Raw genomic sequence first — 72089 nt, forward strand, 5'->3', positions numbered from 1 at the left:
TATGTGACTTATGTGAACCCCAACAGATGAGAAAAATAAAATTCTAATTCAAAATTATATAAAACAGAGGATAATCATACGAATGAAATAAACCTAGCCGAATAATGGCCTCCACGTTTTTGTGTTTTGGGCATGAAGATTAGGTAAGGAGACCAACTCTATATACAATGTGGGCTGACAAAAAGCGCACGGTTATTCTGCCACCGGGAGCGCGTGGATCGATAGGGTTGCTACGTTTTACCACATACTATACTATATATTTTTTTGATTCGAATTAGATATGAATTATTAATTATTATTATTACTTGATAATCATCAGTAAATGTGAGTCTGCTCAAGAGTCTAATAATTATACGGTAAACTAATTTTCAATGCTAACATTATAATAATATTAATTTAATTTAATTTTTTTAATATATTTTTTAATTAAACTTTGCATGGTTTACAATATTAAAACTTCAAAGGTTGATTTTTATTATATACTTAGGTATTTATTTAAAATAATATGTGAAAACTATAGTTTTCAACAGATAGAACACCTAGGCTGTTGGATAATTAATCTAAATTATTGATTTTAAAACTAAAACTTATGTCTAAATCATAGGCGGACATCGGAGGGAGGCTTAGGGGGGCTAAGCACCCCTAAATATTTTAATAGCCCCCGCAAAATCGAAACTTAATTTGAAATGTTATTCATTGATTTAATTATTATGTTTTCGTTTTTTTTGAATATCGTAAAATAATATTTAACCAACAAATGACGCTGATATAATATCATTAAAAATCATAGAATATGGCCGTCTGTTTATTTAAAAACAATCAAATCCACCCCCACCAACAACTGACCGAATTCATTTAATTGACGAACACGCGATCACGTGGATATCCGATAGACGACGCGTTATCACGTCTTATCGGTATGCTGGGCGGCGGTTAGGTTACTCATGATAGAAACGGGCTCACACGTGCCGCGCTGACATAGTGACATTGTGATAATAATTAGTCGATAATAAATAGTTTCGGTTTCAATGTTTTTATGTAGTTATTACAAATTTGAAAAAACGATTTTCACCAGAAAGTCTAATGATGGCTTCATCTATTAATCATTTTTTCGAGTTGAACTTTAATGATAGTCTTCATTTCATTAGCCATTATCATGTAAATATCTAAAATTATATTAAAATATTGCTTCATAAATAACAGTATTAATAAATTCATATATAATTATTAGTATACAATTTTATATTTATGTTTAGTCTTTAGCGGATGTGTCCAAAGAATGTCTTAATTCAGAAATGACAGTGGCCAAAAATGTTGTACTTCAAAATATTGGTTCTGATGTGAATTTTAGTATTGATGATGTTTTAAGAGTTTTGTCAGAAAACAAAGCCATATTCCCTAATTTGCAAAAACTATTTATAATAGCATTAACGATACCAATCAGTTCAGCTACTTGCGAAAGAAGTTTCAGTGCAATGAGGAAAATAAAAACTTGGTTGAGAACATCGATGCTTCAGGATACATTCAGTGATCTTTCTATACTATATATTGAAAAAGATGTGTCTAAAAATATAAATAGCGATGATATTTTGAATATTTTTGCTGATAAAAATAGATATTTGTTATTAAAATAAAATAAAATATTAATTGTTTTTAAATTTACCTTATTTAGTGTTTTTTTTTGTTTTAATACTGTTCAAACATATCTATATTTGCATTAGTTATATGTTTATTTGAGTATGTGAAGGGGGTGCGGGGGCGAAGCACCTGCGTCCACTTTACATTAGATTATTATAGCCCCCCTAAAAATTGAACCAAATGTCCGCCTATGGTCTAAATGTCTAATGAAATAGAACATAATATAGCAAAATACATATATCAAATTGTATTTTTTATTTTCATGGTCTTCTTCTGTAATTTTTTTATTGTCTACCATGTAGTGATGAAGTATAATATGTAATATGTGGGCACTCGACACACTATACAGTGTCACAGTTACAATAATTAGCAAACGCGTCTGACGAATGACCAATGACCATAGTTTACGCGAGTGACGTACAGGTCTACACGGTGACACGGTAGACTACAATTTCCGCTGAAAGCGCTAACAATCGGGTTTTTGATTAGAACATTACACAGCTAAAAAATTAAGGAAAAACGAGAATTTTTCCTCAAAACCAGTTTTCGAAAAAATTGATTTTGGTTTTAAGCGTAATTCTAAGTGTTAGCATTTTCTATACACCATACAATTTTCAAAATATTTTTAATCATGATTAAGTATTTATAGGCATATGAAATTTTCGATTATTTTTTGTTGAACTACTGTAGATAAAAAATTATTCGCTGTCAAAAATCTTGAAAATGTAATGCACGGTTCCTAGTAAGTTTTTGTTAGTGGAAATTAAAAAAAAAATTTGAGCGTAAATCGACAATAATTTTTTATAAGCGTTTGAATATAGAATTTTGTCAAAATTCATAAAAACCACGAAAATTAGAAAATTATTTTGAGTTATAAATACATAAAAATTTTTCTTTTTGTATCTTAGATTTAAAAATTTAATACAAGATTCCTTATAAACTTATCTAATTTATCATAAAAAAAAATTTCTACCGGAAGTCAAATTAAATTTTTAAAAGCGTTTGAAGTTGAAATTTTTACAACATTGGATATCCACTCGATTTCTCATGTAGCGATTTTCTTATTTTGTTATAATTCCAAAACGAATAACAATAGACACTTGAAATTTACGCCATATATTTATTTAATTAGTTTAGATACTTAATAACATTTTCAAATTATTTTGACTCGTTTTAAGCACTTGACGGACATTTTCAATTTTCATTTGTTTTCATTTTTTTTTTCTATAAATGTCAATAAAATGATATTTGTTGGGTCAAAATGCGTGAAAATTGAATGCAAGGCTCCTGATATATTGTTTCAATATCAGTTGAAAAATATTTAAAATACATAGGCACTATTTTTTTATAAGCATTTAAAGTTCAAATGTTGACAAAATTACATATTAACACAGAGAATAACGGATTTGTCATTTTTTTGTAATGCGGTTAAAAAACAGCCCAATTTTACATAAGTATACGAGAGTATACTTAATATTTTTCCAGCATCACTGATAATTTAAGAATAATATTAATTCAACTTACCGACTACTGTATTAATAATAAGTAATAACAATATAAAATATCCTAGATTGACATAACGTCTCCGCTCAGAATCGTTTTTCGTATTGAAATTTAATACCATCCATTACAGCGACCTTCTAGACACCTTATGTTCAGCAAAGCGACATCTACTTACCCGCTTTTTTTAAAACAGGTGTAACGCATAAATAGCCAGTAATGTTAATTTAAATAATAAAAAGTAATTGTGAAAAAAATCAGTTGAGTATTCACAAAAAGTTGTTGGAAAATGCTTGAGTTTCAATAATGTGGGTTGGGTTCTGGTAGGAAATTGGACCTTGTTCGTACTTATGAATTTTGATATATTTAACATTTAAAATTAAAATGTATTTTAAAAAAACTTTTATTAAAATATTATTTGTACAGGCTAAAAGACTCAGAATCATTTTTCATATTAAGCAATGATTTATTTTTTTTACATGCATCCATTGTTAGAATTTCCAATGTTCACTAACTTCTTATCTTAACTTAAATAAATTGTAATGATCTTAAAATTAGATGATTATTATTTAACAACTATAATAATATGTCCATAGTAAGAAATATGATTAAATATTTAAATATGATTTAAAATAATTAAAATAATATTAATGTAAAGTAATAAATTAATTATTTCTATAAAATATTTGATTATTTACACCTCAATCTCCTGCCATAGATAATAGATTACAATATTTGGTATTAGTTTATATTTTATTGTAACTTTATTTCTAATTATATGACAGATTGAAAAAAAAACTAACGGTTTGATGCAGTGGCGTACACAGCTATTTTCAATGGGGGCTTACATTGAAAAATGTATAATAATAATAATAATTTATGTATAATATATTAATATACATAAATGTTATTAGGAACTAACCTTCAAAAATATTATGGTGCTCTAAGAATCTGAACTCTAGTTGATTTACGAATGACTCAATATAAGGAATACAAAGAGTAACTCTAAAATAATCTTCTGGTTCTTCGGATGATAATGATGGATTAGCACGGTTTATTTGCCTTTTGTTAATACTTTTTACTACAATTTGAAAATCTAGAACTTCAGTCATTTTCCAAATTAAAAGAAAAAATTTAAATACTCTTTAATTATATTTATAAATATAATATTAAGAAGCAAACTAGTATGTACCTACCTATAGTAATTATATTGTAAAAAAAAAATTTTTTACATAATGAGTAATAATGGGCAATGGCTCATTGCTCATTAGCAATGACTTTTAGTTAAACTGTTGGTGCCAGTAAAAATACTTTTAGAATCCTCGATTTTTATTTAAAAATATATACCTACACGTAATTATTTAGTATAATTACGATTTACGAAGCTACATACGTATTCTGTCGTCATAAGCGAAAACGCCGTAGGTCACCGAAAAACGATTTTGAGAAAAACGCGTTTTTGTACTTTATATTTTCATAAAATCACCATGTACACCCCTGTAAAAAACACCTTGTACATTAGAATTATTTAAATATGATATATGGTTTCTTATGTAATTTTACTCAACGAATGCAATGAAACAGTAATAAATATGATTAAATTAATAATTGACAAGATATTTTACTTTTCACGTTGTACCATAGTATTGGTATAAACTTTTGATACTTTATTCAAAAGCAAGAACGCCGTAACTCGTTAGTAACAATTTCTGATATGATAAAATTATTTATACATTTAAATTTTAATGAATTCACAAAACAAAAATATTATTTCTAAGTCAGTTTATAAATAAAAAAAATACTTTATAGTTTTTTATACATCATTTTTATAATTAGCATGTTGGAATATTTTCCCAAAAAAATTTTCTGTTGGCTGGGAGAACTTGAGACAGATTTTGTAGGATACTATCTCGTTTTTCGGTACTTTTCTGTTATCCCTACTACCACTCGATGCCGCGACTACCGTGACCACTCAATTCTGTTATCTCGACTACTAAAGTAATATCCAGATAGTTCTATATTTTAATACATAAAACACACGAATTGCCATTTATATAATAATGTATATTACTATATTAGTATGTCCTCAAAATTATCACAAAACGTCAAGTTACATATTCTAAAATTATCACAGCAGTTGAAAGTCTATTCTATAAATTATAACATTAAACATAAATTCATCAAGATATTAAATATTACATATAAAAATAAAAAATCACGGTTACAGAAGTCTAAAATTCTATTTTTGCATTCACGGTGCCCCGGAAGTAAACCCTTCTCATGAAAAAATTCAATCGCATCTTTTTCACTGTTTGGTAAATTCCACTTATTCATAATTATTTTAAAATTAATAAATATAATAACGGAAATACAACAGCTGTCAGCAATAGGTAATCGAGTGAGTTGTGGTCACAGCATCGGCGTGGTAGTCGAGATAACAGAATGGAGACTCGAGGTAGTAGGGATAACAGAAAAGTACCCGTTTTTCTTGTACGTAGAATCCCTCGTGGTTTCGTCAATGAGATTGCGGATGCGGCATTCCATTGATTTTCATAACATTTTTTTTAAGAAGCTTAATTCTGAATATTCTTCATCGTAATTCCTTGTACACTGTACAGTATAAATTTCTCACGTTTGACTTGAACAGATACTACGTTTTTGAGTAAAATTCGATTTGTTGATTTGGTCAATTTTTGCTGTGCTTTATAATAATCCTTCCATAAAAAAAAGTCCGAGTGTTCCATTTTTTTTACAACAGCTTTAGATTTATTTGCATTGGCAACAGCAATGGTGAAATCATGAAAGTCATATGTTTTCTTTCGGTGTTTCAGTGACAGCCAATAATTATAATTTGTACTACGGACTAAGATAAAATGCCGTATCTTCAACAATACTTACTGCGTTGAGAGGACGCCACACCCGCATGTGTTGTCACTTGTCTCCGTCTTACAAAGGAACAACATAGCAAAAACTGTTTTGCGCGGGACAACTTTTATCCATCTGTGTTTGTAGTAGTGGCTCCAAAATGTCTGAACATATCGAGTAGAAAATTATCTATGCAACAGCGTGCCTATATTTTAGATAACATAAATACAATAAAAGTTATTTGCTTCTAAACATTTTGTTTTTTTGTTTTTTTTCATTTGCTTATAAAAAATGATTGGAAAGTGTAATTTAAAAAAAAAGCACAGATAAAGTTCTTCTTTACGTGTTGTGAAAATTTGGTAATTCTACAACAAATATGGCGCGAGAAAAGTTGTCCCGCGCTAAACAGTTTTTGCTATGTTGTACATTTGTAAGACGGAGACAGCACATTCGGGTATGTTTTAGTAACAATTTTTGGGTGTATAGCATCCTCTTAATGCTTAGTATAGCAATTTTACGGCGTTATTACCTAGTAGTTAGTACCCACGAATTTTTCTACTACTTACAGTGTTTTAGTTATTTAATTATTGATAAAAATTTCAGTATTTTGTAATAATTTAGACATACGGCATATTCATCTACAAAAGCCGAATTTCACAATAATTTTTTTCTTATTACCTCATTTTTATTTTTTTGGGACTTACGGCGTTTTTGCTTATCAAGGCAGTATTAACGTATAATATACAATGAATATGTATGTCTCTAAACATTTAAAATCCAAATACCACTTAGTCACTGATCGCTGTAACTCAAAAACTACGTAACGTACGAACTTGAAATTTGTAATAGAGGTTCTTCTCATATTTTCACAGTGAAATGAGAAAGGATTTTCAAAAATGTTGCGTTTTAGTGGAGCAATTAACTGAATTAACAATTATAATTATTCATCTGCAATATGTATTGTGCTGCACGGCACGGGCTCATGGCGGCCAGCGTGTTTCCAGCTACCAGCAAACCTATCTTTTTTGTCCGAAGGTCAACAATAAGAATCGTTCCGAGAAGTTTATCGATAAAAATAATCTCATGCATCGCACGTACACAAATATAATATACCAATAGGATAGGGGTTTGAACCCCCCCCACGTGTGTGTATGCCGCTCCTTTGATGTGAATATTATTATATTAAATTCAGATTTTGGTTTCATACGGTTGGCTGTACTGGTGTAATCTCATATAATTAAGTGGATAAACAGTGAATGCCACCCAGATCCCAGGTTAAAGTTATCTAAATACGAGGGGACTTCGGACTTTCGGAGGGCATTGCTTTCCTTAATAAGTATCCAAAAGCACAAATGTCTTTTTTTTCGATAACCTAAGATGTAAAATTGATTTGCACTTTTGTACTTCAGTAGTGGCATGAAAATGCAAAAATAAATTGTATTACCTTGTATAGTTGTATAATATTATACACGATGCCCTGTTTTAGTTTCGATTTAAAATTACTAATAAACATTTTATAAAGATCTCAAATGTAGTGTATTTTTTTATTTCAAAAACCACAGCCAATGTATTCAATTGGGTAATGCTACCCTTGATCTTACATCAAAATTATATTTTTCTGCTATACCAATAGTCCCAGTCATTATGAATATTAGAATACATTTACATGGCATCAAATTTGTAGAGGAGAGCATTCTGAGTATTAACTGCACCTAGGCAAAAATTCTCTCGTATATTTATTTGAATGAGTTTTAAGAACATAAGTAAAAAAAAAATTGTAATATAATATCTGCTATATCTGTGCACGGTTTATATTCTCCCATAAAAATTTGATAATGAGTAAATTTACTCTAATATTAACAATAAATTAACTGTAGTAAGAATTCAATTAAAGTATTTACTACTTTAAGTTTTATGTGTCCATAATACTGAAATTAAAAATTAGGGTACAACATCCTCTCAATAACAATACATAATTTGTTTATTTTTTTCATGTTTCATAAATATGACAAATCAAACTTTTCATATTGACAATCCAAAATAAAAACATTTATCTTCTAAGCTTATAGAAAAGATTCCTTAATACGAGAACAATAAATTATACATAAACAAACTAAGTCAAAACAATTATAATAAATATTTTTTTAATTAACATAACAGCACTTTTTAAAACCCTTCCAATGACAACAAGGCCATGGTTTTGACTACAAAATAAATAATATTTGTTACTTAATTTGGTTACACGCTCTACTTCTAAGTTAAAATTAAATTTTTTTAAAACACATAATTAAACTATAACTAGAAATAAATATTATAGACCATTGCACAAATAATTTAATTATAAATATAAAACACAACAAGAGTAGTTCAAACATAAATTATAAGATTGCTTATTTTACCAAAATGTATCAAGGTTCAGAGTTCCACATCTCAGAAAATGATACTAAATCTAACAAAAAAATTTTTAATGTTTAATAAACAGTCTTAAATTTCAAATATATACAATTCAGTGAAATATTTTGACATTTTAACAATTAAAAATATTAAGAAATTATTCCATCATAAGTATAACATATATATTTTTTTCATTAATTCTTGTGTTGAATTTAATTTTGTTTCTGAAATCATTATTTTGTAGAAAATGTCATTAATAATGTATTTTATGTCTTAGAAGCTGGTATAGCGCACCTATGATTATTGTTAGAATAAAGTTTGGACGAACAAAACATTTAAAGATACGATTAAAAGTTCACATTATTAGGTATAATTTATTAGGCAATAAGATATTAAAAAAAGCCCCCTGACAAAAGACATACAATAAGTTACACCGTGTCTTGTGGAATGTGTCCCACATTCAACTTATTTTATACAATATTTTTGGGCTATAACAATTAGAAACAATTTAATAAAAAAAATGCTGAAAGTAGGACGAATGGTGTATAGCTGTTTTCTGGATTTTTTATTAGAAGTTCTTTTGTTTTAGATTACATTTTTTAATGAAATATAAGTCGGAATAAGAATGACTTAAATAATTAAAATACATCTAATGAATGAACATGATAAATTGCTACTCATTAAAAAACTTAAATGGTTAACAAAATAAAAAAAAGATATAAATGATACACATTGTCATCAAAATTGTATAAAAGTACCAATTTCTTATACACATAATATTATAGCAATAACAATCTATCAAAGAAATAACAATTTAAATATTATACATTGGATAAACCTATCAAAGATAAGCTAATATTTTCTCTATTCAAATTCTAATCCTAAATTGTTTTAATAATTAATAAACGCTATAAAAATAATTAAATTTGTAACAACTTCTAAATTAGTCAATTATAGTATACATTCTTTTTATTGATATATACAGTAGACTTTCGTTGTATCGAAACTCAAGGGGAACAGAAAAAAGTTTGAGATATTGATTTTTATTGTAATGATAATTACTTTAAACTTTAAAGTGATATCTATTGAGTTAAAGATTACAAAAATTTGAGATGTCAACATTTGATATGATAAGAATCTACTGTATATTAACATCCTGACAATAAGACACAACATAAAAATATGTCATTTTTTGTGTTTTGTATATCATATACACATCTTTTGGTATTTTTTATTGCTTAATTTTATGACTTAAAAACCATTTTCTTCGAAATTTTTATGATCAATTTCTACCAGCTAGTTAAAATGTTAGAAACCTAGGTGTTTTGTTTTAACACTCTAATGACTAATTTTGAGTGCAACAAAGATGGCCTGAAACATTAGTTGAAACCAATATTCATTTAAACAGTTTTAATTTAGATTGATTTATATTGTTATCCTTATTACTAATTGCTTTTTATTGCAAAACAGATAAAATATATTTTAATAAAAAAAAAATTTAGATTGTTCAATTTATTATTTATTTTTTAGCTAAAGTTTTGAAGTGAACAGAATTTTAGATTCATAGATTAGAGTTTAAGGTTTTATAAAATAGTTTTTAAGCTGTTGACTATGATCCTCAGTTACGTTATTGGAAATGAAAAAACCAAGGCTATAAACCAATTAATAAAATATTTTCAATATCTGATTTTAAGCACCACTCATTGACATTTTTTTTTTATACAAATACTTTAAAAAAAATCACATTTTAATATGTTTGTTATTGTATTAATTATATAAGACAATATTTCAAACCAAGATGTTCTCTTAATAGTTAATTGTGAACGTATTTTTACAAAAATATAACTTTTGGGTTAGCAGGGAATATACATTTAATAAGTCGGAATTAAAATATAAAAATAAGAATATTATTTGAATTAATCGCATCAAAACATTACAGTTTTAATTCAATTAAGAATATATTAGCTCATCTAAATGTTTTAAATACTGTAAAAGGTAATATATAAATTAAACTTAGCTCTATATCTAACTTATGATATATAAGGTAATTAAAAGTTAAAACATATATTAGAAATTAAAACTTTTTTGTACCTACAATACATTTTTTTTGTGCGTATACTGAATTTATCACAGTTAAAATATTTCAATTTGGCATAAGATCATTGGTTTCGTTTTGTAACTTAATGGAAAACCGTATTTTTATTTACCTTGCGATTTTCTGAAATAATGAAATGATAAATATTAAAGACATTTTAAGTCCTTAATTTATTTTTAAGAAATATGAAAGATTTTATTTTCAAATACCTTATTGGAAGACGACTCAAAGGTTTATTTTTGGAATTTTTATCCAATGATTCGTCAGACAATGATTTTTCTGTTTTTATTTCTGACAATACAATTTGATTCCCATCTACATAACAAGATTGGGGCCTTTTTGCTGCAAACTTAACAAGGTTACCATTTGCATCTTTTTTAATATCAACATTGATACAGGACATCACAGGTACACTTAGTCTTTTTCCACCAAAATTGGCATTTCTCTTGGCAATATTTGTTGAGCGAGTTACCACATGTTCACAACTTTCATGTCTCTTCTGTGGTCGATATGCTGGTGAGAGTGTTCTATCTTTTTTTACTGGCAGATAAGATATTTTTTGCTCCTTAAGTGATCTGCCATTTTGTGGATCAATAACTATTTGCTGTACAGGAGTAGGAATTTTTGATGAATGTTCCATCATTTTGTTAATGGAAACACCAGTATCTTTGATGAACTCAGACTCCAACATACTAAAAATATAACAAAATTATCTTTTAATAATGATGAAGTTATAATCAATGTCCAAGTCAATGTCCAGTTATAATCCAAACTAATAATACTAAGTTTGCTAATATCCTCCTCCATTTTTCAGATGGTCATACATTATAACTTATAAGCAATTTAACAAATGTTCTTATAAATATTAAAATAATCATGTGATTAACCTTAGAAATCTTATAAATTAAAAATCATTTTTGGTTCACCTATTTATTTAAATAACTGAAAATATTAAAAATGTATTTATGATTTTATTTTTATCACTTTTTTTGAAATAAATAAAACCTTTAGTACACTTGTTAAGATGACTTTGAATTTTAAACTCAATACAAAACACTCTGATCACCATATTTAACTTAACATACAAATAGAATAAATATAAAAGCATATTTAATTTTATATAAAAATAATTATAACTAAATACATTGTTTAATTATTTGATATATGTACTTACAATGTTTTTTTACCAGCCAAACTTATTTTATCATCTTCATTTGGTGTTCTTGAACCTGTGAAAAAAAATGAATAAATTAATGAATGTAACATTATAAATTATAATCAAAAAGTTTGACTTTTTGACTCACATTCTTCTATTTGGCTTGTAAACATCTTTTCTTCGATTAGACTTTTTAAAAACACACCACCATTGTCCAATTGAATACGTTCAGATGACTTCAAAAGCAACAAACGAGATTCTTCTTTAAATTTTATTATATCGTCGTCAATTTCTGTGGATTCAGACATAATCTTCTTACCCTAAAAATTATATTATTTTAAGTATACTAAAGAACAAAACAATAATTTTGATTCAATATTACAAAAATGATTTATTTTATTATATTAAAACAAAAAATTATCAGCACATTAATAAAATGTGAATCTTAATGAATAAAAAATGTGGAATGGAATTCTCTATCATGCATGTTGAATAGATACGCTCATTCAATAACCATGCAGATTTTTTGAAATGATAAAATATTTTGAGGAGCAAATTATATAGCATAATTGTATGGACCCAACATCTGTCCACAAAATATTGAGTGATAAAATATGAATAAACTGGCGATGTCATCTGCCCATAAAATAAATTCAGAAAATAATTTTTAAAATTAAAAAGAGAACATGAGTGGTGACAATGATTTTCATTTTCACATTTATATATATTGTATAGATTTTTTTTCTTTTGAACACCTTTACACCAAGACCAAATATTAAATAACAAATTTAACAAACTTTGAATCATATAGAGATGGTATTTTTATTAATGGAGAGCTTTTTAAGCTCTTTTAACAAAGACCACAAGGACAGCTAGTAATAAATCAAATGAGCTATAACTTATAATAATTAATCATCAAAAAATATTTCCAATAAGATATTCTTTTTTTTTTTTTTTTTATTTATTTGAAGAAATCTACAATCTATACATGGTTTTTGTACAATAAGTAGGCTTGGTGAATGACAAGTAAAAAATATAATATGGATAATTAGATTAGGGAAGATACCCAGTGGTAACACCCTATGGGATATTCTTAAAAATATAATAATAAATAGCAGAATAAACAAAACAAATGTATGGTAGATATTGCTAGTGTAATAGATAGGATATAATATAGATCACTATGAAAATACATTTTAAATACAAAAAGTTAAGATGTTAGCAACAAATTATTTGTTTTCCCTATCTGATTCAAATAAAACATATGGAATTGGGGTTCAATATAATTAACCATGTGTTGTAAGACTTAAAAAATAGAGTGAATTGATCTATTATAAAACTTGAAATTAAGATCATTATCTGTTTGCACGTAAACTATTTGTAACAAAATTGTATATCTTATGCAAATTATTAGTGTAAAAAATATTTGAATATTAGAATAATTAATGATCATACATTGTAATCAAATCTAATGAACAAACACAGATAAAGCTTAACTGACTAAATTTTAAGTTTGATAATAAGTCAATTTACTGAAATATTAAAGTTAAAAATGTTGTAATATATTGGTCAGTGAGAAAACAAATAATCAGCCAAAATATTAGAACCACCTTTTTAGCTTTGCAAAACATAGTTACAAAGACATCTCAATAACATGTATTCCTAAAAACAATAATATTTACAATATTTAGATTCTGCATCCCAGGGCTATTCATCCATACCCCGGGCACATGAGGAAGAATATGTTTCGAGATGTAACTGGCGGCATTGGAACGACCTAGGGCACTATTGCCCCAGTCAAGCAAAGCTTGTAGTTATAGTGCTATATAATTATTCTGCCTGGAATGTTTAAGCCAGGGAAAGAGTACCCCAGGACATTCAACAACGTCAGTTACATTGTGAAACGAGTTCCTTTTCTCTTGGGCTGGAGTAAAGTGTATATTTTATTACAGTCACTAAATCTGTTGCATTATAAAAACTTCAATATGGAATAAACTTAAAAATGTTTATATAATTACCTGTAGTATGAGACCAATAGTAGAATTGCAATATTCTAAAAGTGGACGTTGTTCTTGGACAGTTCGATCTTTGTCATATAAAAGTTTGTTTATAGTGTCAATTAATTTATCAACTAAAGATTTTTCAGTCGAAATCTTAAATATATTTACTATGCTGGACATAATATTACATAAGCTATACCTAATATTTGCGACCTTATCATCTGAAATAAATAACAATGTATTATATAGGTTATAATTAGAAAATTCATTATTCCCTTAAAATATCTAGCTCATTAATTAATCAGTTATTATTAGCAGAGAAAAATAATAAAACCATACAAACAAGTTTAATCAAATAACAATATAATTTGTATTATTATTTTTAAGTCAAATAAGAATGTTATGCAACTGCTTAGTTCACACATAATAAATAATATGTTGTGGAATGCCAAAAACATGTTTAGTTGCAAATGAAACTATATAGATTATAGGCCCTTCTAAAAGATAGTCTATTGAGAAATTCATATTTAATTTTTCACTTTATATTCAGTTGTTTTTTAAATGTAACTTCATTGCTTCTAAAATAATGACAATATTTTTTAATTATTGAAGTCATATTAGTAATAATAAAAAGTAGGAATAAGCATAAAAAATCCAATGAAATAAATTTGAAGAAATAAGCAACGGCAATAAAGATATTAAAAAGTTGTTACCTGAAAACATTTCTTGTTTTAAAAATTCATCTATAATGTATTGAGAAGTAAAAAGTAGAAAGTTTTCAAATGAATAAACAGCGTTGGGTAAATAATGTTTGAAAAGTAATGAAATATGTTACTTGTCACATTAAATATTTTTATTAAAATTACATAGCATAACCGAACATTATTTTAATTTTTAATTAAAAAAATTGAGTGTTACAAATAATGTTACTTTTAAAAGTAATTTCATTACAATTATGTTAATTTAAATAAAATATATGAAATTACTCTGGTGTTACTGTAAAAGTAATTTACTAATTTGTAATTTGTGTAAAGCCATTACTCAAAACTAAGTATAAAATCAATGATATTAAAATTTTTTTTTTAGCATATTTTGGAAATGTTGAGTACATAAATATGTGAATATTAATCAAATGTATTGTATATAAATCTGGAAATAGTTATAATATATTTGGATTTAAACTTTGTAGTTTGCATAAATATGCATGGGCTAAGGTTTTCTTATATTATTTATAGGAGTTATTAGGGAACCACGACAGTCCACTTAATACTCATATAGATTAATATAGATTACAATTAAGACATTTATATAACTAGATAAATAAAAATAAATAATATACCTGCTAGAGAAAGTAACCCCAAGAAAAAGTGTTTTTTAAAATATGCTGTGGAAAATATATTCAAAGCTTCTTGACATATAAATATGTAAAATGATCTTTTGTAAAAATTTGGATTTTGTACTGTACCTGAAAAAAAATAAAAAACATTGAAATTTAAATAATCAATTGATACCTTAAAGTTGATTCATATCATTTGTTTGAAATAATATACATGAATATGAAGTTTCTTATTAAACAAAATCTTATCATTAATTTTGAAGTATTTTAGTATTTTACGACAAAATCAAGCAATGATAAGTGTGAAGATATTGTCATGGTTAATTTTTAAGTACACCATGAATATATTCAATAATATTTTTAATAAAAACTAAAAATAAATTATTACTTAACAAACTAATTTTAAATTTAATTAATAATATTGTATAGAGATAATTACGATCAATGAGATGTTCACGTAGTAATGTTCTTTGATTAGCATCTAAATTATAACGTAAAATTGTCAATAGCAATGTGCAAACGGCTTCTTTAATTGGTTTTTGTCTCTGTATAAAAAAAAATTAATAATAGATAACACACAGACAAAATAATAAATAAAATATATTACTTACAACACATTCCAATCTATCGAGCATTACTTTTCCAACATAAAAAACCTGGTCAGATGTGTAACATGTAGGCAAAACCATTATCTGGTGTAAAAACTCTGCATACAATCTCCAGTTGTATTGGACAAACAAAAATTCTTCTAAGAGCATCAGTGATTTTAAAACTTGTTCTTGGTATTTCTTTAAAATAAAAATTAAATTAGTTTAAATGTAGTAAATTTAATTTACATTTATGTTTTTATTTACCATTTTTGTAATCATAAAGCTTAAATTTGGAATCAATACTTTTAAAACTTTAATATTTCTCTCAGACAAAATTTTCATTAATACCGAAGAAATCAATACAACTTTATCATTTAATGATACCAAAACCTAAAAAGAAATAAGTGATTTAATAACAATTTTAATCATTAGAAATGGTGAAAGTTTTTATCTACTTACTTCTTTGATAATATCAACCAAAGCAATTCTTATCTCCACATAATCTTCAGAGACCAAATCAACCAAATGATTGATAAGATAAATTAACAATGTTGTGCTACCCTTGTCAGATGAACTTAGAAGTATGATTTCTGTTAGGCTGATGGCACAGAGTTTTTGAATGGTCAAATATGGGTTATCACTAATAGTATGATCCTGTTAATGTAAATAAGCATATTATAAGAGATTAACATAAATATTAAAATGTACTTTATATTTGAAATAATTTTTAGTATTTTTAAACAAGGCCGTACCTGGCAAAATATTTTGGATGGGTTTTTAATATAAATATTTTATTGCCTATGTTTTTATAGCACAGATCTCATTTATGATTTAGTAGTGTATAACTTTGATGGATTATTTTAAAAAAACTTTCTTTTACTAATTTATAAAAATAAAAACCTTATGCCTGCATTTTAGCATAATCTAACACTAGACATAAAAAAAAAAAAATGTACATAAATTGTAAAAAACTATTCGGATTAAGAAATTATAATGCAACTGAATAATGTATAACACTAAATATTAATTTTAATTTATATCAAAATATTTTTATTTAAAGACTGCCTTACTCAAGTTAATTTAGTTTAAGGAAATCTTGTAATTGTTTATTATATATATTATTATCTTTGTCATATTCTTTATAAGTTAAATTTGTTCAAAAGTTACTATCAATCATTGTTAATAGGTTATTAATGTGTATGTAAGTATTTATATATATTCAAAATATATAACACAAAACATAAAACATATAACCTACAACATAATATGAAGATTAAATAAAGTAATTCAGTATTAAATGGATTGACAAATGCGTGCTCACACCCAATATACACATAGTTTTTTAGAATCCAGATAAATATTATTCAAGCTGAATATTGAGTTATTCGGCACTGTATTATATTAATATAATACATTCGATTCTTATTAAGCTGAATTTTTTGTTTACACAAATAATTTAGTTCCTCTTGAGTTTCGACATAACAAGAGTAATAAATATATTTCTTTAAATTATAAAATAGGTACTTAAATATGTAATAAAAGTCATTTTTTTATACTTTGCAATTAAAATAAAATGACCCTTAATAATATAAGGTACAATACTGAATATAATATTACTACGTATTATTATTTAATAAATAAGTATATGCATTTAGAAACTAATTTATCCTTACATTATTACATATGTAGTCAGTTTTGCAATCAATTTTCAGTAAATCTGTATATTTATTGACGAACCAAGCCACATCTTCAAAACTTAAATAATCTATAAATGAAAATACAATTATTACCATAAAAACAAGATTATTAATAAAACAATTTCACCAATTTATAGTATTAGATACTCCCAACAACTTACTATTTAATATATATTTGTGAACAAAGTTATTAATACCATGAAGCAAGTAAGAAAAAATGAGTATGAAAATAATTATACTTCATTATATGACCAATTGAGTTGAAATAATAAAAAAATATTTATACTTATAATCAGATTTTGGGGTCTTTTACCAAAATGTTTAGAAAAAATAAAATATTTAGAATGTAAAATGTAAAAATATCAAAAACTGTTAGATTAGGGTTTTTAGTCGTTAAGAAGACCTCATACCTGCATGTGTCTTACAAAAATACAACATATCAAATTTTAAAAATGTAGTTTAGCCTTAGATAATTTTTATCTTAAATATTATAGTAGGTCAATTCACTCTAATTTTAAAAAATCATAGTTAAATACTTCAATTGAATATTGTGAATGTAAAATTTGAATATGTAATTTAATATGAAAAACAAAAACTATCATTTTTAACTTATTAAGAAAATGTATCATAATATACTAAGCAATAATAGGTTAATACATATTATACATTAACATTTAACACTTAATTTTCAATTAAAATTTCATATTTTGTTTGTAGATAATAAAATATATTACAAATGTATTTAGAAACATTAAGAACTTTGTTTACAAAAATTTTAAAAATAAAAACAGTAAAAACAAATCACTAACCTCTAAGACCTTTACAAATGACACCAAAATTCTTGGCAACAGCCACTACTAGGAAATTACTTTTATTGAAATCTGTGTCAATTAGTTTTTTAACCATTGGCACCACAACGGTGACAATTATTTCCCTGGGAAAGCATGGTATTATGTCTACAATGACATCGAGCAGAGCAACTTTGACACCATAATCAGCATTATTAGCTAAATCCACAATTGCTGGCAGCAAAATACAGTCTTTTGGATTGTCTGTATGGTCTTTAAGAAATGCACTCACTTTACTTAGCTCTTGGCAAACAGTTTTCCTTACTAGAACACTTTCGTCTTGGCAAAGTGATAAAATACATGGCCATATTTCACGTTTAATACTAAAATTACAAATAAGTTTAAAAATATAGGGCAATATTAAAGGTAAAAATTAAGATAGTAAATAACTTACATGTATGAATTTAGTTTAGGGGCAAGTGATCCAAAAATCCTGCAACTAATCAAGCGTAATGATTCAGGTTTGGACAAATCACTTCTTTCAATAGCAAATGGTAAAATCTGACAACATTTTAATGGGTAGAATAAAAATCACTAAGAAAATACAATTTCAATATTATGTTACCTCTCTTTGTAAGCAGTCGACAGGTAAGAATTCAATGAAATCTAGCAGCGTATCCAACCATGTATTGATAACACCTTAAATTAATGATAAATTAAAAAATGTTAACGTTTCAGTAATAAGTTGACGATGAAATCAAGTTACAACTTACTATTATTGTTGACAGTATGATTATCCAAAGCAGTGAGAATGGTGGTCAGAAATGTCTGTTGGAACAAATCGGTTGTGAGCAGCTGCCTTTTCAAAATGTTCCTCACCGTTTCGGTCGCTTCATAATGATAATCGGCCGAGTCCTTTGTGTCATTCTGAGAACGGTAACAAACAATTGATTTGTTTGCGAACACAAATGCATACTGCCTATGCACATCGACAGATCAATACTTACATCTTGCATCATACAGAAGATTGACAATAGACATAGCTCGGTGTGTCTAGTGCACTGCGGCTACGGCGGAGTTTGATTCTGTTCACCTTCCTACTCTGTCCCATCGAATGGTAGGTATGGACACGCGTTCACGACATTCCAATTCCGGTGAGACGGGGCCCTTTTTAAAAATCGGTGAAAAATTAGGTTCCACACGCGCCGGCCGATCGATTAGGGCTAGGACTTGGCGGAGACGGACGACTGACGGTGACCGACAATCTACTATCTATAGGTGCCAGGACGAACGTGTAGGTATTATCTCATGGTGTGGGCACAGTTGTCAGTAGTTGTTGTACCTACACGTATGCGTGTGCGTGCGTGTGCGTGCAGGTGTAGGTACGGCGTCTGTGTAATGCAAGTGCAGGTTAGATGTTTATTTCTGGAATGACTCACGTTGCGGTTAAATAACGGAAGCGGCGATGCTGGTGTCGGGGCCGACGACGGGTGGGGAAGAAGAAACAACGAACATATTTTATTACACGTCCGTGAGATGGGTGACACATGCCGCCGCCGCAGCAAAGCCAACAGCCGCACGACTCACGAGTGTTATTATAACAATTATTGTTATACCTATTTTAGTATTTTTATATTTATTACTATTATTATACACAGATAAGCTACCCGATAACAGCGGTATCATGCCACCACAGAATACAGAATATTTAGATAATAAACAATAGTAACAGACGACAGTAAATTGTGTCAGTAACGAGTCGTTTAGTTTAACGACAACAATTTTTTAAATGTACCAGTATAACATATTTTAAAATTGTACATTACAAATATTTAATCTAGGTTATTTTTATTAAGTTCATTGGTGATTCGTATTTATTTAGTGTAGATAACATTTTTTGTTATATTTATTTTTTATTTTTCTCAAACGCATTATGATATAGGTAATAAGCACGATGTAGAGAAGATATTTTCTCTACATTGTGATAATAAGTAAAAATATTTATTAACATTAGGTATATCGGTTTAGTTGAGAATCAGTACATGCAAATTTCAATCCTATATCGAGTTAGAAAAATGCATTAAAAGTGTCTTCAAAATTTCAATTACATAGTTTGAATTTGTATGCATCATAAAACAATTCTCAATGTGTTTAAAAATTATGAATATCTAAATGTTGTCAGGATTAAAGAGGTAGCCTCTGGATTTTGTTTTTATCAAATCTGCTTCCTCACCAAAATAATCTTATCATGCGTAAACTGTAAAGTGTTCGATCCTTTAATACAAACATTTCACATTTAGTTTTATGAACTAAAGGCGTTTACTGTTAAGTTAACTACTGCAGGTGAATAGCAGTGCACGTAGTCAGCATAATTGCAAATGAGCCGATTCCGAATTCCATCCTCAGGTAGGGTGACCAGATTTAATTTTGAAAACCGGGACATCAAAATTTATAAAAAATAAATAAATTTTTAAAAAATGGGATTGCAATTTTTCGTTAAAATGACAAAGTCTTTTAGGCAGCTTAGTCCCTACGTAAAATAATTGACTATATAAAATTACAACACAATAAGGTATTTCGCACTAGGACTAGCATACGACTTTTATCCTCAGAAAATTACAGTTAAATGTTGTATAAACTATAAACAATCCATTCTGTTAAATACATATTAATAATATTATTTTTCGAAATTCCCGATTGAAAATTAATGTGGTCAAAGGCAGTAGGTTGGTTAAATTTAGAAAGTGATTATAACTGTGATTGTCGTACATTCCGATGGTCGTTCTCGAAATAATTTACCATCAGGTCATTAGGATTTGTTCAAAATAAAATCGATAACCAAGTAAGTAAAAGAATAAAATTATAAAACGATTTTAATTTCCGGAACATTATTATGCTAAAGTCCTAAACCGGTACAAATCGGTGTCCCGAGAACCTTTGCCGGGACGCCGGGACATGGATTCCTAAACCGGTAACGTCCCGGATTTTCCGGGACGAATGGCCACTCTATCCTAGGCCGTTGCCGATAGTGTAAAACAAAACATTGTTTATTATAAGCCAGCGAATACGCCATCATATTATAAATCGGCCAGGATCAGCATTCAGCTGGATTTCGGGATCGTTTATTTTTCAAAACACCATTATTATTATTATTTTTATTAATATATACTAACTATACTGTCTATACTTACGTAGAGGTATAATATTGTTATTTTAATATTTCAACCAGAATTTATGTACATTGATTTGCATTATATACTGTTCTACTCGTTTTATACTTTCATAGGTGAAGTATTTTAGATTCTGATCGCAGCGATCAATGTGTCTTGCGATATTATCTACATATTATAATATGTGTATTTATGTATGTGTAGGTATACGGAAAATTGTATTATTTTATTTGTTCATCAAAAACTTAATATTTGACAGTGATGAACCTTTTTTTTATGTACCCTCTGTATTTCTGTAAAGAAATTTCACTTCATCCGCGCGTATTATTGCAACATACACGATTTTTTTTTCTTATAAATAATCTCAAATGAAGTTATCAATGAATGATGATTTTGATGAAGTATAAACATAAAAACGGATTGGGATTATTAAAAATGTACCTATTAATTTTGTGAAGAATAATGATTATACTCCTGAAGCCCATAGGCCATCGAAATGTTACTTTGAGACTAATACATTATTGTTGATAACTGTTGTGTTAAAATAAATTATACGAGGTGCATAAGATGCATTAGGTAGAATATGCTGAGACGCTGAGTCACTCGAAAAAGGCGAATTTTAATAATTATTTTCAAACTTAACATCAAACAAAACTCGTTGAACTTTTATTTTTGCAATAGCATTTTGTGTGACCAAATTTTGTTTTGTTGTCATACGTTTTAAAGTTGAAAGAAAACTCAAAAGAAATTGTACATCTGCGATCTGCATTATGTTCTGGAAATTAAATTCAAAATTTGTTCATCAATATTATCGTCAATATCTTCATTAATAAAATCTGTTTCTCTTTCCGGACTGTTATTTCTTAGTTGAATACAAATTTCAGAACTTGAATAATTCCCTATAGTCATATATAGTAATTAGACAAAATAATAATAAAAATAATGGATAATGACAACGTCCACCAATATAATACGAGAAAAAAAACGAATAAATCAAATAAAATTAATAATATTCTATTATAAAAGTATGATTGTGATTTATAATAGTCACAGTCTTGTGCAAATGATATTGGCTTCTATTTTCCCAATCTAATTATTCAAAATACTGAAAATTAATGAGATCAGAAATATTATTACAAAAGAGAGACTGATTTGCTGTATAATTGTTCTGGAATTTACTTTTTGTATAGAAAATCAGAAGGTGAGTTAAGCATTAAGTGTTAAATCTCAGTGATTCACAAACCGGGGGTCGTCAATAAATTTTTTAGGATTGCCAATTTATGCACTTTTTAATACTTTCATAGTAAAAGGTCTCCAAAAAATCTTGGCGGCATTTTAATAGGGGGCCGCAGGATAATAATCTTTACGATATATCTACTATCGGCAGCATGGTATTAAAATTCTAGTGGTAAAATAACAGAAGACAAATAATTATGAATAATTTAGTAGTTATTGTCAATGTATGAAATGTTCAATCATTATAACTAAGGCTTGAATTTAACCGACTGATACAATTTTTTATTTTCTGCTATTAATACCTACCCACCCTTATTTTAGGTTATATATAAGCAATACCTGGACCCTATATGTTACATGCAATTGGACATAATAATTGTGGACGTTGAATTTTGATTTCTCCTGACCACTATTTTAAAAATTGGTTCCACTGGTTTTGACTGACGACTGTTTATTAATAATATTATGTAATATATAATGTACACTGTTCATCAATTAATAATATTTTAAATTGACTTTTAACTATACTATAATACTGTGTACGTAACTGTTTTACACGCCACATGCCACATGGTACATCTAACACACTACTCGATATAAACTATAAATAATTATTGAAGACGGTATACTAAAAAGATAAAACGCATTTGTAGTATTAATATGTATTAAATAAGTCATTTATTTTTGTAGTTAGTAATTATGGTATTCCTTGTCCTTATTTTATAATATATAGGGACATTACACATTAAAAAGTGTACATACTCTCTTGCAGTCTTTTTTTTTTCGAAAGTGTAGTAGGATATTGCTTTACTGCATAATATTGAGTATCTATTTGAGTACTTTCTTTTATAGACGATGTCGAATAATACTTTTATATTCTGAACGAAGAGGAGAATAATTGATATATTTTACAATAATCCCTTTCAGATGCTAAGTGTAGAGACGAATCCGCTGATTTTAGGTATACATTATAATGTAGGTTTTACCCTTAAGTAAAATGATTTGAATCATGAATGTTTAAAATTTAAATTTTGAAGAAAATTGTCAGAATTACTAACATTTTAAAAATTATTCTGTACGTGTCTACTTATACGTCTTATTAACACTTTTTTTTAGATTTTCAGTTGTTATACACTAACATATAAAATTTAAACATGTATATGTATTTAAGGTTCCTCGGCAAGGAGATACGAGGTTTCTAAGTTGTTTTAATAGCACATTAATATATTCTAAAACAAGCACACATTTTTATAAGCATTTGAAATCTCGACTAATTTACTTATTTAAAAGAAAAATAACGTTTTCCGTAAAATCTAACGCTTTTAGTTATTTTGTTATCACTCCCCAAACATTAATATTGGAGATTTGAAACTTTTCGACATTAAACAATATATACTATTATGATTTTACAATGACATTTTCAAAATATTTAAGCTAATTTTTATCGATTCATATCTATACCACACACTTATATTAACTTTAATAACTACTTAAACACCATTTTACAGTTAGTCGGTATTGACTTATTGGCATGAAAATTGAACCTAATCCGCATGATAACCACCTCCCTGCGCGTGTCAACTAATTTCTTATTCTTGAGTAAGTATTGATAGATGAACTTATAGAATATAGATGCTCCCTCTCTCATATCTCAAATTAATTTCAGAGTTCTTACTCGCTCCACTAGATCACACCACCCCTTTGTCGTTCCACTTCACAATACTAACTATGGTAATGGTAATTAGGAATGATCCAATTGATCGGACTATTGGCAAATGAGCCCTATACTATACTTTTAGTCCTTCATATTTTTATTAATTATATTAGCTATTAAATTTCTCAATATTACTATTTTATGTGCTATTTAATATGGCATACATTGCACCATTGGGCTATGCCCTCTTATAAAATATATTATATAAAATATGATAAGTTATAAATATGTAATTAATAAAAATATATTCATAATGTACCTAATTTATTATTAAACTATACGCAATTTACGATGATTTTATCAAAGAATAATTTATGTTCAACCTATCGTATTAATGTTTTATACATTTAAACTAACAGAAACATATTATATTATTGATTACTATTTACTTATTGTAATATAAAATATCCTTAGAAACAGAGGCTGCATCCCCTCCGTTTAAAATTGTTTTTCGTAAAGGTATGATTCACATTGAATTCAAATTTAATAACACATCCATTACAGTGACCTATACTCAATGACGAGATACACTTGACAGTTGACACATTATATTATACAATATAGCAGAGTAACTTTCACGGTTTATTTTCATTTATAGTGTATTAATGTGTAGCTAAAACTTTTAAGTTGAACACATTAAATAGTTTACATAACCCAACGCTAAACCTTTGATTGGAAATTTAAGTTTCCCAGTTATGCTTTTAAGCTGTGTTCTACAACACTAATTGTGTGATTTGTTTGAATCTTTTGTTCAGAAAATATGCTTATTATTTTAAAACGTGCTTTATGCATATTATTACGAATCATAATATCGTAATAATTCAGTTATTCAGTAGGTATTTGTTTTTTGCGTATAAATTATCATTTTCATAGAAATAAAAATAATAAAACGTTTTCACTACACAGAGGAATTTAATATAACAGTTTTAAAAAAATGTTTCAAATAATTTATGTCTTGTATTTTATTTTTTATTTTAATTTAAATCTATTATAATTTGTATTAATATAGGGCGATGCTGTATAGCTACCTCTTACCATAAGAATTTGGAAAAAAACGAATTCATATTTCCATAACAATGGCTTTTAAGCTATTATTATATAATAAATTAAAAATATAAGTCAAATTAAAAGAGGACTTAATTAATTATGATAGTACGCCAATTTTTTTTATCATCAAGCAAAACCATATATTAAGTAGTAATCCTGCAGACCTTTTACCTATACATTTTTCATCAATGTAGATGACGACGTATTCTAAATATAATTACATTACTGTTTCTAGTACCTACTTATAGAAAATCATTAAAATAAAAAATAGTCGGAAGAAATATAATACTACCTATAAATATTTTTTATAAGTACCTATAAAATATTTATTTTAATTTAACTCGTCACGATTAAATGTCTTCAGTTTTTTACTCATGTATATAGGTACAACACATTTTCTCGCACTTAACTGTATTTAATTAACTGTTCTCAGAGTACACATACTCAACAATAAATATTTTATCGTAGCGATTTTTAACTATATAGTTTATAATATCTATACATTGTAATATTGTATAGTAAAAGTATCCGTTTTGAACATTCAATTTTGTGTTTTAGTAATTTTGTGCTAAGGTGTTTTGTTGCCTCTGTCTTACACATCATATGCTATTTCGGTCTCGGACGTATTATAAATTATAATTATTGAATGTAGTATGTTAAGGATTAATTATTATGGAATCAATGTTTAACCTATTATTTTTGAATTTAGATTCAGATATTCTAATATTTTAGACACAATAAACAAAATATTACATTATGTTAAGCAAGTTTTCAATACAAATATTTCTCCTAGATATCGATAAGACTGATAAGAGCGTATGTTTCACCAATAGTATAATATTACCATTGATATTACCAAGGAAATGATTTGGTCGATCGATCATCCAGCAATCGTACTATCACCGAGATAAAATAATATTATTCCTTATTAGTTCTCTGCAATTATTAACATGAAGACTATTTTTATAGAATATTATAGTATTCGTGATATGGTAATTGTACTATTAAGGGTTATTACTTATTCGTAGATATTATATAGGAAATACATAATATTATTTGGCATTAGGTATGTATCCGCGTCTAAAACCATCATAAAATTAGATTATTTGTGTATGTTTAATGCAATATGTCTAATGGTTTTGAAAATGATGTAATGTTTAAAAAAATAAAACCAGCCCTAAGTACAAATAAAATAATGTGCAATTGCAATGTTATGATTAATACATTGAAAATCAAATATAATGAAAAGATACCCAACGTACAAGGTGACGAGGTTTCCAATCAATAATTAAAATTATAATTTAATAAACTAAAAAATAATGTTTTAACTTTACGCAATGTATCCTTTCATACGTATAAAAAAAATTGTAGTGAAAAAAGTATTAAAATTGAGGCGAATCATTCCTGGCAATGAAATGGATTTGTGTTTAATTTGTGATTGGTATAGACAATAAATTATTATTATTGCTCAACAACAAAACTACCACTGTACAAATGAAAATTTTATTTTGTAGATGTAACTTAAATATTCATAATCGTAGACACTTGAAATTTTCACCAAACATTAATAATAGCATTTTTCGAATTACTTAGGTAACATTTTCGAAATATTAAAATTCTTTTAGACTATTTATAGCCACGAGAACTTATTGATTTTTTTAAAGTCAGAAAAGCATAAAAGTTATTCTTTTCTTAGCTAACATCAAGCATTTTATTAGAAGATTCCATGAAAGTTTTCCTACCTTCAAAAAAAAAAGTTTACTAGAACAGAACATTAATTTTGAATGAGAGTTTGAATTTAAAGTTTTTACTATTTTGATATTCAGATGTAAAATAACATTTAACAAACAAATAACTATAGACACTTGACATTCTCACCAAATATTTATATTATTATAAATTTCATATACTACCTCGTAAAATGTTCAATCTTTTTTTACTCTTTTTATGTTATTTATAGCTATGAGATATTTTCGATTTTTATTAATTTTTGTTGTTGTCAATAAATTTGATTATTTATACTCAAGCTTTATAAATTGTATAAGAAGACACACTCCGTTCAGAATCGTTTGTATGCAATGCAATTCAAATACATCAAATCCATTATAATGACATACTCGACAAGTATATACTGTACAGCAGATGAGGAGTGCCACTTGGCACCTGTTTTATTGAAAATATTATATTAAAACACAGTTTTTTTTTAAAAGTATATTAGCTTAAAATTTTAAATTATGATCTATACTTAAATAATGGTTTTAATTAAATTTAAAATACGATGATTTATAATATTATGTTGCTCAAGTTTTAAATGCAAATAGTTCACCTAGATATAGTGATAAGAGGGTATATTTCTAACATTATAATATTACCAAAGAAATTATGTGGATAAACGATATGACAATCGGGCAATCATTAAGATAAAATAATATTATTCCTTATTAGTTATCGACAATTATGAAGATTATTTCTTATAGAATATTATTATCATCAGGATATGGTTATTATACTGTTATGGCTTATGAATTATTACTCATTTCTAGACATTATACTTTTATCTCGATGCCATCGGCATGTACTCCTGGTGTTAACATAATATCATTTTGTAGTTTAAAATTTTGTACTTTTAAAGTTTTTTGTTGCATTTTCCCAATAAAATAAAACAGCAATAAAATTGTTGAGATTGTATATTTTTTAAATGAACTTATCTAAATACTTATATAGTTAAATAATCGATACCATTGTTTATTAATATCCGGAAGTAATAACTAAACGAGTAGGTATCATGTTGACAAAATATTTCATATAGATAGCACGGATTTAAAAATAATAATAACTAACTTGACTCGTAAAATAATCGTGTGGGATATGGGTAGGTAAACGACATGATGTAATTATGTCACTCCTTCCTTGGAGAATAATCACTATTTAGGCGAGTAGAACAGTATTTCACACTTAATTATGTATTATATACAGGCATACAGCCATACAGGCATATAATACTGTACACTTCTTGGTTATTGCCTACATTTAGTAAAATTAACCTGTATAATATTATGTACCTGGTGTTTTAAATATAAAAATAGGATGAACCCAAATAAATCATCTACCAAAAATTTACCATTACCATAATATATTTTGATAAAAATTTAATTGTATTAACATTGTATGCTCTCAGTTTTAATAGTTTTGTTATCATTTGTTATATATTTTATATACTTAGATTTATACAAAATCTCTCAAAGTCACAGCAAAACTTGCAAAGCAATGATTTCGTTAATTATTTTTTTGTAACTTTCGCCCAACCGACCACCGCCCCAACGTACTGCATATTTCAACAAACAGTATTGTACTTCTATAAAAAAAAGTATAGCATTTAGCACACATATACATTTAATTTTAATGTTTAATTTAGTCTACAGAGAAAAAGTTTAGTTTTAATATTAATATACCTATGATACAATTAAGTAGGTATGTATTTAATATATGTGATATACCTTACTTGGACAGTTGTACATCGACTTTACATTAATTTATCTTAAAAAATCATGTGCTTACCTGTGTTTTTCAAAAGTGTAAAGTTACAAATTTTGAAAACTATAAATTTTAAAACATATTTATTATGTGTTAATAATATATTAAGTAATATAAGTTATTATATAAGTTATTATATAAGCGGTATAATAGCTTTGTTTAAGCCTACTTCGTCACCGGTCAAATGCGTAACCTACTTTAACGGGAATGATATACACACATTTCCCTTTATTTATTATTTTAGTGATTTTTTTTTATTATGAGTAGGTTAAAAAAAGACATGGTACCTACTGCATTAGAATAGATTTATCGAAATATAATTCTGGAAGGATAAAAAATATGTATTTCATTCTTACAAGTATGAAATTTATTAAGTACCTATAGCAATTCAAAATAATAACCGGGTAAATAGATAATAATAATCGTTGTTCCAAAGTCCAAAATAACGATACTGTAGCTTTAAAAAATTAATTTTGTTCAAATTTCATTATTAATAATGCGTAAGTTGATAGCTAAGTATAGGTCACACATTGATAGTTATACCTTTAATTTTATATTAAAAAAAAGTGATTTTACATTAGAATAAATCAACAGGTAATTCCTAGATATAGCAGTACATATATTATAGATATGTAACCATTAAATACAACTTGAAGGAAGAAGGAATTTGGAAAAATAATTTTGAATGGAAAAGATATTCTATAGTTTAAACTTTAAACCAAAGACTGAGGTCCATCGCACATGGCGGAATTAAGTACCCCTAGCATCTTCATTATTAATTAGATACCTACTATATAGGTGTTCGTACAACATTTTTTAGTAATTTTTTAGTTCTTGATTAATTCTGTTGTTTTAATGCAACTGAATTGGATATTTGAATACCTACGCTTCATAATTTCACGTTTGTAACACATGGTTTCAATCTTCGGCCTGCAGCATTTGTCCATTTTGTTTTCGTGTCAAATAACGTTCGAAAGAAAATAACGACTCTTTCGGTCGTGCATAAATTAAAGTTTTGGCTATAATAAAATAAATTTGTGGGCAGAATATTATTATTTATTATAATAACATCATAATTGTAGCAAAATGTTTTTAACAAAGGATAATTTATGAATTTGATTTTTTAGCCATACCTACATAAATAGTTAATCTGTAATAAAATATCGGATGCAAAACAATCGAATAGGTACCTACGGAATAATAATCATAAGTTATTTTCAATGAAAATAAAAATATGCACAATGGATTGCTTTTAGTTCGATGAATATGGTAACGATGTTAATTTTAAAACGGTATTATTATTCAACATAGAATAACAATGTAATGATCATATTTTACGGTGGAGGAGAAAAAATTAAGTAATTTTACATTGGCCTACTGCAATGATTAGGTTACAAAATTACATGTTCACAAAATACTCGTCAATGTTTATATCACACCTATATGTTGATTGTTCTTGATTTACAGCAATTTCTATTTAAACGTTTTGAAAGACCATTTTCGTTGAGTTTCTCCAAATGGCCAAATGGAGATTTCATAAAATGGAACTACGTGTTATACCTAATCTAAACTCAAAAACATAGTATCCGTGAACATAATATATTAATATTTAACAGGTTGGTAAAAATTATTAGTATTCACTAATAACAATAATAATGAACATAAAATCATAAAGTAAAGATTAGACGGAATAAACATATTATTTAGAATTTCGTTTAAGTTAATATTCACATAAACATCGACATAGATAAGAATGTGGGTTGAAATGAAAAAAATATAAAAATATGTTTATAGAACATGTACAATATTTTACAGCTTAATTTGCTTCTTATTTCCGAGATTAGGTTCTATTTAAAACCTATACAAAACTGTTATGTTGTTGTTATTGGTTTATTTAGCCTACGAGTTGAATAATCCAACAAAATATTTAAATATGTCAAGTCAAACTGAAGGATATAGGTTTATTACCGAAGGATAGGTTTGTTTTAAATACCAAACACTGATATTTCTATACCTTATGTTATATTTTACGGCTTTCGACCTCCGTATGTAATTCCTACTAACGATACTAAATTTGAAATGTTAATTTCAACTAAATGCCTTATCTTGATGACCTATTATGTACAATACTATTGTACTTGTTTCAGTTGATTGTCTTAACCCTTAACTATATAATACATACAAGTATACAACACATTCAGAATTCGAAAAATACCTAATAATTGTACTTTTTCGAATTGTTTTTTTTCGGAAAAACTTATGTCGGTATATCATGTAATTTTATCATTTTTAACTGTACAATTATTATTTACAGTATAGAAGTAGAACACTTTTATAAAAATGTTAATATGTAAGTACCTATAATATTATAAATGTAATTAAATACCTATTAATAATAACTATGGTATATTAAATGATCAGTTTTTCAAGCACTTAAAATTAAAATAATCTTCTCCTGTCTCGCTGAACAGTGACATTGTACGCAATAAAGTATGTGAATAAATAATTAATTTTTATATTGCTATAGTTAAAAAAAGTTTAAATAATGGGATTGAAGTAAATGTTAACTGTGGAGCTGAAGGAACCTATAGTATGTTCTTCATCGCTAAACAAGTCCTACCTTTAGGGGGTATCTTCTATTTAAGTTATCCTTCAACAACTTGCAAGAAGACTAGCCAAAGGTGTGTTTGGATCGTTTCCAGTGTAGAGCTGAGAAACGAGGAGGATCTTGTTCTTTTAAAGCCCAAGCTTTTGTGCGTCCGCTTAACCCGTCCATTTGTCAGCAGTATTATGTACACGTCTAGAACACTTATAGGGTAGGTGGTTCTGTGGTTTCACTTTGTCCCACAGACGATTTTAATCAAATGCTACCAAATTTATGTTGTAGTAGTGGTTGTTGAGGGATATGATTCATCGCGACCGACAATCACAGCCCCTTCGCTATTAAAATGTATGTCCATGTACAGCGTGTAAGAAAACTATGAAATCTGTAAATCCCTCTGGTTTCAAACCCTTCGTCGTGGAGCCATGCAGTATCCCCAATCATAAATTGTAAAAAAAAATATTATATGAAGGAAAACACGTAGATGGAATAATGTTTATTATTCTCCGACAACGTTGGTATACGAAAAATACCATTTTATTATGTTAGTTATAAATTGTTTGGTACAAACATTAAACATATCAATATATTACTTGCTATATTATTTTAAAGAGCCGGCAACATTTTTCGTTACCTTCAACATTATAGTGGGAATTTCGGTTTATTTAAAATTTTCAATCACAAATAATTTTATTAAGTACTCACAATTCAGGAGATCTGTGCTATTTTATTATTGGGTTGGATATAATATAATAAGTAATAACAGATACAAATAATTGAAGAACTTGTATTCCACACAAATATATGACTGCAGATTTAGTAGGTGTCGAGACAGTGTACATCTACATTGAGTAGCTTAAATATCAATTCTATGATAAATCATTGAATATACCTATACGTTAACGGTTTTGAGCGAAGACCATCTCCAGTATATTACTTCTGTTTATACCTATATGGCTATAAACAAAACAAAATATTGATATAGGTAATAATAATACTAATTTATTTATAAGATTAATCTGATAAACTATTCACAATTTTTTATGTCGGAATTTATTTATTTTTTTAAACCATAGACTAAGATCCAAAATTGTATTTTTAATAGCCAAAGTTCGTGTTAACAATAATTATTGATACTAAAATATTGAGATGAATATTATCTAGAAAAATTGTTGAAAAGAAAATGTTACCTATGCAAAGAGTAGGCAAGTATAGGTATTATATAGAAAACATATAACTAGGTACCTACTTATACTACAATTAGAAGTTTATATTAAACTTTTAGACTGTCTTTAAATTATTTTAGTTAAAACTTATATTATTAATTAAATTTTACTGGTAATTTAATTTAAATCTATGGTTTTCGATGCCACAATGCCATTTTTAATATAAAATTTCATAAAACGTACTTATAAGTTAACAAAAATTAACTTAAAATTGCAGCTTTCATCATTTTTTTTTTTTTTTTATTTATTATAATTAAAATGTTTCAACATATTACATGTTATACAAGTTTGTTATTTCAATTAATATAATTTAGAATTTAGAATTTAATTGGAATATGGTATGGATGATCGGAAGATAGTGTGTTAATTAAGGAGTGGGAGTGATGAGGAGTGGAAATTTATTTAGCTTTCATCATAACTAATAAGAGTCTAAACTCTAAGAAACATAATAGATATACATACAAAATAGGTAGTATGTAGTTAAGAAACTTTTATCATGAAATATTTGATATTAATTTCAGTATTAGTTGTTATATTAAATTACTTGTTCACACATAGGTATAGGTATTGTTATAATATAGAACTATTATACTATACAAACCTGGATTAAAGATCCACTATGGGCCCCAGAACACCATCAGACACTTAAAAGTAAGCCTTCTTTCAACACTCGAACTTCAACCATTCTAAATTTAAAAAAAATGTTAATTAATATTCTTACGGTTGGGTATTATATTTTTTTAATACTTCTTTTACAGTTTAAAATAAATAAAAAAAACTCTAAAAGGCTAGTAAAATAATTATGTATAATCTATGAAAAATATATTGTTGCCCTTACCACACGTAACACAAAAACACCTATAATGTCAATTCATGATTGAATATGTTAATATTATTATTTATTGAAATAATAATTTAATAATTATATGGTAAATTATGTAGATACATACTACATTGAACCAGTGGCGCAACTTCAATAAAAAAAGGTGGGGGTGCTGAAGCCCCTTTATTTTTTTTCATATTATCTTATAGTTGTGGATGCCTGCATAATGACTATTAAAATGAAAATAAATATGAAAAATATTTGGGGAGCCTCCGGGACCGTGTCTCCGTGATCCTCGTTTGCACTGCAGTCTGCAGTTGTACATCTATTAAGTATACCTACGATCTATCCGTCTACCAAAATAATATAATATTTATCACATGTATTGAACCTACATACTTCCTAATTAATATTGTTTTTGTTATAAAATACGATAAACGATTATAAAGTTTTAAAAAAAAAACATTTAGTTAGAAAATAAATCAAAGTGAACAATTTACATATTGCAGTACGCAACTGGGTGTTTTTTTTTAAATTACTATAATATACTTTATAATTTTAGGTATAATTTCAAACTAGCCTGTACGAGTTGATTTGTAATAGTAAATGTGAAAATCACTTGACAAATTGTCCACGAATAGTTCAAACCACTATAGTTGTTGGTACCTATACCCACCTACGTTCTCCCGGGGGCAGCATTATATTTATTATTAATATATATATAATAATATACAATATTGGTATAATATAATACCATATATATTTATATATATAGTTCTGTATACTCAACCGATCAGTGTCGGTAATAAGAACAAAGGGCTATGTGTCATTGGTATAAACGATTCGATTTGTCTCTTGCGGTCTCGTATTATTGTATATATATATAAATTACGCGTTCCGCCGCCGGCCGTAGTCGCGCCGCCCAACGTGAGAAATGGCCTCCGATCGGACCCGCGAAACGTGTTCGACGGCCGGATAAGCCGAACGTGAGAGGCAATCGTTTTGGACCAGACGAGTTTTTTTCCCCCTTTCCTCCCCGAATAATAAGAGGAAATCCAAACCCCGAGGGCCATTCAGGTAATTTGGTCGTAGAACTTTCCCAAGATCATTTTTTTTCCTCGTCTCTCCACCACTGCACGCAGCGTCTAATTTATTCTACGCATTCGTCAACCCTTCCCACCCACTCCCGACGACTTCCAAGAGTACCTACCCATACTTCTCCCTTTCGAAACCGCACAATGATCCATGATCCGCGATCATCCTTAATAACCCATACCTCTATATGTACACATACGGCGACGTAATAATGTGTACATAACAGTTTTTCGAGGGATTGTGACTGGTCGTCGTTAAACGCAGGTATTTACTGCAGCGTATTACATATTTTTTTAAACAACTCAATGTCGGTCTTTTATTTAAAAAAATAATACGTCGTATATGATATTATTTTATAAATATAATATAATATACAAGCATGTCGAAGACAGGAAACGCTTAATATTACAACACAATATTATTTCGAGTGAAATACCAAAATTTCAAATTTCTCAGACCAACAGCCAACTGCTGCTATTATAATCCGTTGCCTGCAGTAGGTACCTAACAAATTACGTAAATGTACGACATATTGACGTCCGACGATATTTTAACTTTTTTGATAGTATATAATTAATAATTATTAAGTTTGTATTGTTTTCAGTTTCACATTATTTATAAAAGTCGGACGCCAGTAGCCGGTCATATATACACTGAAATACTCTATGTTATTATCAACTTCAAACAAATACATAATTGTTATTCGTTAATATCGTTATATTGCAATGATTTCAGTTCCTTAAAGTTGCATAGTTATATTAATTTATAATTTAATTTGATATAAGTTATAACTATAAGCTACGTCGAAGTAATGAAATCGTAAATAATCAAACAAAATTGGCCAGTCAGTCTTACAAAATAAATGTATGTATACAATTATTGCAAGTTATTATGTTATTATTTATTATTAAACTTTATTCTAACTGTTAAACGAATAAAACGTAGGGTTCAGACTTTTTTTGGTATAGTGATTTTATGCAATTACTTAAAATTGTATAATTATTATTTATTTTATTTTCTATTTTGTTTTAACTTTATTCTGAAATCTCTCATGTCTATTTTATTACTACCTACTACATATTAATAGTATTTGAATTAAGGACTTAATTAAGAACCTCTCACCTTCACCACAAGCTTTACTTATAGGAGGTGAGCAAACAAACATATTAATGTATTATTTATTGTAACTTTTATTTTATCAAATACCATCTGTTTGCAAAAATATACATATTATTATATTATTATTTTTAACTATATAGATAGGTAGGTAATTAAAAGTAATTGACTAGTTATGTAATTGACTATAAAGTAAATTCAACAAATTTTCATCTATTCAAATTACAAAATTGTACATAAAAATAAAAGTCTATTCAAATTTCAAATATCGAATTATGTTAATTACAAGCTATAAGTATTATAAAATATTATCAGTATCACTTGGTTGAAAAAAATCTAACCTAACTTGAAAAATTATAAATTATAAAAATAACTCTTTGGTTTTTGAACATCTCCTTATATTTCAAAATAAAGTTTTAAGAACGATAACAAACGCTCCGGGGTTCGTAAGGAACACAAGCATTCACAAAGACCTCAACATTCCAACTCGCCAAGTTCACATCAAGTTCTTGGCTGTGAGCTTCTTCGATTCCTGCCACAAGTCAACAGGCTCAATGCACTACCACATCAACACCAGACCACCTTCACAACGGCGCCTCCAACGAGGTCGCCCGCATGACCTAATTCCTCAAGAAACATATTAACTTAGGCCTCTAACTATTGTTATCATCTAAATTAAAATTGTAATAATTTAATTATCGTGCTTAACATGCCAAAATGTATTAATTATCCTACATCTCTAGGCATAGATACCGAAATCTAGAAGTACCTTATTGCAAATAAAAAAAAAAAAAAACATTTCCCATGTTTACTGAGTACTAACCATTTTTCATGAAATAAATTATCATCAACTTATATAAAATGTTAACAAATAATGTTTAAAATTGTTTATAGTCAAACTATAATTATTAATATAAAAATGTTATAACAATATAATTAATTAAATTGTATAGGTACGGTTCTGATCGTAGAAATGTTAAAATTTCAATCAGATAGGTAATTGAAAACAAAACTATAGGTATCTACCTAATATAATGTAATATTGTGAGAACTACCTATAGGGTTTTTTCAACTGGTAGGTTATGTATAAACATGGTGAATTAATTCACATTATTTCACGATGAAAAAGATATAGGTGGTTTAAGTGAAATTTATTCTTTTTAAATAGATTAAATTTAAAATTTTAGAGTAATTATTATGTAATAAACTTACACCTAATCTTATATTTAAAAAAATATATAAATTTAAAGTTAATAATATGTACAAAAATAATATTATATTTAAATGTCTATTATATAATGCATATGCTATTATTATTGACTTATTTTTAAACATAATTATCCATAAATATGAGTTGCAGAATTTTTTTTTTTGTGTGTGATAGACAGATAAATTATAAAAATATGAATATGTTAACAAATTTAATACATTTAATTATGTATAAGCTAGAAAGTTTCATCAATGGATGGATTCTTCACACAAGTCTCATCAAATAAATATGTACACTCCACAACAGTTTCGCTTATTGTAAAAATTAAATTATGATTGTGAAATATATTTCTGATAAATAAAACCAAAAAATGTTTAAATAATATAAAATATAAATAATTTGAAAAATATTGTTTTTTGAAAAATGATGTGCCTATTAGATTAACGAATAATTGTTTAGGATCTTGAAAAAAAATGAATCATAAATCATGATGTTTGAAAAACAATTCATAACAAATCCATTAAGAGAGAAGGCAAAAATGTATCGACCTACATACTAATTTCCGGTAGCTTAAATGAACTTTTAAACGAACAGGGGATAAGAAAAGAAGAATTGCTTAAAAAAGTAATTCAAAAATGTTTTATCGGAAAATAAATAAATAAGTCAGTGGAAAAAGAGGAAACGTTGTAAAATAAAATTGTGGAAAATCACTTCTGAATATTATAGTATTATTACCTGTTTAAACAATTAGTTTACTTTTTCGGTAAGATTTTTCTGCGAGAACTCAGTATTGTGGTTCACTTAAACTTAAGAAGCTTTACAACCGCCGTTAGGTGCCTTTGAGGTTTCCAGACATTTGAAACTAAAGAAGATAATAAAGAGTTTTTCTCTTGCAATCCTATACAACAATAATGTTAAAGTGTATCCAAAAAAGGCACCTGCTAAACAACTTAACAACGCGTTTCGTGCTCATTACAGCGTGATGATATTTAATTTTCGTTGCCTTTATAAAGCGTATATATGTATAACATTAAAGCCGCTATACCGTCTCGAGATGGTTCGTACCTACCTAACACGTAATATTATAAAATTATGTAATATATTATAGGTAGGTAGGTGAGGGCAGTATATACCATCATATTTACATATATTATACTAAGAATATGGTGTGCATGTATATACACGATAATACCTTTCACGATGCAGGATCCCCTATCCTGTGTGTGGGTGCGTGTGTGTGTGTTTATATTCAAAAATGAGTCTATGTGCAGCTTCATTAATAATACAAGTTTAATTACTCATAATGGGTTTCTATCGGGGTGACGTGTTTTTTGACATCAACTTAAAGTCTTAGAGCACACGAAAGAAGTAAACCTTAAGAAAATGGCAAAGAAACTAGGCCATGTTTATGTGTAGGTATATTATATATGTATTATAATATCAGTGTAAAATAGCTACCAACCGTTACGGTTATGAATATTATACCGTTATGAATAAGTTATCAATGATATCATAGACAAGTCCAACGTGACAAAAGCGTCGGGTAAACCTAGGCAATCAAAAAAATATAATAAGTAAAAAACTATACATGTCATACCATATCAAACGTACCATTCCAAAGTTCTGCAACATCCAGTGGAACAGTTTAAACTGGTTTCGTAAAATATTTAAATAATAATATGGCGCATGTTAGAAAAAATATATACGTTATTACATAACAGAATTACACAAACTTCGTTTGTGAAAACCTATACTTTTGCCAATACAATAATATAATATAGTGTAATTGTTCTACTACTAAATGATTAATATACTATTAATTAAAATCATTAACCTACTTATGTAATATTTTTATTGATAAAAAATTGAATTTTATTACGTGTAAATAATATTGTTGTACTAAAAATTATTATTGTGTTCACTCCATTAAATATGAGGTACATATTTACTCAGTCCACTTCTCCAACGCCGTTATTAAACTTAGGTCACCCTCACTGTTTAATTATTATACCTAAAGCTTATAGGTATATTATAAACTTAATATCACTTAATTTGTTATTATTTACAAATACTAGGTAATTGTTATTACTATCTAAATTTTTACGCTTAAATTCTTATTGTGTTTTATTATAACTTTTATAATATAACAAGTATAAGTATACAACTACATATTTATTTATTTATTTAAAGTTGTAACACCCAAAAGAAGTAATGAGTACAGTTACTATATGTTTTACGGAAGATTATAATTATTGTATAGCATTTAAGTATTTAAACAGGAAAAAAAGAAACTTATATATTACATACATGTAAGTTTACTGATATTTTTTTAATCAAAAGAAAAATCAAAGTTAAGTACATTGTTACAAACATCTAAAAGGCGATACTCCGAAAAATGTTTAATTATATTATTGTCGAGCATTGTGGTAGAGTAGTATATTATTTTTATTATTATCACACACTTCTAATCATTGTTACACCTTATAATATATTATAACTTACATCATGTAATACAATGAATACCTAAAAATACTAATTTAAAATCTACACAATATCATACTATACATTATTACTTATTAATATTACCATTTATCACGAATATACAATAAATATATCAAACAAATTCAAATCATTTTATTTTTGAGCTTAGATATTTGTATGGATACTAAATATATTTGAGTAATCAAATAATAACAACTATCATAAAAAAATTCAATTATGAAGTCATCGATAATTAATTGAAATACATTATAGTTAATTTACTAAATAAATACTAATTATACAGTATTAAATATCATAATAATCATGATTTTCACCACGTAGTTGTATTTTTCTAAGCTTTAATTGAGTAGGAATTTTTTTTTCTCAAATCTTCGGATCACCGTAATTTCTTAAGCTTTTTCGTATTACTTTGTATAATATGGTTTTTATTGAATTCTATTGGATAACATCTCTTTAATATCCCATTAAATCTATGTTGTTACGGGTGGTTAAGAATTCTCGTTCTTCATCAACGGTGTAACCTTATACATTGTGTGAATCGTTTAAATTCCAGCCATTATCGTTTCTCAATCGATTTCCGTTTTAAAAACAAGTCTCCCTTCATTCTTGCAGATAGTTTATAAGGTGTTTTGAGTGTCGAGTTCTCTGATGAAAAATAAACTGGCGAGATTAAGAGGTTTCAGTTGGGATAAATATATACTATTTGAAGCAATGAAAAGTTTATCTATTTGCCCTTAATTCTTCGCAAGAGCTAAGGATCCCTTCTTTTGTGTAGAAAACCATTCTTTGTTGTTATTGTGGATCGGGTGGATAGGGTCTAACTTTTATCGGACAAAATGCGCGTGTTAATCGAATTTTGATGTACTTTATATAGTGGTTGGATTGAACTATTATATTATGGTAGAGTGGTAGACCAAAAAATAAATGAATAAAAAAAATACAGTAACGATTGGAAATGACAAATTAATGAATCACATATTTTTAATATTATTGATTATTCTATACATTATAAATAATTGAAGCTAATAATATTTGATCGGTATTGCATAATGCATAGTATAATGTTTAATGTTTAAAAAGCAAATTAATTGATTAAAATAATTTTTTTGTACCTACAATAATAATGTATTGTAGGCTTTAGCTTTTATGGGTTTTATTTCTTAACGAAATATATAATATACATGAATAATTTATAATTACGACAACCCCAGTTTGACAACTTATGTATACATTTTTTTTTTATTGATACAATTCACGTCACTGTCAACACGATTATATGCAGGGATGAAGAATACTTGTATTGGTTTAAATTTAGTACTAAAACAATAATGTTAGCTTGAAACAAAATATAAATGGTACCGAGGCATGTCTTTAGAAATTTGAATTTTATTTTAATTCCAACTCATAAATGATATATAATATACATGCTATGTGTATATCCAGTATGATATGGTTGTATTCAGGGCTAGAATTGGGGAGGGGCTCAGTCGGACCGACTCCGCTTTACAATATATAATTTCATTTTACATGAATTATCACATGATTTTGATACTTCAATAAAGATTTAAAACCTTGTAATTATATTTTAGTGGCTATTCCATTTCGTTATACCTTTGTATTTCAATACAATAAACATAGATTGCGCTCTAGATACATTATTATTATTTTAAGTGCACTGTATTGTCCGTATACGAATTATAATCGTATAACACGAAACCCGAAGTTAGAACATATTTTAATTATTTATTATAATGATTTATTAAGCGTAACTTATATTAAAATTAAAATAGCCTTGAGTTCGAATCTTTGAAGATGTATCACTGAAGACGCTCCCTTCTATCACGCCTCCACATCCTACCATTGTACATCAGATTTCCTTATTATAATAGGTATGATGTGTATTATGAATTCAGAATGAAATTGCTCTATTTTAATAAAAAAGAAAAACTTCAATTAGGTATATTAAATGTTATTTTGCCGGTTAATTTAATACGTCGACTCCGACAATAGTATTAGTATTTATTTATATATTATTTATGTTAAATTTAAATTTATTTTATTTTGTGCTTTTTTAAATTAGTAATTAATTCATTTAGTCCAATAAAACGTTTCTTTTCTAATAATTTGATTAACAACCGCGATCTTTTATTCCTCCATCACGTTTTTGTTTGTATTTTAAATTAAATTTAAATTGTATGAAAAACAAATAATCCTTCAATTCATTTTAGTATCCAGTTAAGTTTTCCAGAACGTTTCAAACTTTAGAAAAATGTTTTGAGGCAATGTGAGTACAATTAACGAAGTTTTGTTTGTGCTTTTGTTTCATTGAACATATTATTTAACACTATTGGAAAGTCATTAAGAAGTCGTTTAAAGGTATATCAGTCTTCCACCCTATTCAAGAGGTTAAAAATATCGTTTCTATATCTAATTGGAAATATAAAAGTTTAACCATCGTCCATCACTTTCTTCCTAAGCCACAACCATCAAAATCACTCCTCGATGAAGCGTACGATTAAATTTGTTACTTGTTATTATCTCACCTACAGAAATAAATAAGTTCATAGGTGGTATAATTGGACTATTATGTATAATTACATAGTCGAATTTAGCGTATATAATGAGTTCATAAATTATCTGAATATCTGATAATACTTTTACTACTACTAAACTAACTCAACTAAAATTTAGTTTATTATGGAGAATCGTGTTCATCAGTCATTTATACTGTTCAACGGATAATATCATTCAACTTTAAATTTATTTATTTATTTATATTTATTAACGGGTAGAGCTCTATACGATAGTTTAACACATAACACAATTTACAATTTAAATAACACACATAAGTTTATATAAGCTACAATAATTGCAAAAATAATATAAGTATAATTAAGCATTAGAATAATGGATAAATTACATATTTTTTCTGTAACATAATCATTAGGAAAAATAGGGGGAAGTGGCATTTTTCAAAATTTTTTTAACTTCCCATTAAAAATTGTGTTGTTGAGGTACAGTATTAATATCGATGTAAACACGGACGATTAGAATTGCTGTTTATTCCATGGAACATTTTGTCAGATAATAATATGACTCGACCGTGTTATATGATATTTTACCTCAGACAATATGTGTTTTCGTTAGTAATAGTTATGTTTTTCACTTCGTTTGCTGAATTTATATAAAATAGGCACTGAATGTAAATAATAATTAATTGTATCTGTATGGGTCAATAACTATAATATAGTTAAAGGGTGTATGTTTGTGGACTGGGGCTGCGATTCACGTTTCTTTTAATCAATATTATGCGTGACTATTAACTTCTCCCCATACAACAAATTTGGGATCTTGTCACTCATGTATATATTATAATATATTGTGTCTTACGAGTCTAATATATTAGTGTCTTTTTACTATTAATCAACACTTAAACATATTTTCCTTATTTCAGGTTGTTTTATTATTTACTATACATTATATAATTTTGTAAGGCATAAACTTAGGTTAACTTAAAATAATTAGGCTAAACTCAAACTCTGACATTGATAAAGTGGCGAATAATCCAATTACTCGTTTAAAATTATCATAGGTGGTTCAGGTATCAAATTCCAAAACTCACAAATCCAGATATACTTATTTGCATAACCATTATTTTATTATAATAGAACATTCTACCTGGTTGTTATAGCCTATCATAATATTATATTATTATAGATACTTACCTACATTATATAGATACGTGTATCTAACTAATTACCTATAACAATTCTAGCAAAGTAATAGCCAAAAATGTAAGTACTTTGAACTGATCATACTTTGTACTTTAGGTGGACGCTTGTGGACCGAAACAAAACAAAAGTGATATACAAGTATACAGCTCTCAAATATATTATATATTTTTATGTCTTGATGGCTTTTGATTTTTGTGTGGGATAATTCAAGTAATTATGTTCACAGTATTTTACGTAAAAAAAGAAAAAGATCAAATGTTCTAACTTGTAACCATTTAATGAAGTTTCACATGTAGGTGTATGAATTATTAATATTAAATTTCAAAATATATGAGTTAAAAAAAGTCATATCTTTTTTAAATATTATCAATATTTACATTTCTGAACAACAAACTTTTATATGAAACTTAATAATGACTTATATAATATCTTATTACATTTATTAAAAGTAGTTATTTGTATTAAGTACAAACTGTATTATTTTTTAACGAAAAAAAATTCGAAGTTTCAAAATAGGTAATTTATATTAATTTTTAGTCTACAGTAGTCAAGTTTCCATAGGGCATCAAAAACTTGATGATAGAGTAATTAGTGCTTTAATTGAATTATAATTCACATAAAGAACCTTTTAAACAGTTAACATTCTAAAGTTATTTATTATAATAACATAGTTTTAAACACAAAGTTTGATCTTTTTTTATAACTATTTTGTTACGATCAGACACGATAATTTCATAACTTATACAAGAATATAATATTATGAGGTGTGCATAAGTAAAATTTTATGCTTGATTATACATTTTTGTACAAGTTGAATTCTTCAGAAACCCATCTACATTATTTTGTTATTCTCGTAGTTACAAAACTAGAAAATAACTTTCGTCTTTCAGCCATCATTATAAGAGGATATCAATGCACTTAATTTGTTTTCTCTCTCCGATCCATCCCGCAACTACACTTACGTAATGTAGACAACTTTCATAACCGACCATGTTAATAAGCTGTAGTGTTTGAGTAAATAATGACCTATTATCGAACTTAAAGTTAAAGAACACTATCTGTGCTTATGAAAGTTGGCTCTTTTACGATAATTAGATTTTTACTCATGTTATACGAATAACTGATGAGTAAAATATTACGGTTTATAAAGTCTCATATCTCTCTTTAAAATTGAAATACCGTAAAAAATTCAACGTATAAACACCAACAATGTTTTTAGCTTTAAGGTTGACAGTAGGTCAATACAATCCATTAATTAAGCTAGCAACACAAGGTTGGCTCTGCAGAATGAAGTTATACTGTATTATATTGCGCATAAATCGGCTAGTGAAAACTATAATAGAAAGCTGACAATAGTTACTTGCCTATTATACCTATATAATATCATATTATTATTTATTATACTTAGTGGCACTAGTTCAGATTTTGATAGGAGGGTCTAAAGTTTTGACGGCCCATTCAGCTATAAAACATCTCGTCCACAAACTAGTTTCCGCACTAGTGATGCTGATGTAATCTTACGTTTTTATTTTAATTTAAATACCGTCTTACACATTTGTGTAGGTATTACATTTATCAAAAACACATAAAGTTTTTTGTTTTTTTTTTTGCAAAAGAAAAGCGCTTTTGTTATGGGAGTGGAGAGCTAAACAAATATAGCAATAATCATATCTTATCAGTTGCATGATTTTAGATTTTTCTGGAGTGACTAGTGAAAACCCTAATAAACCTATGAAAATAAAATATAAGTTAGTCCCGCTATAAATGAACTAATAAAATAATGTTAAATTGAAGAAATATAATAAATTATCTAGGTTTTTGAAAGTATTTGCCTTTTACGAGTACCTATACTTATACCATTTTAATAAGATTTAAGTAAACGCAATATTGGTGAATTTTGTATAAAAAACTCCATGAATATGCGACATAAGTACCTAAGTCCTACATTTATTATACATTGTAAAATATTAACAAATTCATGGTATAGCCAGTATAGGTATTAAGTATGATTATTTCTAAATTACAAAATCGAAATTTTAACTATTTAATTATACTAGTGGTCTTGTACGAAAACGACGACGAAAATAAAAAAATAAATAAATATTACCGGAGTAAATAAATCGATCTTTCTTGTGATTTGGTTGATATATTTAGCTTTTTATACAAAACGTTCTAAACTAGTTTGAAACACACTGTTTTTTAATATTATATTTAGTTTAATATCCGACGACGACTTGTTCAACGTGGGTACCCGGAATTGCGATGCCGCCCCATAATAGTGGTTAAGCAATTATTTGACTCACGCGATGGATATCCCTTTCCGTCCGTGCCACACCTGTACCTATGTGTATATGTTAGGTACTAACCTAACCTACCCATAGTACTTACTGGTTACCTTATGTCGCATTGGCGTGCCGTGACCAACAATTGGTGCGACATAAATGTGAAACGCGTTGCGCTATTCGCAATGTGCAAGGAGAACACGAAAATGCACGCTTAAGAGTTGTTTTGTGACGTGTCGATAATCCGGTACGGCGGTTAAATCTCTTAGATGTCTAGTTTATTTATTTTTTAATCTTTATATATTATTGGGCCGACTAGTGGTTGATTAACGCCTCTCAAAACATAAATGTTTCTTTGCGCAGTTAATATTTTAAACGTCTCTCTGTATAATGTACCTAATTTAATTTTAAAGCAGAGCGAATGTAAAAGCTATTTAATTGGTATCGGTTTTACAATAATTTTTATTATTTTGTTTTATAAAAAAAAACACAGTTCTTAAGAGGAAGGTTCGAAAAATTGTATTTATAGCATTTAAAAATTGAAAATTGAGAACGGTTTGTACTTACTTTGTTATATACATTGAAACAATCACGGGTGTTCTAAAAAACAAAAGTAAAAGATAGAATAACAACAACTATCATGCGTCAGTGAACAAATACTATTGTCTAACGATGTTGATTAGAATAAGTCAGTTTTAACCATAGATAGTAAAAATCACCGTTTCACCAAAATGATCAAATCACGAATGTCATATCTGTACGTGACCAATCAAAAAATTGCACTTCGAGTTAGGTAAACTATATAATATACCATAGGTACTAATATTCCTATTGTTATTCGCAGAACTTAATTTTTTCCATAGTTTGACCTTGGACACGTCACGTTTTATAAGAAAATCTATTTATTGTATAGTTGAAATATGTGTGTGTGTGAGGGTGAAGAAATGAGAACCCGGAATTCTGAATCTAACAATATAATTTTGTTTTCCCGCGTTTTTTAAGTATATTTATATAATTACTATTTTTTTAAGAGGAATATTGATCATCTTGATCACGAAACTAGTTTTTGATTTAAAAGTTTATATTTTTAGCTTAAATACCTATAATAACATAGCTTATATTTTATAATATCATATTTTATCGATAGTCATAAATCATAATGTCAAATATATGTTAACCAATAAGGCAATAAGTGTGTATAAGAGTAATAACTTAAAATGATGATGTCCGTTAGTTTTCTTTTTTCTAAAAATTATGTTGTCATGAAGACGAATTTAAAAATATGAAAAGCACATTTTAAATTGTTTTCGTTGACATTTGATATGTGTAACAAAATTTGATAATGAAACAAAAAATTACGAATTTAGTTATTTTGATATAATTAAAAAAATATATTTATTGTAGCAGGGACTCAGAACTATATTATTTACCAGGGTTATAATGTATGCGATATTATTGACAAACATAAGTTCAACCTAACAGAAAAATAAATAACTTATAATAGTATAAATAAATATTAAACTATAAAATATCAATGATATATCATTTGAATCAAATCTAAGACATCCGTTATATTACAGCACCTAATCAATAACGAAGTACACTCAAAAGTGAATAAGCAACAGAGTGGTTATTTTTTTTTTTAAATTAATTAACTGGATATGGTATTTTCTAGTCCCTCGAGAACGATGAATAAATATTTAATTTTGTGCCATTTCTTACATAAATAAAACTCATAATTGAACAATATATATATATAATTTTAATCCACCGCACGACTGGAATTGTTTATAAAATAAGAACTTACAAAGAAAATATCTATACTTTATGGACTACACAAATAAATACATACATTTTTAATTTAAACATTTTCGAAAATGAATTCCTTTATTTTTTTTTATACATAAAATAGTCACAAATATCATAATAATATAAAAAATTAAAATGCGAAAGTACACGTTTTATTTTCATGTTTGCATTCATTTAACATTCATTCACTGTTATAAAACTTATAAACTATATATTTTCGTGATAATGATAATTTATTGTTTTTTCTTTAGTGGACAACTTAGACATGAGACGTAATCATTTTTTCAGTAAAATTACTATTAATTTACATAATTGTATAGCTATAGCACAATAGCATGTCGAGTTTATTATACTGAGCGTGTATAATTTTATACGACAATGAAATAACGTAAATAGTTCAGATGTGTGGGAAAAACTAATTTGAATTTAGTTAGCTTGAACACATAAATACGTACACAGAAGTTAAGTTGATTTTTTAGGAATTTGTGTTTATTGCTTTTATAATTAGTTAATTTAAGAGTTAGGGCCATATCTGCATTTGTTAAAGTAAAAAACATACAAGTTCAAAATATTAAACCTACCTATTTTTTTAGCACTTTTGTATATAATACAGTTATAATAAAAAAAAAAACAATTCTACAACGTATGATATGTCATACACAATTCCGAATACATTTTAACAATTTTTCTGAACAATTTTCGAATAACTACGGTTCATTTTTAAATATTGTTAAATTGTTTCAAAGTAGGTACCAAAAACATATTTTAACGATATTTCATAAATATTAAATATATAAGAAAATGGGTTTATAAAGTTGTTTGAAAAACCGTTAAGAGGTAAAATCTTCAGGTAAAATCACTGAGTACTTACATGTATTTAATTTATTTTGACAAAAACGATTATAATTAATTGTAGCTATACTATTCATTTACAAACTCGTCAATATTTCTAAAATATTTTTAATTGGTAACAAAAAAACACATCTTATTTTAATCTTAATTTCTTATTAAGTGAAAGTGTAAATTTACAGGGACATACATTAAAATGTCTAAATACCTATAGCTAAATAAATTCAGACCCACTTCGCGTGTACAATATATATATGGTTTAAAACGAGAATTGTGTTATTTTACGAATGCCCGATAAATGTATACTTCCATTTGTATTGATAATTGCATTTCTATTTTTCAATTCTAGTATCTACTATCAAAAACAAAACCACAGCATCGTGACCATTAGAAGATGTATTTTTAAATATATACATATATATATTTATACATACGTATTAAGTGATATTACATATGATAATAAAAGTTATATAACAACAAAGGTAAAAAAGGCAATACAAGTTTGGAATTTAAAATAATGTTATTTGTATTAAAAATAGGTGCATTAGTTCGTCCAATCCTTCCATTTATTTTTTGTATTTAATAACTTATTGTAAATATTTTGAAATAGAATACTGAAAATAATTACTTTTATATAACTGATCAAGAGACTGAAGTATCCTATTCCTTACACAAAAAAATATTTTACGGATTACATTATTGAAATCTGCAGGAGTCTCAGACGTGTCCGAACTCCAGGTGCAGGTACTTAATGGCGGGAAATTTCCGGTTAGAAAATTGACCATATTATGTCCCAAGAGCGAACTGTCTGTAAGTACTGGCCTGGACGCGGGGGAGCTGTGGCATCCCGTGTGTCGTGACCCTTTTATACTTTGCCCTTGTTACACAGATGCTCCCCCATAAATAATTTAGTGCATTCATTTCATTGGTAATAAAACACTGCACCTATAGTCTATACCTATCAATGGTTCGAGTTCACTTTATAAGTATCTTTCCAACTTTGTAACTTTTCAACAAAAAAAAGTTAATATATTAAGTTTATAAAAATATTTAAACATGGGTAAGCATTTATGATTATCGATAAATATACCTATAGTAAATAACATTCCATCTTGACATTTTACATTTTTTTTATTATAACAACAATAGAGCAGTAAATCATTAGTTAAATGGTAGATTAATATTTGCCAGATAATCTTATTTATTATTCAAAAAAATATTATTTTTAATGATACCAAAATGTGTAATAACTCTTAATAGGTTATTGGTAAGTACCTTCCAATCGTTAGAGTCAAAATAAATTTATCAAAAAGTAAATACAAACTCTACGCTAAGTCCAATCGGTCCAAGTACCATATACCACATTGATTGGCCTACCGGGAATCCAATCGGCATCCCGAGGATACTCGAGGTTCACGTAAATACAAATAATTAAATCCGTGTACTTAATATACGTGTGGCGTGTGGGTATACTCATAATAATATATTGTCCATATTTACGTGTTCACGGATGTTGGTATAGGTACGCAATACGTATATATTTCGAATAATGAATATTTTAGTATACAACGATTTTAGTTAATTTATCATTATTATACAGTTAACAAAATAAATTATTTTAGAATATTAAATAAGAGATTTTAGTACACATTCAAATCGGCAGTTATAATAATATCGTATGCATTAATGGTCAGAATTATCGAGATGTGATCAATATTGTAATTATTTCTAATTTTGTGTTATAGCCCAGTCAAATGAGATTTTCAGCTCAGAAAAATTCACACCCAGCTGAATTTTGTCCACGCCTTTATAGTTTATAACATAAGATCGTTATAAACAACGTGTAAAAAGTCGACCTTGAAATCAAGTGTGTGTAAAAAGTTATTCGAAGTCAAAGGTCACAAAATTAACTTTTTTGAATATCTCACTTTTTATTGGTCATACAATAAAAAGTTTTAGAAAAATATTTACGTATAATATTGTGTATATATATATAAGAGGGTGAGCATACTTGTTGGATCACCCTGTATATAACCATCTTGTTGATATGTTTTTCTCTTCTTCAATTTTTGTTCGAAACGCTTTTTATACAACCTGCAGTATAGAGCGAGATATAAATGCAGAAGCTATAATATTTTGTTTTTAGTGAAAAAATCTAATTTTTTTAAGAGTTTATACTTTGTTGAATTTTTGCGTTATTGCCTATTATTCCACCTTATAGCACAAAAAAAAATGTCATAAATCTTATTTACAGATAATTACTTGCTCTATAATTTTTGTCACTTTAGTAACCTTTGACCTCGAATAACCTTTAAAGCGCATATGATTTCGAGGTCGACTTTTTACACGTTGTTTATAACGATGATTTAAAGACGTGTACTAAAATTCATCTAAGTTTTCCGAGCTGGACACTATTTGTCGTATATTTGACTGGACAATTAGCCTCAAACGACACAAAATGTGTATAGTTATAGTTAAAACTTATAAGTTATAACATTAGCCCTATGATTATGGTTAGGAAATAACTCTTATATTATGAACATATGAACATTATGAACTATAACCAATGGCGTACACAATACACATACATATATAATGTGATACTTCATTAATACTTCAGTTTAACATTTTTTCGTTATCGTTTTATTCGTGTGTATACCAACAATTTATTTAAATCTTGACATATTCTAATAGTAAAGAAACAATAATAGACAAACCGTTCACTAAACAATCGATATTCACAAGTTTAGTAAATAGGGAATAGATAAGGAAATTAGTCCATTTAACTTTAAAGAATCCTTCAAAAAATATATGAAATTGTTTTTTAGTTATATGTTAGAACATTATGTATGTACGTGGGAACTATCAAATGAAATCGATCAAAAATACATTTTAATGTTGCAATAATATGTATTATATTTTTAAATTTTATTAGGTATTTCATACATATTTACGTTATTAGGTACTCATTTTTCTTCAATTCTTTTTTTCTGAGCACAACCCACGGTCTATTAATAAATTAATATTTGATGATAATAGTAAATTCAATAACTTTTAAGCTTAATTACGTGTCTAGTCAATTGGAAGATATTGGAAAGTGCTTGTATAAATAATTATTTAATTAATTTTTTTGGGGCTACAATTTTGCTGTACAAAACATCAAAAATGAACACGAACAACAATATTATATAATTTAGTGAATATTTTAAAATAGGTAATGTTACATCTATTTTTATATGAAAATATCATTATATTTTTTAATTCTTTCGATATCGCATAATACTCAAAAGCTAAATTTAGCGTAAAGCCGAGAAACTGCGTTAGCGAGTTACCGAACTAATTGGCAAAGACATACTTACTGCATATTGACGACAGCTTGTAAAATTGTAAACAAGTTAGGCTAACCTCCCTAATATAATTTTAGTTTTTTTTTTAAACATCATATATTTCATTTTCAGTGGTTTTTGATAATATAACACTGTTTTTGGCTATAATCATCTTTCACTGAATGTGGATTTTAAAAAAGAGCCTCAAATATTTTAATTGAGTGGTATTGGTAACATAATATCATATGAAACTACTTATGATACACTCATAAAATGAAAATCACATAATCTACGATTCTGTATAATGTATAGGTATATTGTTATAAAAATTTGAAACAAATAATAATTTTTTTATATAACTCTTAACAAAAGTAAAACAAATTAATTTGTTACTTTTTCAATCTTGGCAATTGATGTAAATCAGTACTTTATACACAAGACAAGAGTCTAGAGAGCGGATAGAAACAAATAATTTTTATATAGAGGTATATCTCCCGCCTCTCCCGCCTCTCACCCATCCTCACCATGCACCACCGATATCTGACTATGGTAAAGTCATTACTCAATTCTTTGTTCAAGACAGTTTGAGAATTCAATTTAAAATAAAGCACTTATTTTATTTATATATTGTAAACCTTATTACACCGTGTGGGTTATCCCATAAACTAAATTTGTATTTCTCATTCACGAACATTTTTTACATTTTAATTTTTTTAATTTGGAAATCCTGTTAAGCTTATTAAAGTCTTTTACGAAGTTTACAATTGTTCCGACTATATAGAGCGTAACATTTGTATATTATTAAATTATTGAATATTTGGCTCACTGAGCAATTTCCAAGCAGCCAGCTGTTCCGGGAAGTGATGGGATACGATCGTAAAAAGAAAGAAAATTATTGAATATTGACAAATATAATTACTTCTATCAAATTAAATTAATTGAACTACGCTGTTTATAAATAGCTGGTTGATTTTTCAACAGTTCTATACCATAAAATATTATGAATTATTATGATGTATAATATTGTCAGGTTTTTATTTTAAATACAATTTTATAGAATAGGCAAACATATTTAATATACAATATGCAACTAGATTATACATATAATATATATAAAAGCGGGTGTGTATTATAGCTCTGCCGCAGTGATAGATATCATACGATTTGATCCCGGCTATGCCTTTTTATTCTTATTCACTCGTATTATACGCAAACGTGTTTATAAATAATATAATAATATAAGAAGTGAGGGTATTATAATATACTTCTACGCTCAATATTGGTATTTTAAATTTATCATATTTCCCTGGGAAATCGGTATTTTATATCTTACGGAAGTGCGCACGTGCGTGTAGTTTCCGCTTCGTATTTATCATTATTTATTTAAAATAAAGGTCTCGACCACCGGTGTGCGCGTACAGCTACTGTAAAATGCTAATATAGACTTTTTAAGTTAGTGCCTCGTTTTTCTTAGACGATAAAGGGTAAACCCGTAATTTTTGACTGCAGGTAGATATTTCAAAGCCGATACAATATACTTATACCTACCATGTATTTAAGTAGGTATAATAATATAACCTTTGCATGATAAACGATTTCAGTTGTTTCATTGTCAAAAGGTCCGTTTTACCAGTTTTTATTGTTCACTACAGTAATATTCATATTAAAATGATCGTGCTACAAGTTAGGTAATAACGAAAAAGCTAGAAACTACCATTTAGACAAAAGCAAACATTTTAATATTTTATATTCCACTTAACTAGCACTAATAATTAAACTTATAAATGTGTAAAACCATAAAGTATCAATTTTATGTTTGCATTGTCAGATCAGAATTCAAATTTGAATTAATTTTCCGAGTGATTGGTACATGGAATGTTCTATATTCATTTTTACAGATAATTTTGGATCACAATTTTTGAGACGGTAAAAGACATCAAAACGATTTATACAGCCTCTTGGGTTGGAAACTAAACACTAAATAATCTTTGTAAGCTATTTACTATGGAAAGTAATTTTTTAAAAATAAAAGATTACTATTTGATGGACTGCAGTGCAGTTTACTATAATTTGTATTCTATTATGATTTATACAATACAACATTAAGTCAACAAAACACTTTTTGTCTATTAGCCACTAGGTTATCATCATTTATTGTATCAAAAATATCATACATTATTATTTATTATGAAGTAATACTATCTTGGTTATAAACTTACAGCTTCAGCAATGAATACAGCTAGCATACGCAATCTTATTAATTTTTGTATTATTTCAATAAACTACGATGCCAACGTATTATATAATTATTGTATTAATAGATTAATTAGTCAGTTTTAAATAAAAAAATCTCATATGTGGGATGGATGTGACTCCCATACATAAAAAATCTGTGAAAATTGGGAGTGGGCTGTATGCAACTAACCACCCCTACCCCCGCCCAACTATAAACAATGTGTGTGCCATTTTAAATTAGAGTACTTGACTACATGTCTACATCGCAGCAATAGACACGATTTGCAATTACAATTTATTACATTTTCATACTTGCAAAACAATTTCAATTTCTCGGTACGGTTTTGAATAGAAGTGGGTGGAGGAAGACCAACTCCACTGGCATGCATCTCGTAAACGATGCGATGAAAACCGTTCAAATAGAGCTTAAAAGTACGACGATCGCGATTGGGGTGGGTTTCAAGTAAAATTGAGGTCAATTATTTACGCAGTGAGTTTCTTTGCTTTCGTGTTATTTTAAGATTTTTCGGTCCGCTTTTGCGGGAATCACTGATTTATGCAAAGTATAATATATTAATTATATACCTACCAACTATACGCCGATACTAAATGTAATGCGGTTTTAGTAATTTAGAGCAAACACTGGTAGAGGACTGAACAAGATGATTTCCCAGTATTGTAAAGTATTATAATACTTCTGCTGCACTTCACAGGCACTTCACAGGAATAGTTATTTCTAAAGCTTTGGTCTTGAGAGTTAAGATGTATTTATTAAAAAAAAAATATTATAAATTGCTTGTATAATAGCCATACCTATGTACATTGTACATTATAATAATATTATATAAATGCATTTCCCGATCTAAAGGTATAAAATATATAGAATTTACATATAAATATTATATTATACAGGACCTAGGTGCATAAATGCATAATATAACATTATAACACGTCATATAACTAATATTGTAACAATGGTTTTTGATTTTTTATAGATTATAATTAGAATTAAATTACATACATTTTTGTTGATAACTCAAATATGTGTGAGTATTATGTGAGAGTGATTATACCTTTATATTAATGATAAAATAAAAACATATGAAACCCATAAAATAATTGAGGAAATGTTCTCCGTTGACATTCGATGGAAGTGATGCGGGTGGATTACGTTTAGATTGGTTTATTAAAAAAGTTAGATGAAGAATTTATTCTAAAAAAAAGATAAATTACTAACTTCATTGAATCGCCTTTAATCTTTATAGTAAAACATGATTTTTAAAATAATATAATATTAGGTTTTTAGTAAGTACTAAATTGTATAATAATTTATATTACTTAATAATATAATACTTATATAGTTTAATATTTATTTTTGTGTTGCAATTCATAAAATATCACTACAGTTTTATACAAATACAATATACTACGGATATGATTAATATCTTTAATTTTTTTTATTATTTAAAATAAAATAAAATATTTTAAAAGTATTTGGTATACCTTTATATTTATTTTAAATACTTTATTCGGAATATTTTTCATAAGTATTCTAGTAATTATTCCAAATACTTTTTAAAAGTTTTTCTTAAGGTATTTTACCCAAGTCAGAACAATACACACACAATATACATTATGTAATATTATATACAAAACAAAACCATTAATAATAATATCGTAAAAAAGTTTTTAATTATAATTATTTCAATCGCAGGTATTAGCTTTGGCCGCAGCGGCGGTTTTCTTTGATATTTATTTGGTAAGGTCGCCTTCAAAAACTTGACACCGCGGAGGTTACAATTTAATCAGTCGATAAAAATTAATCGGCTGATTTGTTGGCATATTTACCATTTTTACAGTTATAATCGAACGGTCGGCTTTAACATTCAAATTTGAGCCATTATTATCAGCAATAAAATAACGGGGAAAACGAAGTATTCAAGCTTTTATTTTATCATATTATTATCACTGTGAATTATTCAATTTTAAAAGATTCGATTTTTTTAATCGAATTAGGATTTAGTGACGTACCTAATGTACGCGTTGGTAGAAAAACACAAACTTATAAAACTCCATACTCCATAGTACAAATGTCTTCAATTTCAGCTCCAAGGGACGTCGCGAGTACTTATCAAGGGAGCCAGGACACGGAAGAGGAAATAACATAGTACTTATAGCTACTTCAAATCTTCCAACTTTCGTAATCGAATATATAAAAAGAATTGGAAGTCGTCAATAAACTAGAAAATTTGCATAATACTTTAACTGTATGTACGCAAGCAAAGAGGCGTGTTCAATGTTTTTTGGCACTGTTTTTTCACACCACTCCCCAACAAACCATATAAATATCAAATTTGGAAAGAAATATGGTGGGAAAGTAAAAGTGGATACCGCTCTGCTACAAAGGATGTGTTCAGAGGGATCGCTGCAACGGATGTGTTAAATTTGAATTCAATGATATAAAATCATTGTAAACAAAAAACGATTCTGATCGAAGACGTACTGTCAGACTATATTACTAGGTAAGTATATTTTATGTTATTATTGTTATTAATGTAATTTATTTTACTATTAGACATTAGCAATACAGTAGATTGAATTCATTTTTGCCAAAACAATAGTAGTTCAAAATGTCATGGTATGTATACAACATAATAATATACTTTAAGTTGTCAAGTAGGTATACCTATGAATTATATTTTTAAATTACAATTAAATAACTAAAAACCTTATTCGTGGCTCAAATACATAATTTCGTCCAATTTTGAACTTAATACATCCAAAAAAACAACTGTTTTTATATAAAGTTTAAGATTATTTTGTTACAATATGAACTCCATTATATGAGAAACACAGAAAAAATGTTTTCTACTATATACGGTAATAATAAGACTGTTCCTAATTATCTACATTCTACGCACACCCAAACAAAAGTAAAAAATTACAAACTCTCCAAAATAAATTTCTGAGAATTTCCCTTGGTACGTGCCAAATAAACAGCGTAACAATCAGACACAATGACATGGGATTACCTATTACGTATCAGAATGGATAACAAATCAATTAATAAACTTTCACGACCCATGTAATAAAACTAAAGAAACTCTGAAAATTTGGCGAAAAAACCTCCGACCTAGATTAAAACCATTACATCGACTTGGCTGCATCTGTTAACAGATATAATAATTAATATAAGATAACTGGATACGAATGGTATTTACCGATTATAAGTATTGTGATAAGTTGTTATAGGAATAAAAACTAACTTTTTTATCATTATTTTTAGTAGTTTTCTAGTTTATTTATAACTGGAGTTTAGTAGTTTGCTCCGAAAATTATACTTGGCAACACTCTAGCAATTGATAATTATTTTTCAAACTTAAGTTTTCAAAATATTAAAATTATTTGGTAGTTTTTGTTTGAAAATCTAAGCAGCATATTAACTGTATAGGAGCTTGAAATATTTAATTGTATAAATAACCTAAAATTATCAAATAAATTGTGATATTTTATTTATAAAAAAATGAATTTTTAATTTAAACTTACATTTTAATTAATTAAAATGAATGCTGTAAGATTAAGTTTTAACTATCTACATATTATTACAATTCATAAATAATTTTTACGTTCCTTACCTATATGAAGGAAAACATCTCACAAGGAAAAGCTTATCACTAACTAGATAGTGAAACGAAAATTGAATAATGAAAATATTTCCCCTCCCCCCTTAACAAATTTCTGCCGACGCCTTTACCTGGAAGACCGCAAACACCAACCTGCTACAAACAACTAATACGAATATTCAATAATATTTATGTATTATTTGTATGATATTTTTACTGTAACATTATGTATATATGGCCACGATTAATTGTACAGTAAAACAAATTAACTGTTAACTTAAGGTCACTCACGGCAGCACCGAGTCACATCGTTTGAAAGATAGTCAGTACCATCGAAATTCCGCGAGCAAACCGCACTACTGCAGCCAATCGACTGTATGAGCATAAGGCACTAGGCAGTAACAACAGACTACACCACTACCACTCATGAACGACGACACGAGTACACGACAGCAAGTACGACGGACAAGGCCAGCGACAACTACGATTTCCTCAGACTGACCACGAAAATTATCGCGGTTACCTGCTGGTGAGAATACAGTAATACAGGATGATTCAACGGGCATGTTTACAACCATATTTCCTTTGATATTAAATTTATTTTGGAATTTTTTTATTTACTTAAACAGTGTGTTTTCAAATTCTTAAGATGTGTTGAACTGCTTAAGTCTTTAAGTCTTAAGGGATTGCTCAGGTGTCCAACAGTGATTCAAACTTCTGTTTTTCAAATGAGATTCCTCTTTTTTACCGCAAGTTTTTATAAGTGGACAATGTTTTTGAAAATGTTGATGTACTTAATTCAAAATTTGAACTAGTAATTGTTCTGTTTTCTCAGTTTCTAATATATTTATGCTATGGATAATAGTCCTTAAAAAATGATTTAACAAAAATATTAAATAGATTGAATATTATCGAGTGAAGAATTTTTTGAACTTGGACAGTTTTTACAAATTATAAATGTTAATAGATTTATATTGATTTATACAATTTTAAAATCACTGTTGGACCCATACCTTCCTAACCCATTATCTCTTGGACCTATTATCCTGTAGGTATAAAAAGTTAAATAACTCAAAAACTACTAGTTTTCTGAAAAATTATCCACAAAATTATTTACAGTAGGAAAGTTGGGTTGTCATTTGATAAGCAGAAGTTAGTACCTCCCCAGAACATTGTAAATAGTACAACGAAATATCTAAAATTAAGAAATATTATGGCATTTAAGTATATTTAAAAATTCTAAAAATCAGATTTTGAACAACTATATTGTTGAAGAAAAAAAGTGATGGGTCATCTTTTGATGAAAAAGCTGTCATGCATAAAGTGTTGTGTTGTGCTACCAAATCTCAGCGATAAGAGTCTGTATTATGTATATATCCTAGTATCATCGTCACTTCCGAGTTCCGGTCGGCGCCCACTCAGCCGTTTCCCGAGGATTTGTCGCGGGTGATGAGTCGAGGAATTACGTACATAAGTCACCTGTGTGGCTGTGTTTATTAATCACAGGTTCTCCGTACTACGTTAGCTTAGGTATTAAACATATTTTAGTTGCGGCTTATGTAGTATGTTTATATAAATATATAGGTTGTCTACTGGTTCATATAAAATCCAAATAAAGTAATGATGAAATAGTCACGTCTCACGTGATCGCCAAGTCTTTACATTCGGTAAAATATTTTTTTTTCAATGGTTGATTAAGTACATTTAAAGAAGTACCTACAAGATAATTATTTAAAAATCCCAAAAACCCGTATTTGGATAGATGCATATTAGTATGAAAAGGGGACGAGCAAAACAAACTTGCTTTAAAAATCATACTGCATGCATGTATAAAAAAATGCTGTGCTAGCTAAAGATTTTTTTACAATTATTTAAAGATCAAATGTTGACAATATTTGTTAAGAATCACAAGAATTTTCCATTTATTTTGTAGTTAAAAGGTTATAATATAATGTTCAACTATTATACCTAATGCTTGAAAACGTAATATAATGTATACCATAAGAAGTTTGCTGAAATCCAAATATCTAAAAAATTATATTGGCGCAATTATTTCTTATAGACTTTGAAGTTCAAATTTTGACGAAGCTTAATATTTTAACAAAGAATAAAAGATTTTAGTTATTTTTAGTTATTTGGAATTCAAATATATTTGTGGAGACATTATTACGCACTATATTATTATAATATTTTACCATAAACAAAGACATTCACAAAATATTTAAATTAATTTCTTATTGCCTATTTTATGTATTGTATTACCAATCGTAAAATAAATTTCTATAATAGCAATATATATTAAACATATTTATTTTTTATTTTTTTTTATGAAATAAATGTAGTTAATTGGCTGACGACCATCTCCGCTCAGAATCGTATGAAATGATTTATCAATTATTAATGAATTCAAATTTTACACTTTCATTACACTGACCTACTCAATGACAAGCATGAAAAAGAAACACTCGACTCTAACTGTACAGCAGTTACCTACTTTTTATAAAATATAAATTTAAACGGCAACAACCCACGATAGTCGTATTAATAACTTATTAGTATTATGAATATCGAATATAATTCACGAGTTCGGGAATATTAATGTCTTTATGAGGAAAAATATAGTTTCCCCTATTTTATTAGTTATAAATAAATTATGATAAACTAGTTTATATTTATAAATAAAAGTATAAAATTCTTCGTAACCATATTCATAACATATTTATTTTTCTAATAATATATATTTATTTCACATTCTACGAACGAATTATAATCATGGACAACGGTGATAAACATAAATATTTTTCTGGATAATATGAAAATTCAAAATAAACTCAATTAGAAATATTAAAAAAAATGAAAAGTTAACGCTCAGGCAAATTAATTAGGATAAGGTTAACTTAATAAGTTGAAATGAATTTAACCTTAAGTTTATTAACTCGGTAATGCCCAGCCTTTCAAATAAGTATTATTATTGTAATATTGGAACCTTGCAGATAAAGACATACCGGCACTAACCGCGGAACTTAACTATTACTTTTATCGAAAAAAGCAATAGTAGGTATACTATTATATACATATTATTACTACTTATTGCTGGGATATAATTAAATACGAATATAATACGAACAGCAACGGATCTTAGTCTTAGCGTAGGGTGGTGCACATCATTTTTTATATGTTGAGTGTCAATAAAACAACACATACGAAAAATAATGTAGGTAACTACCTACTTGCATTTTTTTTTTTGTAAAAACCTTTAGCACGGTAAAATAAAAATAATATAGTAGGGGCGATGATTGCGTTTTGACGATGCAGCGGCATAATTAACTGTGCTCCGAAATACCGAACGTTATACATTTATAATATTAGCCAATGTTTATTGTGTTGGTGTATACGTAAAATAATATTAGTACGGAGGAGTGAGGACAACGAATTTGTGTTCTGGGAAATTAATAATTATCTAATCGCGCTGCAGTGGTGCCGCTTGTCAACAACAAAAAGCATATTTTGTTCTCTTCCAATAAATAGTTTTTAAATTGCTTGTGCGCATAATAACTAATAAAATAATTTATTATAAATATTTTACATTTTTTCTCGGATAACTCGCGCCATGCAAAGAAGCACTAGGACACTATACCGCCCCTGAATATGAATTAAAAATACCAATTAATACGTTCTGCATACAATAATATTATACAATACGAATAACCTAAATAATAATGGTAATAATCGTCGTAAAAATAATGACCGAAATTCCATCATAATATCACCGTGGTTTTTGTCGGGTATGAAATATTTCGGTGAAAAAAGTCGGGTCTATCGCGTTTGGTCTACGTCATCGTCATGCAGCGTGATGGGACCGACTGGCGAAATTTTTTTCAGTCTCCTCAATATAGTATAATAATAATATTAAAATAACAACTCAGTACGTCGGCGGCGAACACCCCAAACCGTTCTCTGGGGCAAGCGGTGAGCGATTAAATGGCGTATATTGCGTACAAAATTATACGAATTGCACCGGAGCGCACCCCTACCACCTACCAACCAGCCCGCCGTCCGGGAATTCCATCCGTTAAGTATACGCAAGTTATACATGATGTGTCATGTATAATAAGAGTATACGAACTGTGCCGGTCCGTCACGGGCCTACACGGGCCTTTTGTCTATAGTCGGTTGTGTATATCAGCGTGATTCACCAATAATGCTCACATACGCTCCGCCGTTTTACTTTTAAAATAATGAATTTATTCAAATTCCGATTTTTGGAATTTTTAAATTTACCGATTCAAAAAACATATTTTATTTTCAAATTCGTTATTTTTGTTGTACTATTTACTATTAGGGAGTGTTCTGCAATAAATCTGATACAAACTCCTGCTTTTGCTTTTGAAAAATAATTATAACCTTCCTTTTTACAGTAAATTATCTAGTGGGCAATTATACCTTTTAAGCTCATTATCATGGACCTATAATAATATAATATTAGTACGCAAAGTTAAACAATTCAAAAACTACTCGTTTGAATTTTGATTCTGATGCTCTAACATTTTCAGAAAAATTATCTGCCAAATGATTTATAGTAGAAAAAAGTTGGTTGTCTTTTGAAAAACAAAAGTTTGTACCTCCACATGACACTCCTTAAGTAGTACAAATAATATTCAGAAGTTAAAAATATGGTCTTTAAAATATATATATAAAAATTTCAAAAATCAGATCTTGAATAACTGTAATTGTTGAAGAATAAAATGGGGATGATCATGCTTGGTGAATCTCCCTGTATACCACTAGCGGTACCTATGCTGGTTATTATATATGCGCCTCGCGTACTGCCAATATCTATAAAAAAAAAAACGGTATTTTTTTAAAAAATTTATTTTTATTTTTATGAAAGTATTACCTTCGAACAAAACAGCATAGAACGTTAGCCCTCATCGCGGGGTAGTTCCTCGCGCGTTATACCTACGTTTTTGTGCGTGCATCGGGGTCAAAATATTTCGAGCTGCCCGCCACTGTGGGTCACTGAAAAATAGTATAGTACGATGTTAAAATAAGAAATAACCCTATGTATCGAATAAAATCGTAAAATATTGTGCTACATTTATTATATAGGTAGGTACAAGTATGTTATATTTGTATTCCTATAGCGCGTGCGGGCGGCATTTGTGCGATTACACGTGTACAACTGTCGTGGATAATATAATATAGACGACTGCAAAAGTATACGCCTATCATTAGAATGAAAAAAACAGAAACTAAAAAATACCTAACTTAATTATATTAAAATACGCCTCTGTTACTCGCGCCTTTATTTAAAATGTTAATCGGTTGGTGAACATCGAGTTAAATTATGGCCGGAAAACCAGAACTAACTTATCGCTATCCCAATATCTACCTAACTATGTATAGGCATTCTCGTCAAAATATTTGGCAATTGGCAAATCTGAATATCTATTCGAGAGAACTCCTACGGAATATGTCAGTGCCATTTATGAGGTATCCAGTCTCCGGGTTTCTCGCTTTTAATATTGGCACGTAGCATCAAGCCTTAAGATTTGTGCACTTCCGCTTGTGATTTTTAGGTGCATAAATAGATGCCTCGTCCCTAAAATATTTATAATGATTGTACATTCGATTATTAAACAGTGCAATATTTACGACATTCTCCCACGGTTCTGCATAATACAAGTTTATTTTTAAAAAGTACAGTTTAAATTTGGTAGGTACTTTTAAATTTTTATTCAAGAAAATCAATCTAGAAAAAATGTTGTAACTAAATGCATTATCAATCTATGGCTCTGTATCGAAAAAATGAACATTTAAGACTTAAATAATTTTATACAAATTACAAGCGTTTAAAACTTAAATACGCTAAAAATCTGATATTAATAAACATGAGTGCGACTGGTGTTCAAAAAAAAAAAAAGGTTTTGTTTTTAAAGTTGCTATCGGCTGTGAACAAAATTCAAGGATAGGAAACCTTTGACCAAGTAATTTTAGTAATTGAAAAATAACTTTACAAAAAAACAACAGCTGTTAAAATGTGTTCAAATAAAAAATATTAACATTGAAACGCCGTTTTATATGGCCCCTTAAAACATGGCGCCCAGTACAAAGCTAGCCGCTGCCCGCTCACGCTCTTCGTAGTCCGCGCCTTGTAAAGGTAGTAGTACTTCGTTGAAATGTCTATACAATTCATCGGTATAAAAAAAAAATATTTATGTAAATAGTTAATACGTTTTAAACGTGGCTGCCACTCTAAATGGGGTTTTCTTCAAAAAACATAATCATCGAATATTCATTTTATGGAGCAGGTGTATGATTATTAATATATTTGTGTACATCTAACTTATAGGTATATAGGTACTTTATATATTCTCAATGGGTAAGTGATCATGCTACTGAAATTATATCAAATTGATTAATACGAATTACGATTTTCATAGACACCCTGCGTTGTCATGTGCACACATTTTGGACTGCAATATAATATTTTGTTGGTGTATTAATTTGGAACTAATTTTGGTTTAATTAATTAATTGTAGTTGTGTACAAGACGGGCCAAAACATTAAAGTATTTTACATTTTAATTCAGTGATTAATATTTATTCATGTATTCATAGCAACGTGAACTACTTGGTCCCCCTATCTACTTTGACAAGGACAATTCACAATTCCCTAAAGAATAAAGACCCCTCAAAATGTGAAGTAAGGGATGGGACTCTGACACTATGAAGGATCGCCAAAACAAATTCACACAGCATTAGTATTTATGGTCAAAATATTTACAAAGAGATTTGAATTATTTGCACAAAATATATAAATATATAATACGTGCTGAACTTAAAATTTAAAATTATATTCGTGAATTTATAATAAATATATTATACAAAATTGACGAATAGTGGAATAATTATGTTACACCCAATCATATAGGTGGGTATATTTTTTTACTTTTAATCTTTACAACTTAGTATAGATATGTGTAGTTCTTCTGATAGAATAATAATTATTATGCGAAGGTCTCCACGAAAGACTGCTGAGTTTGCCATGGCCTACGACTAAAACAAATTTTTAAAAACCCAGGAAGTCGCTTTGCGATATAGTAAGTGTCAAGTGTACTTCGTCATTCAGTACAGGTTACTTATTGTGTAAAGTACACATTTATATAGCTTTATGAGTAATTTATTTTCTACTAGTGGGCCTCAGTGGCTGAGTGTAAGTGAACCTTGCTTCGTCGGAAGCAGCTACCCTTGGTCTGGAATATAGCGGGTATCATACCTAGTTGAGAAAGTTTAATTGAAAGTCCTCAAAGGCGAAAATTTGAAAATTTGAAGATTCTTAACGAATGTTTAAATTTCTACGATTAATATATTTTTAAATAAATTACAAAATTAATATTTATAAGTAATTAAATAACAAATATTCATAATAAACAATAAAAATCGTTTGAGGGAAATTTTAAAGTTATTTCATGTGTGAATATCTATCTAATTATGTTGTCATAATTAGAACTTAAATTGCTCTTAAAAAATGTATATTCGGCTTCAAGCTAAACTTTTTGTTAATTTCAAGTAAAAAAAGCTCACAAGGAATATTATGATACATTTTCAGGCCTTAAGTGTTTAATTATAAAAGTTTTATAAATTTTCAACTACAAAATAATTTACACATTTTCGTAATTTTGAAGAACTTCGTAAAAATGTTAACATTAAACCCTTATAAAAAATTGTGTCTATGTCCTTTTGGATATATTTTAATTTTGGTAAAAATAACTTACAACTTATGAGGAACCTTGCAATATATTTTCAAACTGTTTACTGTAAAACAAAATTAACAAAAGTCGAAAATTTAGTATGTCTTTAAATAGCACAAAATCAGCCAAAATATTAATGATAAAATACAATTTTGTCTACAAAATTCTGTTGTAAATATTTGGTGAAAAATTCAAGTCGTATTCATTATGTAATTACAGCAACAAATTAAAATTGATTTTGCCAGAAACGGGATTTTGAGTAAAAATGTGCTTATAGTTTTTACTAATTATTTTTAAAAGTCCTGAGAATTTTCACATTTGACACTCCAAAGTACCAACAAGATACAATTGTCTATCAGAAACCAACATCAAAATTGAAAATGATAGAATTTTTAGACTTTTATCGCTCCAAAAATGATGAATGAAACACAGAGAAAAATTAATCTCAGTTACCCATCATTGTAAAGCCAATCTATTTATTGTTAAAACCAGAATCTATAACGACGACAAATTCATTCAACGAAACGATATTTTTTCTGCTATTATATTACTAAATTAATTTTAGTTAATATTTGAAACGTTTATTAATATACCAATAATACCACGTTAAGTCATCTCACATTCCAGTGCAGTTATACGCAGGGTTTTTGACGCAATGAGGTAAATAAATAAATTGTCCACAAAAGCGTACAATCTGCGATAGCTGTTAGTCTAATTACAGTACAGTTACTAAAATATCTCTTTAGAAACAATATTGCATCAATGTAGCTTTTATAACCAGTTAAAATTAATATTCGCGTACAGTAAATTTAAAATATCATTACAGTTCAGTTTTGTCTTCAATAACTAAACGCAGTTTGAACAAAACAAACGTATAAATCATATTAAGGATATTGTTCAGTCGTCGTTCTCTCGTGATACTATTTCACTCGCTAAGGACTACCGAGTAATATTATACTACGCGAGTTGTGACTGTCGACCGATGAAAAAAACGGAACAAGTTTACCAAGTTTCGTTTTTAAGTCATTACAATAATTTTAATTGCTCTTATTTTAATTGTATACTACACACTAGAGCTGCACTCTTTTTGACAAATACAAACCTTTAAGACGTTAGATATGAAATATTTTGTTTTTAACTAACTTGGTGCAAGTTGCAAAACTAAGTGTAAGCCAAGTGTAGTAGGTTTATCATTTATACACACATTATAACACATTGAATAAATTAAATCGTATGTACACGTGTTATACGATTCTGATAAGTATAATATATAGGTAAAATACAAAAATATTACATTTTAAGAAAGAACATTTTTAATGATCTTTCGTATTGATTCTTGAACTAAATAAGCGAATACTATTTTAATAATCAAGGTGGATACAGTCTAATTGAAATTAAAGGAATTACGTACAGTTTTATTATAAAGTTGTTTTAATTTAAAAAATCTTATTAATGAACATTAATATACTTAAATGGGCCTAACTATCAAAAACTTGAACAAATGGCTTAAATAATAATCTACCGAGTCTTATGAATTTTTATTTAAATTAAATTATTTATATCGTACAGAGTCGAGCAGCTTTCTACTGCGTCGTTACTACGTAAATTAATTATACATATATTTTCAAATAACATTTTGAATAGAAAATGAAGATTTCATATTTTAAGACCACTGAATAAATAAAAATTAATAACTATGAACATAGTGGTGAGAAATATTTTAATTTTTAACAGATATGATTAATCATGGCTAAATAACTAATAATGATCGCAACTTTGTGATACGCAGGTGTCATGGCCGCCACTGCATTTTATCACTTCGATTTATTAATTAACAAAACAATACAAAATTATTAATGCCATGGATAAATAAATCTAAAAATCACTGCCATATGCCAGCTGGGATTCCTTTCCATGCTAAATCATGCAATATAGATATATAATATATTGCATATTAGTACGTGCTCAGCCCATAACTAAAATGCGTCTCAATGCGATCATACCTAGTTATTTAGCCAATGGAATTAATATGCAATGATGTTATTAACATTCTAAATAAATAATATCAGGTTTTTCTCATGAAATCAATCGTTAAACACAATAATAATATTTCGTTTGCGGTTAGTTATTTGGTCTTAAAATGTCACGTACATCGTACATAATATGGGTATTTACAATATTACGAACGTTGTTTCTACATTCATTGTGTGTCGTATGGCACATGAAGCTAAAAACAAAACATAATTATTAGACCCCGAGCACTGGAGCAGTTTTAGAGTAGGAAGAATAGTAGGTATGGATTAAAATTTAGAATATAATATAATATTATCAATATCATTGGAAATAGGTTTCTTTAAATGCTACTACAGCGGGTGATTTAATATGGGTATAATAAACATTATATATTATACAATAATATTATTTATTATTAATATTTACACAAAAGGATACCGCTTGGAAACTACGTAATATCTACTAAATGAATACACAGAACTTAGGCACTTGCCACATTTTTATAACTGTTATCATTGGAATTTATGCTGCAATATAAAATAATAATAAATTATTAGTTGATGATATTATATTTTTAATAGCAATTGTTTTTTCTCGCGACGCGCGGTACATGTTTTTTACTGGAAATTGATTATTTTATTATTTAACAACGGGTGTTATCTGAGTAAGTTAACTGAACTAAACCTATACCGCCGATTGCGATAAAACGATTATTGAATGCAATAAAAACGATTTATAATTTTTATCAAAATAATACAGGTATAATTTAATATAATCTGTTTTTTTTTTTTAATGAAAAATGTTAAAAATATTCTCTCGGTTATTATCGACTCCGGTAGAACAATCTTTCTGTAATTTGAAGTACCTATAGGTACTTATAACTTATAAGTTATAACTGAAAGTGGAGCGGTGTGAGTGTGACAGTGGAAAATCCACGAAGTTTTGTTACACTTCATTCTGCACTTTCAATACTTTTTAATAATGTAGTATACAGTATACTACTATGTTGGTTTATTATTATGTTTTAGCACACAATATTCTTCTAAACAATATTATAAGCTACGGGTAGCCATAAACAAATAATAAAAATCTAAAAAATCACTGCGATAGAAAAAATCATCATAAATTAAATGTCATTGTAAAAGTACAACCCATGTGAAAATAAATTGAAATAAAAATTGTGAGTAGTATCTCATAAATTCATAACTAATAATTTTTTTTCCTCATATTTATAAGTTAAAAAAAAAATAAGGGCATATTTAAGCGCATATATCAGGATTTTTAAGCGCATAAGTGCATACATATTTCGTTAGTTTTTAGCGCTTAAACTTCCGGGCCCTATTAATAATATTATAAAAGTTTCAAAATCATAATACCTAATCGATTGAAAAAACAAGCATCTCGTGATAACAAAAACAAAAAAATAATAAGAAAAATCACATTATTGTTATTCTTACCTATAAAATATGTGTAATGTGTTGGGTATGGTCGCAAATCGCTTATCCGAATATTGGTGGATGGTATTGTACGTCGTTAATTATTATTTCAAACCGCATGCGGACGGGAGTCAATATTATCAAAAACCACATTGTATAAAAGTTTGCTTAATTATAATATTCAAAAATGAAAAATAAAGCTGAAAATTATTGGTGTAGGGACTAGACTAGACGATATTGTATTTTCCTAGTGCTGACGTTTGCCGTCAGGTGTCGCTGCTTGACCATCGTCTTGATCCGCGCCACGAGGGGGTTGGACGGGACCGGCGGCGGCGGCCAGAGTGCGAGACCGGCATTCGGCAATGCGGAGTCAGTGTCGGTCCGCCGTTGGTTGCTGTTGTTCGTGTCGTTTTCTCTCTTTCACCGCCGCTGCCGCTCGGAAATTACGTGCGTTTTTCCGCGAGATTTTCGCGTGTGGCGTGTAAAACCGTCGTCGATCAGCACTCTGGTTTTTCTCATCTTTGTGTTTGGTGTTGAGTGTGATCGCCGTCCGTAAGATTATGAGTTAGATGATTATATTATTTTGAACGTCGGACAACGGGTAAAAATAAATCGATTTTTATCAGAAATAAAAAACTGACTTGGTCGTCGTCGTGTGTGTTCGTGACGAGTTTCTCTAAATGTGATATCCGTCGAAGAAGTCCAACTATTACACCTACCCGGAACGTCTATGCCAATCATGACGTCCCGGTGCCGACTGCAAGTGTTGTGGACACTTTACCTGATAGTCTATAACGGTTAGTGCACGTTGTGTTCTTTTGTTTCATTGCATTATTATTATTATTATTATTATTATTTGCCGTATCTCTTAAATGCTCTTGACTGGCTCCGACTGACGGATCGGCTGGATTTTGTTCTTTAAGAGTGTACCGTTAATTAAAAAAGTTCACCGAAACGTTGTCGTGCACGTAGGTGGGTGTGGGGAGGGTTAAGCACTTTATAATTAATTGTTTTTTTTGTTTTTAGTACATTAAATTTAAAAAAAATCTGAATAGGAAACTTGGTACCAAATGATTATATTATACTCAATTATGCCATCTAAATAGCTGATAGAAATCTTATCAATTTTTAGGCCGGCGGGGAGTAATGGGGCTCTTGGAATAATAACATATACATTACACACAGCGTTCCCGTTATGGCTTATCACTTTCTATCGCCAATACTTTAGTTTGTTTATTTTGTACCTACCTATTAATGCAGTTTATGGAGTTTATATACTTAATGTAGTTTCGAAATCGGTAACATTTTACGTTTTTTACTTGTGAGGTATGTAGTATGATGTTTTTGTACTGTTTAGCGTAGTAAATTCGTTGTAGCCTGACATAAAATCCCTTAAGATTATGGTGGAATGTGAAACATTTTAATTTTCTACAATGTGGGTCTCGGGAATTTGGGTCCATCATGACGTGTTCTTTGGTGACAAATTGTCACTGACAATATGTCAATAACAGACTGACATCTTATATCCATACACTTACACTCGTTTAGTAAACGACGTTTATACCGTTGTGGAGTGGTTTTGATTATATTCTGATTAATACATCAATAATTTAACTTACAATTTTTTGTAATACTGTTTTATAGTTATAGATGTGTTTTTCAAATTTGGTACCTATCATAGGTACTTGTATATTCAGAAGGTATTTAATAATACTTTTAAATATATCATGAAATGTGATTTATGAATTTTACTGTAAATTACCTCATACTAATCAGCATTTATAATATTGTTGATTAAACATTCTATAGCCGAGAAGACGTGCCCGCTGCGTTGTCTCCGTGTTATTAACCCATACCTAATAATTTACCAAAATGTATGTCCAGCAGTAAGTTCCAATTTTGTGTTGTTAGAGTGTTTAGAGGGAATTGACTTGTTATTAAACTTAAATGTTAGAACATGTTTTGTATGATATTTTAATTTTTAGACGAACTATCTATGCGTATGCAAAATATGAATGTTTAAAAATGTTCATAATTCACTTGCGTTAGTAAGACGGAGGCAACGGGTACACACGGGTTTACGACGTCCTCTTAACACTTAGTAGAATTATTGTTAAAGTGATCCAAAAGTTTCGTATGACTGCGAATAATTTGTTTATAGTTGCTAGTTTAGGATGTTTAGGTAGGTAATTTCTGCGTGTTGTTAGCTACCTAGTTTATCATCATATTTTGTCAATTTTAATTATCTACGATAAGATTTCGGAAAAACAATAAATTATTTATTCTAATAACTTAATATAATAAATAGTAATTAGTCTCTCAACAATATTCATAAAATGTCTAGTTTAATGTGGAAAATTATACAGGTAGTATAACTGCAATTAAGTTGTACATGCAATTATGTTATCAACATTTTCTCGAAATATGTTGGTATATTATTTATAATGTGTATTACCTATAGTTAATATTTATATTGACATTTATTTATTTCACACTCACAATAATCCGTAATACTGTAATAGGCTTTTTAAATAGTTCTATACAAAATTTATTTGGTATTTTTTAGCATTAATTTTAATGTTCAAATATACAATTTATAGCGAGATTATCAATATAGAATAAAATATTCTAACTATATTATTCGCTGTTATCACATACTTGTATTGTACAAATTTTTATAGATTGTGTATGATCTTTTTTTAAATAAAAAAAAAATAAAAAATATTTCAAATATCACTAAATTGTATATGCAAGACTTTTTTTTTACTTTTACATTAGGTTTTGGACGAAGTAGTCATTATTAATTATAGGTTATGTTAAGTACCTATGAAATTTAAAATTTGTATTACATTTAATCTTGTGTTTGGTAGATAGGTTACCGTTACCTATAGGGATCTATAAATAATAAATATAATTTTGTTCCAACTCAAATAAAATTCTTTTGAATAATATTAATGTAATTCAATAGAAAGATATAGGTATGTATAAATCTTTGTCACGCTTGTTCTTTGAAACTACTCACTCAATTATTTTAATTTTTTTTGAAAAAAAAAATGAGTAAATCGCGGAGCAGGTTTTAACATTTTTTTCAACCCCTACAGATAACTAAAAAGTAGCTCACAAATGCATTTTTTTCAGCTCACGAAAAACCAATATTCTTTTTGTTTATTTAAATGGTTTCCATCGGATGCTATTTCCTACTATTACTTTAATAATTAGTATGAATATGGATACACATTATGAATGATGGACTACTTCTTAATAAATATTCTCAATTTATGTGATTTAATTCAAGTAAAAACTGGTGAAATCGCTTATTAAATTATTTACATTACTCTAATCTATTGGATAATGGATACAATCTCTATAAGTACTGTAGTGAACGTGACATATTTTTTGAATTATTGTTTGCATTATTTATTTATTTATGATGATAATCATATTTGGTTATAATACACAATTTTTAATCTCAAATCAGTAGGTACAATAATTAGTTTATGGTTTTCGCTCTAATTTTATAGTACACTCTTGTTAGTATTTACACCAAATACAGCATGGAATATAAAACAAAACCCAAACTTCTTTGTGTTTCAAGAATATTAAATTATTGTTTTTCAATTTCATTCTTGTTTTGACTGTAAATTTGATTTAGTCTCAGTATTCTGAGACCTGAGAATGTTTTATTTAGTTTGAAT

General features: G+C 27.9%; 2 protein-coding genes and 1 long non-coding RNA gene across 3 annotated transcripts in view; 1 reads left to right on the forward strand and 2 right to left on the reverse strand.

The window, feature by feature from the left end:
* Positions 1-10492: 10492 nt before the first annotated feature.
* Positions 10493-19680, reverse strand: LOC111028729 (serine/threonine-protein phosphatase 4 regulatory subunit 4-like). The gene is made up of 16 exons (XM_022307469.1): positions 19067-19680; positions 18833-18986; positions 18685-18758; positions 18514-18620; positions 18081-18442; positions 17248-17339; positions 16034-16228; positions 15839-15964; positions 15596-15772; positions 15424-15529; positions 14988-15113; positions 13667-13869; positions 11797-11968; positions 11667-11721; positions 10702-11184; positions 10493-10615 (listed from the first exon to the last, which is right to left on the reverse strand). The coding sequence occupies exons 1-16, from the start codon at positions 19076-19078 to the stop codon at positions 10597-10599; spliced, it is 2463 nt and encodes an 820-aa protein (XP_022163161.1). The 5' UTR covers positions 19079-19680; the 3' UTR covers positions 10493-10596.
* A 12322-nt stretch (positions 19681-32002) lies between these two features.
* On the reverse strand, positions 32003-45999 carry LOC111028756. The gene is made up of 3 exons (XR_002603932.1): positions 45918-45999; positions 33190-33274; positions 32003-32319 (listed from the first exon to the last, which is right to left on the reverse strand). It is a non-coding gene; the product is annotated as an uncharacterized LOC111028756 (long non-coding RNA).
* Positions 46000-68750: 22751 nt separating this feature from the next.
* Positions 68751-72089, forward strand: part of LOC111028721 — a 298666-nt gene continuing 295327 nt past the window's right edge. The window contains exon 1 of the mRNA XM_022307457.1: positions 68751-69191. Coding sequence (XP_022163149.1) covers positions 69125-69191 — 67 coding nt within the window. The 5' untranslated portion in view covers positions 68751-69124. The remainder of the gene's footprint in view (positions 69192-72089) is intronic.

The sequence above is a fragment of the Myzus persicae genome, unplaced genomic scaffold, assembly GCF_001856785.1.
Source record: "Myzus persicae strain clone G006 unplaced genomic scaffold, MPER_G0061.0, whole genome shotgun sequence".
Taxonomy (NCBI): Eukaryota; Metazoa; Arthropoda; class Insecta; order Hemiptera; family Aphididae; genus Myzus; species Myzus persicae.

Excerpts from the sequence above, each read along its gene's own strand:
- LOC111028729 (XM_022307469.1), bottom strand. Across the intron at positions 18,621-18,684 it reads TCGACTGCTTACAAAGAGAG|ATTTTACCATTTGCTATTGA; the intron begins GTAACATAATAT and ends AAATGTTGTCAG. Across the intron at positions 11,185-11,666 it reads TTGGCTGGTAAAAAAACATT|TATGTTGGAGTCTGAGTTCA; the intron begins GTAAGTACATAT and ends TTATATTTTTAG.